Here is a 68,495-nt window from a genome sequence, read left to right on the forward strand (position 1 = left end):
GATTCTTCGCTACCTTTGTTCGTTCATTTATAGCGGACAAGAAAAAAGTGTAGAAAAAAGAAACAATGGTCAGATCTTCATTCAAAAACCTACCAGTGGATGTTGTTTTTGAACATTTATTGGTCATTTTTAAACTTTGAACTAATAACTCATTATTAGCGGCTCCATAGTTTATAGTTTGATGTCCAATTTTTGCACAAGCACTGTGTGAGTTAGTTTTCTCCAAGGAGCGATGAAAATCAAAGCTGAATTTCTGCGTGTTAAGCTTTATTTCAATTTGAGTGTGTAAAATATGAAGTATTTCCCTGTGGAGCTGATTGGGAAAAAGAGCAAAATGGAGCTTAATGTAGAGTGAACTTTTGATTTGTGTCTGCATGAGATGGCCAGAAAGAGCACTTGAGCTGCATGCTAATGTTACTCTGTGGATGCGTTAAAGTGAATAAAAGATGATCATATGTCAAAGTTAATAGCCGTACTTGCAACCCCAAGAAAGTCCAAACTTAATCCCTCACTTAGGAGTGAAAAACAAAAGAAATGCTTTGACACATCATATATGTATGTAGATGACAGCTCAGCAAGTTGGCGGTGGAATTCCAACAACACTTATTGAGAATAGTAGAAAAGTGGAGCGGCCGACTCGGTGTCGTCGCAGAGAAGCCATCTTGTTCCACGGGACAACTCAAGATCATCTTACGTTGATTCAAAAAGACATGTATCATCAGGAAAGATAGTCTTGTACTTTTAATAATGGCATCTGAAACAAACAAAGACTCCTCCCACTGACCCCCCCCTCCTGCAAGCAAGGCTCCTCATCAGCAAGCCAAGTGTCATTGCAGTGAAAATTCACCCCATCTCAGTTCAACTTGATTAGCGGTGAGTGATTTGGAATATGAAACTAGCATGATGCCGTTGGTTGAATTCTGATTATTTTGATCTGCTCCAGCTTTTTGACGTCACAGAGATGTTGTCAGGTGCGCTACTCCTGGCCACGATACTTACAACTTTACCAGGTAGGTGAACATTTCTGCAATCCATCACATTCTAGAACTGATTACTTTTTTTTTTTGCATTATGTCAAGAGAACGTGGTGTGTTTTGATGGACGGATAATAATTCTATATTTATGAATTGGAATGATATCATAAACCAAATTTGAGTGTGTTTTTTTAGTTCATCAGAAATGAAGCAAAAAATGGAAGAGTGACTGACATAGGTCAGGTCCCGCATCCAGGTGCCCTTGCCTTTACGCTCAGGTTCCTATTTATAAGTATTGATTGTCTTTTTGTGCAAGCTTGCAGGCTGCAAGCAGCGCACCAGCAGCAGCAGCAGCAGCAGTACAGAATGGCTTCCATTTGATTTGATGCTGTTTGACACTTTATTCTCCAAGGAGACATATTTTCACTTGTGTGTTTTGGAATGAAGTACGTACTGGATCTGGTCTTGAAGCACACCACGTATTCCAAACCAGAAAACTCCCCATTTCTCATACCAAGGAAAAAATGTGTCCACGGTTATATTGTCATCCATGCATAGACGAGAGCAGGCGAGCTTTATTTAAAGATCTTCTCCTGTCATGGCTGCCATGATACTTTGACAGTTTGTAGTCAAATTTGAAAAAATCCAAATCCGATATGCTTTGATGCAAATGTGATTGACGACCTTCTTTTTTTCCCCGAGTGTAGTTGACAAATGAAATATTCACACAGAGATGACATGGAAATCAAAATGTAATCCATAACTGTGTGAGAAAATAAAAAACAGTCTTTTGAGTAAAGAAGAAAAATCAATCTCATTGTGCCGCAGGGGGCCAAGGCAGGTGGAGCGTGTCCTTTTCCCGAAAAGAGATGTGTGTGTGGGCAGGGACCACTGTTACGCTGCCCTGTCGCTACGATTATCCAGCAGGTAGGTCGCTTTGCACTTGTTGTGTACAATTGTCCTTTTTTCTTCGACATTCCTACGAAGATCACATCAATTCTGGTTGAGAGCGAGGAATAACAAAATGCTCTCTGATGTGTTTGCAATCAAACTTGATTGCATTGTCACTCATGTCATCAGACAGCTCTTGTATTGGCGGCTATCATTATGTCTTTGTCATTTCTCGACCTGGTAATGTGAGCACTTTTACACGTCATTGATTTGATCCTCATAGGTCACACCGTGAAGCAGGTCATGTGGTTTCGTGTTTCGGCAGATGGTCAAAGGGAGTTCAGCCATCACACAGACGGAAACCAAATGGGCTTGTCTTTTCGCGGACGCACGCGGTAAGGCCATTTGGATTTTACAACTGGGCTGTCACTAGCCATTATTTTTGGAATTGATGACATCATTGTTTTAGAATGAATTTTCGATCAATTCATGGAAGAATCACATCAAATTTCATTGATAAATATATATGTATATATTCATATAATAAGTCTTATATAGTCAGTATAATATATATATTTATAAATAATATTTGTATTTCCTTTGCATTGCAGCTACATTGGTGGAAGCTATTCCAGCTGTTCGGTCCAAATTCGGGCTGTCAAGCTGAGTGATGCAGGCCAGTACCACTTCAGGTTTGAGACGGACCAACCACTGGGCAGATGGACCTCTCCAGACACCATCACTCTCCACGTAACAGGTTGTTGTTGTTGTTTGCCAACTAAAAGTGCTGAATCAGCTGTGACGGACGGGGAGACTGCGGATGAAATTCAAGACGTCTGTCCAAGCAGCACGTTGACTTTGCTTTTGTGTGAATGTGTCAGACCTCCAGGTCCAGCTGCATCCAAGCAGGCCATCCAACATGTTTGGCTTTGCGGAGACTGTGTTTGTAGGCTGCCAGGCCACAGGATGCGCTGCTCCAGGAAGAAGCCTCGCATTGTACAGGTGAGGGGCGGGCGGGAGGGCGGGCGGTGAGTGTGCAACTTAGCAAAAACAAATGCTTTGAATACAGGAATGGGCTGAACCTGGGTTCCTATGATAAATGGATGATTATCCAAGGCTTTGACCGAGCGCACGTCGGAGCGTATATCTGTCGACCGATCCCGCCGCAGAATGTGCAGTCCCCGGCCCTCTCTCTGGCTCTTGGCCGTAAGTAATTGCAAACAAAATGTGCGTTGGGAAATAAAACCAAATTAAGAAAAACAATGAAACATTAGGAGCTGCGTGGACAAACACCCGCTATAGTAGGAAATGGATGGACGTGTGATTGCTTTACATTGATTTTTTTTTTTTTTTCTTCCATCAGATGCTCCTCGTTCTACCTCCATCCACATTTCTTCTACGGGAGAGGTATCGGAGGGTGGCTCGGTCACTCTGTCGTGCAGTAGTGAAGCGGCTCCGCCCGTAGAGAGCTTTGCCTGGTTCAAAGGTATTGCGCAATCTCAAAGCGCCTCTCTGAGCGTGTGAATCCTAATTTCAACAGATGTCTTCTTGACGTGTCGTCCACAGACATGGAGATGGACAGCATCCCAGACACTTTTGGGCCTCACCTCCACCTTTCTCACCTCAAATCCACAGACAGAGGAGAGTACTTTTGCGTGGCTCGGAACTCCCTGGGAACCGAACGCTCCAAAGCGCTTCTTCTCAATGTGACATGTACACGCTCACTTTATTCATTGGCAAGAATAAGAGTCGATGTTTAAATACTGTTTGAACAGCTAAAAGATATGAGAACATTAGTATTCATGTTTAGTTGATTAAATGGATCTAGAATGTTTCCACCAATCATAGTTTTTGTTTTTTTAGTTGGTGTTTTGTTCATTCTAAGATGTAAGTCCAAATCTCAAATCCTACAAAATCGATGAGACGCAGCCACAGTTGCAGTCAGAGGTTTTACATCCCCTCATCGTGGGCATGAATACCAAATTCATTTTAGAACTGTAATGATTTATTGGAGCCGTTCTTTGTTCAGTGAGTCGTGATTTCACAACAGCCGTTTTCAATGAGATTGAAAATGACAAACTGGGTCCGAATATTCAACGGTCAACAAACACGCGCGTCCCGTTACCATTTTTCTGAGGTGGAGCCGTCCATGATGGGTCATGACCTGAACTAGAAAAGTATTGAGCAAAGGCTGTGAATAAAAAAAAACCGTCATCTATTTGGCTGCCTATCTATCTATCTATCTATCTATCTATCTATCTATCTATCTATCTATCTATCTATCTATCTATCTATCTATCTATCTATCTATCTATCTATCTATCTATCTATCTATCTATCTATCTATCTATCTATCTACCTATCTACCTATCTACCTATCTACCTACCTACCTACCTATCTACCTACCTACCTACCTACCTACCTACCTACCTACCTACCTACCTGTTTATCTCTGGAAGGTCATGTGAAGTCACAGAGTGTTCTTTGTCCCTTTTCAGTCTCCCCCAAAAATACCCGTGTGCTGATAACACCGCCCGGTGACATTGGAGAAGGCACCTATGTGAACCTCAGCTGTGTCAGCCATGCCCAGCCACCTACCAGCAGGTAGCCAGCCACTTTGCGTTACAGTCATCTGCTCTGTCTTTTATTTTCAATTATTTTCTAATATGATTTTTTTATCTTTAATTAAGATCGAATCATCGGATGAATTTAGAGTCAGTCCTACCAATGACTTGGATTCTTGGCATCTTCCTTTAGGCACGCATGGTATCGCATCATAGGAGAGCAGGTGATAGCAAAAGGAAGCGTCCAGAATTTGACCTTCCCCTCGGTGCGTGCTCACCACGCTGGTCAGTACTACTGCACGGCGTGGAACCCATTAGGACATCAAACCTCTCATACCACCACTCTTAGCGTGCTGTGTAAGTTGTTTTCATGTGTGCTTGTTAAAACGGAGGGAACATCATTCAGGGACAAAGTCATCCTGGAAAAGCCAACAGCTCCGAAAAATTGGATGCCTGTCATTTATCCCAAAGATGTTATTCGATGAGGTTGAGGTCACGGAGACGGACGGGATGGATATCTTTTCCTTCCACTTGGTATCTCTCCAGAATGACTTTTCAAAGAGAGCTGTCACCAGTCTGAATTGTGGTCGTCGTAAGTGATAAAAACACAGACGCGCGCACAATTGGGGTTGGCAGGCAGGCAGGTAGGTAGGTAGGTAGGCGCCCACTTCACAGCAGCCAGCTTTCCACATATTCACATCTTCTTGCACTTTCAATCTTCTGCGCAGACTCCAACCAGTCCCATCTGCTTCTGCGCCTCTTCCGCTCTGAATTGAAAAGGAATGAGGGGAGCCGCTTGGATGGGTTGGCAATTAAGTAGGATGTGTTCACTCCCACAACGGCGCAAAACGCCCATTTCTAAATGTGCCATTCGACGAAAATGCCAAATGAAAGAAAAGGCCACCTTTTGACTTGCAGAGGGCACAAAAACTGCTAAAACCTCAATGTTACAAAGCAGAACCTGAAAGCTGAGACGAGTGCTTTGTCAGAACCTGAAAGTGGCTTGATGTTGTCACGCAGATCCTCCCAAGAACACTTCAGTGCTGGCTCGCCCTTCCAGCGTGGTGGACGCCGGGCGGCCTTTGACTCTGACCTGCAGCAGTCAGGCCAACCCGGCCGTGGACAACTTCACTTGGCATCGTTTAACGCACAACGGAGCGCCAGTGCAATGTTAGTGAGTGGCAAAATGTTTGCTACATGAACACGTCCATTGATGTATTTCCTTCTCTGAGGTAGCGTGGGGCAGCCGGACCGGTCCCGTGTTCACATTCTCAGAGGTCGGGCCGAGAGAAAGTGGCCAGTACTACTGCGAGGCCAGAAACCGCATGGGAGTCCACAGCTCTCCTGTCCTTACGGTGCAAGTCCGAGGTACGGTCGGCGCCCCTTTGGGCCTTGCCAGATGGCTTTCTGTTTCTTTCTCTCAGATATGCATTTCATCTCCGATCCACATTACAATAAGTCTTTATTAGTGGTGAAATGAAAGTTCGACAGCACCAAAGTGCATCATAACAAAGTTAGGTAGGTAGCGCTATGCTAATGCAGCAGACAAAAAACTGTCCACGTGAGTCCCATTCATTTCCAGTCTGGAAGACGTCGTACATTGCGGCGCATTCCGCCGACATTTTCCACTCAAAAGAAAAAGTGATTTTCCCCTATAGGTAGGTTTGGAAGAGAAACTGAAAGCTACGTCATGACAAATTTCATTCCGTTTGCGAGGATGAGCGCAAGGAAAAATTCCAATTTCTCTCTCTGGACTGCGTTGCATCTGTTTCTATGAGTCATTGTGACTCATGTAAAGCTGAGGGAGGAGCGTGAGGAGATGAGGTGTTGTGGAAAATGACTCCAAGAGGCGAGACAGCTGAAGAAGGGGAGCTGCCTTTGGAAATCACAACGGGAAAGACCAGACTCGGTCGGGTCTAGACATTGGCAAACAGCTCTTTTTCCATATCGCTTTCTATTTGGATGTCTGCTGAACTATTTGGATCACACGTATCGTGTACCCATTCTCTTTCTCTCTCCATTTCCGTCACCAGGACGACTAAAGGTTATTGCTTTGGCATCGGCGGTGGGCGTGTCTGCTGGGCTCATCACTCTGACGGTGGCCATTATGATTAGGTGACCTTTTCCTTTTTACCCCCAAAGCCTTCGTTTCGGCCATCATTTCAAAACGTTGAAAAATTGCTCTTTGGAAGTCATTGTCAATCTGTACATTGGTATATGGATATCAATCCTATTTTGTTGATTGTGCACAGTAAGAACATGCACACAGTTGACATGGAATCAGCTGGAGTAGCATCCAAGGTATGATCTTGGACAACTTGTACCATGTGATTCAGGATGGTTCTTATAGAAGACGTTGTTTCTTTTAGCGGCCTTCGCTTGCGGCAGACACCATGTTCTATGAGGCAACCCAACCAGTGGTGCCGCTGAGAGAGACCTTCATGTCTGACATAGCGGTAAGGTAAGCAACATTGCATCACATCCAAATGGCATGACGTCAGCCACTCTCTTGTACAGGAGGAACCTGAAGACTTGAGTGACAGCTCCCATCCTGCAATTGTTCCTCTCAAGGACGCTCCTCCAATCCCAAAAGCTCCAAGCCACAGCCCTGCCTCCAAATCGGTTACCGTCCACGACTCCAGATTGTCAAGGTATTTAGCTTCACTGGCTTTATCTGATGCGCTCCTCCCATCTTCTGCTCTTTCTTACTCGTTCATTTGTCATCTGAAACGCAGCCCAAGTGTTAACACGTTTATATTCCGACGACATCATCTCGTTGTTCTTTGCTTTCTTTATTCTTCTGCGGGCTGTTGAAAGGCAAAAGTGCAGGAAGTGCTAATGATGATGCGAGTCAGATGTGCTCATGAGCTCATATGCTTTTGCTGCTTCAGGGGCGAGCAGGTGCAGGTCCAAAAGCTGCCACTTGGGGGCGACACAAAAGCAAAGGAGTCGACGAAAGTTGTTTCCATTCTGCTGCCGTCGCACCACTTTCACCACTGACCTACATTTGTCACTAAATGTAAGTACAACTCATGAAGTTGACATGTCATTAGCTCACAGATGAGGCTCAAAAAATGATATTTCAAATGCACTCGAGGTCATAATCATTGTAAACTACATCCACAATAAAACCATTATGATCAGCAAGTCTGCCACACAAGCTCAGGCGCTCCTGTCTGCTGCATCTTCTTGCTGTGCTTACGTGGAGTTTGTCCTTCATCCCTCCACTCCAATTGACCATAGTTGTGAATGTTTATTTGTTGTTATGATGATGACTTCTTTATTTGACAGGAACTACGCAGGCTAACAGTTACAAGTCCTTTCAATTAAGGTGGAGTATTTATTTTGATGACATTCAAATCAATACATTTCATAACACAGTGCAGCTACACAGCCGGTAACAATAATCATCTTTTTATGTTGCAAATATTTCTGCAAGGATCTTTTACATTGGGTTTCTTTCTAAAAGGGGGCGGGGGTAGTTGTAACTTTTTTCTTACAGCAACATCACTGGATATTCATAAAAGAATGTGGGGGGGAAATGTGGATAAATGACCTCCAAAATTCTTATCACCTCTAAAATACTTGGGTAGTAATTACAGCACATACTTTGACGAAATATATTTGAGAACATAATTCATGACTCAATGGTCATTTTATTGGTAAAACAATGGCTAAAACATGCTACATAAAACATCAAGCATTATTTACAAACGCACACAATACGGGTTTCAATATGAGCAGTTTAACCTCAATCTTCAGACATAGTTAAGGAAGGAGGTGGTAAGAACATCATTGCCTTTGGAGCAACTTGGTAAAATTACCTTTACTTGCTGCTGCTGCTGTGCTGCAAAAAAAAAAAAAAAAGTCCAATAACACTCTAAAAAATAAAGGTGCTTCTGAGTTTCATATTGCACTCCTGGTTGGATAGAGCACCCCTGGCTCTACATAGCACCATTGCACACCACCATTCTTTTCCTTCTTCTTCAGGGTTTCTCATTACTAGTCCTATATATCATGCATGAATGTACGGACATGGCACCATGGGGTTTTTTAGAAATGCAACCCATTTGGTTCCCATTTGGTGCTATAGGATATAGAACCAGAGAATAGAAGCGCATTTGTAGACGCTTCATTTTTTAGAGTGAACGTGAGCCTGGCTTTGTCTATCACAAAGGGTGCATTTGTCTTTTTTCAGGATTCTTTTATTAAGCTACTGTAGTGTCTGATAAAAGTGCTAATGTGGCAGCAGAGGACACCACTTTGTCAGCCCGCCTTTGACTTTTTGGCTGTTGTACTAAACACATTTAGAACGCAGAAATAAGGAACATAAGGAGCAAAAAAAACAACAACAACAACAGGAACTGAAAAGATGAGAACTTCCAAAACATTCCTATTGACTCTGTAGTGGGAGAAGCAGTAAGCATAAGCGTAGCAACATAGGTGCTAAGTCATGTCCGTGCCATTTTATGAATCCCCGGTGAGTTGTTATAGTTCTGCAAGGCCATACAAAAACAAGAGATGAAGAGCAGGTGCAAAACAGCTCAGCTGGACGTTAACAAAGGTCTTACCCTCATGGCGGTAGATAACCAGGGCAGAAATCGGGACACGGTGGTGTAAACGCCGGGCTTCTTGGCCGTGGCACATCCGATTCCCCAGCTCACCACCCCCAGCAAACGGTAGCGGCTGCTTTTGGACAAGCGGTCCTCGGCCATAAAGGGCCCGCCGCTATCTCCCTGATGGAAAAGCAATAGCGCCAAGCGTATCGGATTGATTGATTGATTGATTGATTGGATGATGACGACGACGCGTTCCAAAGAGCATTTCATATCGAATCATGGACGGATGGTTTGTTCTTTTTGCTCCGCCATACATGTTAGTGTCCACCATACACTGACCTGGCAGGCATCTGCACCTCCCTTCTCAAAGCCAGCGCAGAACATACTGCCTGTGATCTGATTGTAGTAGTAATCAGGCGCATTACACATGGCGTCACTGATGACGGGCACGGTCACCTCGTGCAGAACCTCCGTTTGGTGACCTGGACGTAATCACGGAGTCTTATCCTAGGTGACGTCATGTTAATAATGAGGTGCTTTACTCACCAGAGTCTCCTAAGCTCCCCCAGCCTATGACTGTGCCCATCTGTCCATCTCTCATTCTTTGGCCGTACACCGGCAGGCAAATGGGTTGGATGTATTCTACAAACAGCAGAAAAACACACATCTATAGAAAGAAAAAAAACACATGTGTGGTGTTTGTGTTATCATGCATTACACATCATGTGAATGGCAGACATGTTGGGCCTCACATTGAAATGCAGTTATAAAGTAGAACACTAGAGGGCACACACGACCAAGCTGAAATGCTCTCAAGCAAATGTTTTCGCATGTTTGTCATCCTGTATAGAAAGAAAATGGTTCCTTGTCTATGTCCTACCATTGAAGGTGATGGGCTTAGCGAGGGCAAGCACAGCAATGTCGCTGCTGTAATCGTCAATGTTATTGACCACAAAGGGCAGGTAGTTGCCGTGGTAAACGATGGTTTTCACTTCCGCCACGTTGGCATTGGCTGCTTTGTTGTAGATGGAGCCCATCAATACACGCCAATGACTAATAAAGCCATTGCGCCTAGTGAAGAAGGAGAAAAAAAAAAGAGACATTGGATATTATTATTTGAATTCAACATTTATTTAGAAAACAGCTTTTCCAATAAATAGTGTATTGAGTGTCAAGCATTTAAAACCAAACACTATATTCATTCTCATGTCTGCAGTCTGATCTAATGGCTAATTAACATATATGCTAATAAGAGAAAAGAATGCTTGATTTCAATTCTAATGATGCCAAATCAATCTGGAGTACTTCCAAAAATTCATTTTCTCTTATCCTACCATGAATGACCAAATTGAATCTCAAATAAAATAGTTATCAATTGCTCTCAGTATGTGAGTTCTAAAAGAAGGAAATGATTTAGTGCGAAAATAATTGGTTGTTTTGTTTTTTCATTGTGCAAAGTTATCACAATGATTAGTGGACATGAGATTTTGCAGTTCAGTACATTTTTTTTTTACTTTTAAATAGTAAAGCTGTTGAATTAGGACTTGTACTTGTGATTCTGAAATTCACAATGTGACTCCTTTTGTCAGCAATGGCAATAAGCCATGATGTCAATGTCATGCATGAAATCAAGCTGCGCTGCGCCTCGCCTCGCCTCGCCTCGCCTCGCCTCTTACTTGGGGAAGCAATGAGCTGCAGTGACAATCCAGCGGTCCGAGATGATTGAACCTCCACACTGATGAACTCCATCATACTGCAAGCTGACCTGCCACGGCCACATGCCCTGGCGCGCCTCCACACCGCCGACTATGCGATCTGCTGCAAAACTCCGCCTTCCGCAGTCTGGTGGGGTAAGAAGGAATGGATTTCTGAACAAAACGTGAGCGCAATCGTTTGACATAAAAGGAAAACCAAGGTGGAAAGATCAAGATCGATGTTACGTTGCTTACCTTGGCACAGCAATGTGACAACCTCCTTGCTCTCGCAGTCACTGCAACATACGTAGGTGACACATGTTAAGAGAAGAGCAACCGACATCATCTGAATTTCAAAGTACAGATGGAAAGAAAAAGATCCAATTGAAATGTCAACGTCGTTACCATGGGAACAAAGAGTCTTTAATTTTCTTGCCATAGCGTAGCTCTTCGGGTCGGACACAGAAGAAGCCGCCGTCGCTGCCGTCTTGTACAGACGTAATGGAGTAATTGACCACGCTGAAAGAAAGGCCCGCCGTTAGTTTTGGGTCACACCACAGGCCTTTTCAAATGCTCTCTCTCACCTGACAAAGCCCACTTCGGCACAGCTGACACGAGCCAGAAGCTCATTGGCCGAGGACGAACACACCTGACGCCACCTCTTCTGAGTCGAGTCCAACACTCTCAGATGTTGGTCAGCCGAATTGACTTGGACTGTTTGGGATGAATTGAAAATCTTCATCCTTTTTGCCTTTAATCTCAAGCATTTTTGGATGTTCACTCATCAATCACAACATTTCCACCACTATGACACTCAAGTATTATAGAGGTTAGACTTGGTGAGAGTAGTGTTCATTGAATCATTTGTCCTGGCTGTAGTTTGAAGATTTGGTAGAGCTCTTGTGCTAGATGCCATGCATTGTCAAAGTGGTTCCAAAAAAATTACCATCATAGTATCCTGTGTCTTCCTCCACAGAGCAGTACGTGACTGCAGAGGAGATAAGAAAAGCGTACGTCACGTCAAGTAAGGCAGTGCATCATTTTTTTTTTTCTCTGTAATTTCCACTGTGCATGTTTGTATACATATCTGACCTATGACCCAGATTGCTGATCCCATGGCTCCCAAGGTCATCAGCATCACACACACGCCCATCAGGCGGCAAGGGGTTAACACACAAGTGAGAGAGATCCCCCTGTTCCCTGCATAGAAATGATAGCAATCACAACAATGACTAATAATGGCATACAGCAGTTCCCACGTTTCAGTGTCAATAGCCATCAAAGTTGCTTCTGGCATACAGCCGGGCGAAGAATCCACGGCAGCCACGTGAGGAACAAGAACGAATGATCTTTCTGCTCCCTTGACATTCTTTTCCTCTTTCTCCCCCTCGGGACATCCCTTGAGGCAATTACAGCCGAGGGAGAGAACAACAACTCTTTTGTCTGCTCCACCTCTACCTGAGATGGACGGCGAGCCATGGTGTGGTGGCTCTCCACTTGCCGAGTTAGTTTCTGCTTTATTCAAGCTTATAGATACATTGGTTATTTTTAACCAGAGGTGTGTCTCGTGCCATTTCCACACGTCAAGTCTTTTCAAAAATCCACGGAGGAATTTTCACTTTCGTTCTTGACACTAAAAATGTGCCAGAGAGTTCGTATTGGCTATGCTATTAATGTTTTGGTTCACTTCCATGAGAAATATTCCAGCAGTGAATATCCTTTGTGACCTGTTACTGACATTTGGACTTTGGGAAACAGATTGTAAAACAAACTAGAAATCCGGGAAGATCTTTTTTTTTTTTTTAATTCATCCGTGTTTTTTCAGTTTTGCTTTTTTTTTTTTTTAATGCTTAGCTAAATTCAACATCATTTCTTTCCAATTTAAATAGGAAACGTGCCATTCATGTGTCAGCAGCAAAGACGGCTTGCTTCCTGACAGCAAAGATAACGTTTTTCAAAAAATCAACGGCAAGAGACATCAGTGCCTTATAATACAGCAGCGGCATGAATATTCTTTCCATTTTCATGCACGTCATCATCATCGTCTCACAGGCACACTAGACAAACTTCTCAGCCAGTTAAGGAAGTGTCCAACGCTGCAAGCACAAAGGCTCATTTGATGCCATTCTTTGAGGATAGAGCAAAGCGTTGTAAATAGATCATTTATCTGCTGTGGGATGTTGAATTGACAAACAGAGGTAAAGCAGCAGCAGTTGGCTTGGAACAAATCTGTTAATAGTTAACAATAGTCAAATGGACTGATGTCTGCACACTCTCCAAATGCAGACAACATGCAGCATCTGAATATGAGTGTGTGTGTGTGTGTGTGTGTGTGTGTGTGTGTGTGTGTGTGTGTGTGTGTGTGTGTGTGTGTGTGTGTGTGTGTGTGTGTGTGTGTGTGTGTGTGTGTGTGTGTGGCGTTTACCCATCTTCCCCTCTTTTACAATTTTTTCCGCATACATCTCTGCAGAGTAGGAGAGCGGTGACAACTATAGATGTCCTCTTCCTGGCTTTCCTCTCAACTCCCTTGATTTCCTACGGCATTAAAATCACACATGGATGGATGGATGGATGGATGGATGGATGGATGGATAGATCTGATATGGAAACTGGCTAAGAACCTAAAAGTTTCAAATGTTCCATACGTAGTAAACCAAGTTTTGTAGCAATGTACAAAGTATAGATAGGCAGGCCAGGATAATATTATTGCTGACATTTACATATGCACATTATTTGGAGGGACAAAATGGCTAAGCCTTCAAGAAAGCTTAGCGCTTGGTAACTATTTCTATTTCTAAATGAAAATCCAGCTTTCAAGTAGGCTCACCTTGTCTCCTCTGAAAGCAGGTGTACTGGCAGCTCCCTTCAGAATTAAACTGCAATTTGCCTCAGTCCAGTGGTGTAAAAAAAAATAATAATAAATGACCCAAAAATATTTGAGTCCCAGTATGCAAATCCTTTCCCCCCTTTGGGTTCTTTCACAGGTTACTGACCTGACTTCCAAAGCGCTGAAAAAGACAGAAAAAGTTTTGGACGTCGGCTTTTTCTTCTTCTTCTTTTGTGGCACTTGCGTCAGCTAGCAATAGAAAGTGCCACACCATCAGAAAGAGCAAATTGCACGAAAAATGACTTCGGATGACTTTAGTTAGTCGAAGTTGCGTCGTTCTAAAGTGCTCGTCTTGAGTGAGGGGCAAAAGAGGAGGGGCCTGCCTGCGTGCGTGCGTGCGTGCGCGCGCGCGCGACTGCGTCACTAGGCGCACAAGACAATTTGTATACATTGAGTGCAGAGTAACCTAAACAACTGAGTTTTAAAACGGATTCGTTTTTGGATGAGCTTTTCGTGTGAATAAAACATGGCAAATTGTTTCTTGTAATATTAAGATATTTTTCTTGTTGATCATGTCATTCAAATGAATCCAATTGTTAATTGACCTAATAATAATAACAAATATATTATCATGATTATTTTACTATTATTATGCGGTAATATTATCATTTGAAAGCATACGTTTTGTATGCCACTAAAATGTGTATGTTAATTTGTATGGTGTGCTGTCCACCATGTAGTAGACAAAGTCACATCCACACCTATGGACAATTGACATGGACCAATCAAGCTAGCATACATAAAGCAGAGTATCCATAGGAAAGCCTCACAGTAGCCACTGTGACCTCTGCACTGTGCTAACCAGGAGGCCCAAAAAGTCAATAGTGAAAGCTGTGTGAACTGTGAACGCCCCACCCACCTCTCCTCTGATTCACTAAAAAGTCATGACAATTCAAGCCCAAGCAAGAAACAATCGGAGGCAGCAAATGGCAGGGGTGGTCATTTGCAAACGTTTGCAAAATGTTCACCGACAATTTAAGTGATTTTGCAAAATGTCCTCGCGACAGCAAACGTACATTTACCTCCTGATTGTGGTTCGTATGGTCTCGAAAAAATCACGTTTGCGTTCAAGTGACTGGGCATGCTATTAATAGCAGCTGTATGATGTATTTATCAAAGTTCAGACGTTACGTCCGGAAAGATCCAATTAAACAAGCAGTGAGAGAGCAGGCAGGGTCTTCTTGTTGATGGAAATTCTCAAGTTGCGATAAGACAAACGGTCAACGGATACTACTCAAATCAGGATGGAAACCAGTAGGACAGTGACTCCCAAAAACAGGCACACTTGTTTACAAAATGCTTTTGGACATCAACACTTACTTCATTTTCATCATTCAACATTCCTTTTTTACCTCCTCTATCTTTTGCTTCTTGAGAAGAGAACATTTTTCTGCATTTAAATTGGAATTCATTTCACAAAAGCTTTCGACATTTCAATTTGAATTCAAATTTTCTGATGATCACTTTCTATGACTTGATATGACTTACTGACATGACTTGCCCCGAAATATTCATATTTTTCAATGTTAGGTTAGGGCTAGGTGCGTGGTGGCTGTTCAATCCAAAAACATCTTAACAGGCCAAGTCACAACTTTTTCTTTTTTACTTTTATTATTATATCACCTTTTTGATATCACCTTCACAATTCTTGTATCCATTCAACTTGTGAGTTTCTGCTTGAGTTTCTCTCCTTTTAGCAGCCATAATGGTCACCCATGAAGATCATTCTGCTCCGGAAGCCTTGCTAATAGTAGAAGTATTTTTGTTGGTGTTGCTAATAGTAGAAGTCGTCCAACGGAATGTTTATGCCAATGTGCATGTGTCCACTCACCTCAAGGGGGCAGCATAGCTATTTGTTGCAATGTATGAATTGGAGGTCTTGCAGTGATTCCAGAGCCTGAGCATCTTTCAGCAAAACTAAATGTTTCAATTGAATTGAAATGGTGAGCAAGTTCAAAAAACAGGAAGTCTTCTGAGGAGTGATCATGGCTGTCTAATGAGCCACTTGCATGTTTACACGCTGCCTCTATTTTTCTTGGCCGTGTGTGCAAAAGCAAAAAAATCTCAATCACAGCCAGCTCAACCTGTTTGCTTTCTTTCTCCACCGCACAAATGTTTCATTTGAATCCTAGACTTTGCTCTCACGCTCATCCTCTGCTCTGCACCTTAAAGAAGAAGACGGAAGATGATCAATTTGTTTGATGAGCCCTAATTTATCATTGATCAATTGATCGGGTTTATTTCCAAAGCGGTGTCGGTATCGTCGTTTAAGAGGTGGAAAGATTTTATTCAAGGTCAGTTATGTTTGATTATGATTCCTTCACTTCCTTATATTGAACAGATTTGTATGAAATGAAGTTGGAAAATTGAAAAGCTCCATTTCAAATAATGAACATTTTATTTGTATCCTTGATCCTGAAGACCAGAACAAACTATTTCTGACCCACTCAAACAATGAAAGTTCACAAATCGTTAGTCTTTGTTTGATTCTTTTGAGAATCTTTTCTCAATTGCCTTAACTGAATAAGAACAATTTTAAAATACGCTCGAGAGAACTCCAGCGCCCGCAACCCTCAATAGCAGGATTGAAAATGGAGACAGCAGGCTAAAATAGCATTCTGCTAACACATTTATTTTCCCATTTCTCTGAAACATGGTTGCGTGACAGGACTGAATAATATTGTCACTTGTCAACGTTGTTATGAAGTGAGCATGTCCACATTTGAACAGATTGAGGATGAGGAAGTCCATGAACCTGCTGCTGCTGCTGATCTTGATCCAGGTCCTTCAACCCTCATCAGGTATGTGCTTTCTTTTTTTTGAAACAGCTGATCTTGACTTTCTACAGTGGCGTCTTCTTCTTATTGTTTTGCACGGGATGTCACACCTAAATATTTCTCGTAAAACAAATGGAAATATTCAAAGATAATACAGTGAGCATGTCTGGCTTGGGGGGCGTCAGTGAAAATGAACTCCCAAAATGTGTCAGTTCCTCATTGAACAAGGTGAACAAGTACTTTTTGTCACACAGTAGCTTTGAAGATTATTTTCCGCTTAAAAAAATCAAATCAACATTTAAAAACTGCATTTTATTGAATTTTCTTTTCTTTTCTTTTATTAAGCCTTAACTTTGGTGAGGTACGTGTCTCCCTTGCAGCACAAAATGCGAGCACCGTATCCGCCAACACGACAGCGGGGATTTTGATCCCACCAGTGGATGTCTCGGTGTTTGTGGGGGACCCCGCCGTGTTTACCTGCGCTGTGCCTGAAACATCTCCCGCCGTCACTTTCAATTTATCCGGGGGTCACGGAAATTACAGCCTCACCTGCCCTGGTGGCCGTGTGGAAGATATCCCCCAGGTCAGAAAACAGAAGAAGCATGCACAAATAATCTGTGCCTTCCCGTTGCCTTGCATTTTAAGCAAGAAATTGACTACGATCCAGCAAAAACGTAAGACGTGATTATTAATAATTGCATGCAGGCTTCTCCGTATCTCCATAGGCTCTTTATGGAAGTTGTCTTATAAAAAACGGACAATCGCTGGCTGTGTGGACCTTCAAAGGAACCTCCAATTCAGACAATAACACCAGAGTGGTTTGTCAGCTGCCAAATAATTTGGACCGCTCCACTGCCACTCTACGAATTTATGGTGAGGACCACCACTCCAGCCATCATTTCTTGCCATTCTTATCTTCCATGTCGAATGTGTTTCTTTAGATAATGGCAGTCACTTGGCAATCCTCATTGGCTGCGCTATCGGGGCCTTCTTTGGTATCCTCCTGGTATTTGCTTTGTTGTACGTATTTCTGCAAAGATCCGAGGGCTTCCGCAAATGTTTCCGTAAGTAGAAGAGGCACCGACGTGATGATGTGGCGAGCAATTACTTGAAGTTGTTCAAGTTGCGATGTTTTTTTTACCTGCAGGGCGCAAAGAAGATGAAGATGACGTGCTCTCAATTATAGCCAAAGATGTTGAAAAGAAAAAGGAGAAGGATTGATAACATAACCTTCAAAACGGTAAATCAGGCTACCAAATCAGGCTTGAAACCAATCATCTGCCAATATGAACTGGAAAAAAAGACATCGTAAAATATCCCAAAAATATACATATATTAATAAACAAAACAACAATCAGCCATTTTTTTCCGAGGTTTTATTGACACATTCTTAGAATGATCAGTTGAAATGAATGTTACAGAGATGTTTCGGTGTGGGACAGTCCTTGGAGGTGTTTTGTTTAAAATGAACAAATTATGAACCAAAAAGAAAAAAGACCAATTCCATTTGTGTTGTGACACCTGTTGTGTCAGACATACACACGCACGCACGCACATCAGCCAGCCAGCGGGAGGGAGGGAGAGAGAGAATTCTTGTGTTGCTTCAGCTGCTTCCTTAAAACTTCTTTGTGCGTCTAGTACAAGAATGAGAGTTGAGTGGTTCGTCTTGTTACCTAGGATTTGCAACAGTTGATTGACGGGCGGGCGGGCGGGCTTGTCAGATCAACTCCTCTAAGCACTTCCACGTACTGTTTAGAGACAAACACAGCAAATGCCACCATAACAGCACAACACAACTAACTGTGTGTGTCAGTGACGTTGGAAAAAGTAGCTTTAGGCCTACTGTCCTTGACTTTCTTTTCCAACCAACAAGCAATGTTAAAATACAGTCATGGTGTTCATTCGAAATGTAGTTTATCGTCGAAAGCCACTGTTGGATGATGCATACTTTGAACATTATGAAATAATATTCACATGAAATAAGATTCATTCATGGCTGTCACTATCAAACAGTGTTGTAATCCAATGGACGATTCTGTCCATTATTCCATCAATCAATTGGTCAACGGGACTCAATTTCAGCCTCAAGGTGGATGAAAATAATTTCATGCAGTCAGGAGAGGGCACCCTTCACACCCGAGACATCATTAATGATAATATCACGATACAATATAGCTGTATTGAGAGCCGTTCTGAAAATGCTCATTGAAATGGGGATATGTATTTATTTATTTGTGTATTTATTTATTTGTGTATTCATTTATTTGTATTTTTGTTGAGAATTCAACATCACATGCTTTCAGTAGCAATTTGACAATGTGATGCACTGATGTTTATGGGAAAACATTTCATTGGCCTGCCTCCAAGCTAGGTGCTACCAAGTCACCCCTGCATGTCACACATGCACGCACGCACGCACGCACACACACACACACACACACACACACACACACACACACACACACACTCATACGCGCATGCTTTCACATGCACATACACTATGGTTTATACTCCAAACAAAGAGGAGGAGCAGGTGAAACAAAAACAGGTGGTACTGAAAATAAAGACTTCTGCCGCTGAGCAACATTCGCACACCATTTGCACCATTTGCTCAGGTAAGCATTAAGGGGGGGGTGATCAGCTTTCTTTAAATAGGTTGTTTCGAGTTTTGTTGCAAGTTAATGAATATCAAAATGATATCAAGAAGAACAAATGTTTGAAATGAAGAGTAAGTGTTGGTGTTGTTGCAATCGTTGAGATTTGAAAGTCAAACATCTGCGTGGCCTTCACCAATGTCATGCTAGCTGATAGTCACTGTGACCCAGAGGTCATGATGCAAAATATTCTTTCTACTATATTTTCATTGCTTCCATTTGGGGTGGGCTAACTCCAAGAGATGCACGTTGCAGATCAGAACAGAAAAAAACAAATGCTTTGGCTCATTTTCAAATTGACTTTTGGAAGTTCACCTTGCTTCTGCTTCATTACTTTGCAAGGTCAAAGGTGAGTTTCGGAATAGAACATTTCTGTCACACTACAAAAAGTTTCGAAATGTCTACTCGTTGATAGAAATGGAAAATGACACAACATTAGATGGACTTTTTATTTTCCAAGATTTTGTTTAATAAGGTTTGATTACGTAAGACCTTTGCTTTTGTCTCTGTGTGTATTGAAGAAGGGTTTTATGAAAGTTGATTGGAAACTTTGCTGTTTATTCTCCAAACATGCAAAGTGCATCCCTGCTGACGGGATTGTGCCCTTTCACACCCCAAGGACGTGCCTTCTAAAGAGTGTGTGTGCGTGTGTGCATGTGCGAGTGTTAGTGTTGGTGCATGCGCATGTCCAAAGCAAGGGCAAAGTCATGAGAACCAAATCGCATGTCCTATTCAATTTCACTCTGATGTTTTCTTTGACCTCTCTCCTTTCTGTCCAAACAGAGTTGAAGATGGGACATTTCACACTGCTAGCAGTGATAGCAGGTAGCATGCAAAATAAATCCACAGTATGCTTCAAGTACAGCATTTATTTCTTGTCATGACACATTTTCCTTCCATAGTAATAATTAATAAATAATAATAAATATAATAAGAAATACAATAAATAATCAAGAAAGTAAGAGTGCCCCATTAGCTTCAGGCTAACAAGCAATTCCACAAGTAAGATATTGTCTGTTTTTCTCTTCTTGTAGTACTCTTCAGTCTCTTCGCTGAAACTGAAGCAGGTAAGGTGAAAACTTTGGCCCCCCTCATCTGCCTTGGCTTGTCAACTGGTTGGTGGGTGGGTGGAGAAACGTAACCTTGCTGTTTTCTGTCTCTCCTGTTTGCTGTGTAGGTTCATTTGTTTATAGTAAGTACACGCATCTTCAATTTCATCTATTGAAAGGGCTCATTGTGTATTTCTAAAATGAACAGATTTATTCTGGCCAAAATAAATGTCTGCTCTTATATAACGTGCTTGAATGCAAAATCGATTTCATATTTGATGAAGTTGATAAGATTTATTTTTATAAACTAGATCAACATGGAAGAGAAGGGAATCCCCTAAACATGTCAAATGGGTGTTTTTTTTTTTTTTGACAGACTATGAAAGGCTTCGAATTGCGGGTCTGATCTGTTCAGGCTTTTTATTCTTCGGAGGACTTGCGGTTATACTGTGTAAGTGCCGCACACTCAAACGGAAATTCAAGTTGCATGATTGACATTATTTCACATTGCCTTGGGTCACTCTTTAGGAACGAGTCAATATTCTGTCGTATAATAATTTCTTCTTTTTTTTGTAATGAGTGATGAGCTTTCAGACATAATTGCACTTGCATGAAAGCTTGTCACTCCACAGATGATGATCACACAATAATCTGTGACCTCCTTTAACCAAATGACCTTGGCTTTCTTTCACAGACAACAAGTGCTCCAGAGGCTCCAAGTAAGATTATTTATCTGTTTTTTTAACACCCCCCCCCCCCCCCCCCCCCCCCCCACACACACACACACACTATTGAGTGAATTCGCAAACAGCCTCCCCTAATCCGTTTGTCTGGTTTTTGTTTGTTGTTTTCCACCATGCTAAATAGCTAACTGCTGCCTTCCCTCCCTCCCCTCTGACCTCCCTCCCATTGCAGGAAAGACAAAGATGACAGCAGTGAAATCTGATATGGAACCTGCCAAACTGGTTTTCTTGTGGGACAAGAACCGACAGAAGAGGGATTGGAGGAAACGCGCCACCTCAGGTTGATCCGCAAATTTCAGGGTGGGGGAAAAAAAAAAAAGGTAGACAAGACTTCTCAAGACTTGTTTGTCTCAAGTGCTTTCATAAGATCTGAGTAAGCGCAAATCTATTGCAAATGCAAAATGTTATGTAATAACACTTGCTCAAGCATTATTGCATGAATGACATGTTTTAGGAGCTCGTTCCCTTGGTCAAAGATTTCAATAAGAGAAATGAAATAAAAAGATAGATTATTGTAGACAATACAACATGAAAGCCTTCTAACTAATGTCAATGCGGAAAGGTTGATGGGTGAATCAATGAAGGGAGCGAGCGAACGAACTCGACATGTTCTCTCTCGTTGAGTAAACACTGGAGAGAGCGAGAGAGCGAGCGAGAGAGCGACACTCCCCCTCCCTCCAGATTGCTAGACCTGACCCAGAATCAGCCCGGTTCGTCAGAACATCCCCCCTCAGCTGCTTGTTGCGACATAAGAAACCGATTTGGGATCGGAACACGAGTCCACGCTCTTTTGAACTTCCCATTTGCAAACTCCTGCCAACCTGTGGAGGCGTTTGGGTGGTGACGGACGCTGACCCACAAGAATCCACGGCGCCGATTGTGTCGCGTGATCTTCCATCGTCTTCGTGACACAAACTTTTTGGGGATTCCCGGCTGTCGAGGGTAAGTCAAACGAAGCGTTTAGAAGTCTTTTTTCATCTCCTCCTCCTCCTCCTCCTTCAGGATATGTGCTAATCGAGCTCCATTTTGGGAGCATCTTTAAACTCCTTTCCTCTCGCAAAGCAATACGCAGCAGAACAACACGCTCTGTGTCGTGCTTACTAAAAACCGCTTAAGACTTTTGATATTTTTCAATCACCTCGCACAATACTTACTCAACAACCGTGGAGGGAGGGAGGGACAATAGCTTTCAAAAAGAAATGAGTGACAGTCATTCCATCGAAATGTATGCACATGATTATTTCATTTAACAGGCATTACTGCGCCTTTCTATTCTGTGCGCGTGCGTGCGTGCGTGCGCGCGCGTGTGTGAAAAAGGCCAGCTGATAAACGCACTGCTGATAACTTTGACTTCTGTGGACTTAGACAAATAGATGTAAATAGATGTGCCCTTCAAATGAATGCGCATTCTGGAGAAGTCATATCATAATGGTCATGTCATCAAATATATGAAAGTATCAACTGTTGCTATTTGAATGGAAATTGAGTTTAGTGACGTATAGTTTATAGCGGGTGCTTTACCTCCCAACCCCAAGTCGTGGTTTCAAATGTTCATTTAGTATTGATTCATATTCTCTCCATGATCATTTGGAAATGTAATTTCCTCAAGATCGTGCTAGTGTTTTCATGAATGACTTGACCTACTCGTAATTGAACAGTTCAGATGTTGGAGGATTTTTGTTTTGTTTTATAAACCAATAACGTAAATGAAATGTGTGCTTGCTTCTGGTAACCAGTTCAGGGTGTCCCCCGCCTGCCTACTGCCTGAAGTCAGCTTCACAAAATGGATGGCTGGAAATGTGTGTTGCAAATAAAGCAGAAAAAAACTCATCGTAGATTAGATACATTTGCTCTTTATAAAAGTTCGTTTCAAAAAAGTTGTATGACCAAAGGATGGTGTGAAATGCCGTGCCAGAAACAAAATGCAAAATTTCGATATGAAGGCAATTGCACAATACGATGCTAGCTAGCGAGTGTGAGCATCACAGGCTTGACTTCTGATGAGACGTTTGATTGACCACTTTTTGGAATATCGTTGGTTGAATCTGGTGAGATAGGTTCAATCTAGTATTAAACTTTAGGCAGCGCTAGCGTTGTTTTGCGCTCAATCGCCAGAGAGAGAAATTCCTGGCCATTTTCACCGTGATTCCCGTCGCTTGGCCTAGTTTATTTTAGCGTCCACGTTCCGGCTTCCGTGTCTGGCTTCAGCATGAACCGGCTCCTAATCTTCATTCGGGTTGGTTCAAAGTGACAAACATTTGCCACTAGTTTGAATGTGTTTTCTTGTCACCAGAAAAACTGCCGGCGACAATTACAGCTGTCGACAAAAGGTCTTTGCGACCCTGAACACAAAATCAATATGCACGAGCCTCGCAAACGTCGGCCAGACAGAGACAGCTTGATCTATCTTTCCTTTCCCAGACGAGACGAGACGAGATGAGACAGACTCTCCTTTCTTCTGTCCTTGTATGACTGGAGACAGAAAGAAACAAAGGGACTCGGAAAGAACGGCCAAGAAAGGGCATCTCCATGGGGAGCTGCTCTTGCTCTTAACATCATTTTTGGAAATAATTGCACCTTTTTCCTCCTGATGTTCTTATCCAAAAATGCCTTCTCAATACCTGATACAACCTTTGGAAAATGTTTTCTGGAGGGAAGTCCTTCCTGATGGCCCTCAATGACAAGAGAATGTGACTCACTGCCTCAGTATGTATCACTCCCTTTTCCCCCCTTTCCTTGCCTTTCCTTTCTTGACAGTGTCACTCCTTCCTTTCACAAGCGCTCCCTCTCTTTTCCTCACTCACTAATTCCTTCAGGATGAAACTTTTCACTTTGTCATGAAAGTAGTTCAACTATACTAGCGTCTGTTTCTCAGGCTTGTGTCAAAATTTGGAATCCAGTGCTGCCAATGTAGGAACAAAAAATGCCACACAACAACAGCTGTCTTTGCAGTGTTCTACAGGAACCCACACACACAGGAACAATGACGACGACAATGACCATATATACGTATATATATATATACATTTTTAGCAAAATTCTCGTGCCGAAGCGCTAAGGTTTGACTGTGTACATGAGCTCTGGCTTCCCGCTGTCTCCACCTTGAACTAACATTTCAACTCCACAAGAGGAGCGGCGGCGGTGGCGTCAATTCGTCTCCGCCCACCCTATGCACTTTGTTTGTCCTTGTATCTGGAATCACACACCCAACTTAGCCTTTTAGTTTTCTCACCTTCAGTTTGCCCCCCCCTGGGGCTTCTCTTCTTCTTGCTCTTTGCCCTTCTCTCTCCTCTTTCAGTCTTCTCACCATGATCCTCCCTCCATGTGTGCACTCTGTCTCTCTCTGTCTGTCTGTCTGTCTGTCTCCTGAGGTTAAGCGTCCTCTTGTGGTTGTTGGCTTGTTTCCCATGCGGCACATTCTCACTGCCTCATCCTGGGTTGCTGTGGAGAAGCACCAAGAGTGAAGAAGCACTTTGCCCTGCTCTTCCTCTTTCCTGCCAGCCTACCATCAGCACAGCCTTTTTGTTTTCCAGATCTTAGTTTCCACTCTGCGCTCCGTTTGTTCGTGCACTAACAACGTGATTTGCTCACCAGTAAGCGACACCATCAATGAACTGTTCCCGTAGATCGACAGGCAGCAGCACATTTACAGATGTTATGATAGAAGTGAATGTACGTATGTCATGGGTGCAAGAAAACAGGGCCAGGTGTGTTTGCTCTTGCGCTCTCAGCGGAAAAGTGCACTCGTGGAAAATCACTGCAGTGATGCAGAAGGTGTTTTTCTTACCCTTTGCTGTGTCGTCATCGTTACGTAGACGCCCCGAAATGCTTTGGGATCTAATTATACACCGCTCGTAAAAGAAATTCCATACATACATACATACATAAATACATATTTTATATGAGGACGTTAGAAAATAGGATTAACATTCGGACACGAAGGAGCTTTGAAGGCTTAGTGCACGCTAACAATGTTGTCATGGATTTTTCTGTCAGCCGAGAAAGCCAATTTGTAAAAACAGCATCTCTTAGGGGACATACATGATTCATATTTAATGTCATAAAATTTGAAAACATAGAAGGCTATGAGCGATTCCATTGCACAAAAGTCTTGGCTGAAATCAGCTTTGGCAGTCAAATTGGAAGACATTGTGCTTAGTGGCACCATTGTTACTGGAGCTAATATATTCACAAGTGAGCATTTGGTCATTGGAGTAGCAGGAGTGCAGCACCTCCAAATAATCTTTTCATTGGCAAACAGGTGAAAGGTCATTTCATATTTTCACATGAGAACAAGGGACTAGGCCAAAATGTTGTTGTTGTTGAATTTACTCAATTTCATTTCATCAAGTGGTTGCAAGAAATAAAACCGTCTGACCCCGGATACATTTTGAAGTACTTCATGCTTGTAATAATCACCATTAGTTGTGTTTTGCATCCTTGTTGATCTCCATTTCTATCGTACAGGTGAGCAAGCGAGAAGATGTCAAAGATCTGTGCTTTGGTGTTAATGACAAGTGAGTCAAATTAATTACATTCGATGTCATCCAAGATTATCCACAACAATTAAGTCTGAATAATTAGAACTCTGGAAGTAGTCGAACGAAAGAACATGCAATCCGGGTTGGCAAGTGAAGCACTGCCGCCCCCTGCTGGCCATTTCCTGCATGTGAATGTTAAAGAAAAAAAAAACATGTTGAATTATTTTCAAGCTCCAGCGCACCCGCGACCATTGTGAGGCTAAGCGGTGAAGAAAATGCTTGCACGGATGGACATTATGTTCCATTTTAGGCTCCAATAAAGTAATCATCAAATTCTTGACTAATATAAAAGCACAACCAAATGTTTATTTTGTTCAAAGAAAAGAAAAAACACAATGATCATGACTATCTATACTTTAATGACTCTTGTGTTTTTGCTGCTATTTGAAAAATAATCATTATGTCTCCTCACCCTATGATGTGCTTCTCTCATCTTTTCCAGCCATCTCGCTGGTGATTGCTGAAGAACAGAAACGTAAGAATGCCTGACTGGGTGTATATTTTTGCCCAAAAAAAACCCATCTTGACACTGGCGGTCAATCATTAGTTAGGACCTAAAACTAGGTCATAGTGTCCACTCATTTCACATTGTGTTGACTTTTATGTTCCTGCTGAAAGTTCTAGGACTGTCACAAAATCAATTGTCGCCTCTTCTTGCTCACGGAATGAATCAAAGTTCACAGGATCTCTTTGTAGACGTGCTGGTTGGATCCTCTGGCCTTCAATGAACGGGAACATTTGTTCAAATCTCTTGTCCTAACAGTCCTGGACCTTTTCTGACATGATTTCCTTGACCTGATCCTCAAACCAACTTTGTTTTGTGTCTTACAGCTGACGATGACCCATTTACCTTTGGTAAATACTCTTATTTGACCTGTTTGATGAGATGACCTGCTTTTGTATCATCTTGTGGAAATCCCGCTCTCCACAGACTACTACAGACTGCGTGTTGGGGGTCTGATCCTTGCAGCGGTCCTTTGTCTTATTGGCATTACCATCCTGTTCAGTAAGATGCAAACACACACACAGTTCCTTTTACAGACATGTAGAGATAAGGACCGTCCAAAAATAATCATCTCCCGTATCACATTAAAGCTCCACTTTTCTCTTGGCACAGGTGGCCACTGCAGGTGCAAGTTCAAGCAAGACAAAAGGTGCACTAAAGCATGCTTATAAGATTACAGTTAAAAGTGTGGAAAAAGGGATTGGTCTTGTCTCACTTACGGCGCTCATCTTTCGACAGGAGGAGGACAGGAAGCAACGTTCAGGCAATGCTAAATGACCAAGGTAATGTCAACTGGCCAAGTCACATTCACATAGTGGCTCCAAAAAAAAACATCAACAACTGGAAACAGTGCAATCTTTGCTGTTAAAATATTGACAATTTGATCACCATCCTGCCAAAGTCTAAACTTTTATTGACTCCATTCATTTGTCGACTATGAATGGACTCCAAAAATCAAATTAAACTAGCCCTTAGTTTTACTGTGGTTTTGTGCTGGTACTCTTGGAGTCATCGGGTACCAGCAAGACAAAAACAAAATAGCTGAAATTCAAACAGCCGAAACCGTGATAAGCCGTGCTAGCTGGTAACGGCCTGTTTGGTTTTGCTGCTGCTGTTTTATCTTGCTTTTGAGAGCAGCAGAACAAAGAAATTGCATCTGCAGGAAGGGAAACGTAAATAATCCATAATAACATTCAAATCATTTGTATCGCCCCTTTCATCCCATTTGTCTGCAGGTCATGCTTGTGATTGCTAGAAGTTCACAAGAACACGACTTCCCCGAAAAAAGCAGCAGCAGCAGCAGCAGCAGCAGCAGCCTATTTGAGGCGGGGATTTTCAACGTTAGGGAAACCAACAGGAAGTTGTCTGATGTTGGCTTGTTGTGATAACAGTTGCTCTGTAGCCAGCTCTTCCCGGCACTCACACACACACACACACACACACACACACACACACACACACACACACACACACACGCACACACACACACACACTTGCATTTGAAAACACACACTGTTATTGAATTCCATTTTTTTTTTTTTTTTTACTTTGTCATAATTATTCATCACTTTGGGTTAAAAGCTTGAATTCATTAAAGTTGATGTGACCTGTTACACAAACCAATTACCAAAACGTTTTCTTATATACAGAAGTTGTGTCAATGTATCTCACTACTCTGTATTGCGTGTTCAAGAAAAATTGTAGAGCTAAACATTAGCTATGCTATAAGCAGCCTAACGCGTGTTTCATGTATCCATGCCAAATCCATCAAATGCACCGAGTAATAATTATCCATGAGCTACGTTCCATTTCGAGTGGTATTGCTAATTGCTGATCATCTTTTAACCTTCCAATTTAGCTTCTTTGAGCAATGCAGTTGATGTCACCATCACCATTCAGAAACCGTTTCTGCCATGTCCCAATTAAAGAATTGTTCAAATAAATACGAAAAGCACTTTCATTCGTGTATTTCGAGTGTGCGTGCGTGCGTGACCGACCGAAGCGTTAAAAGTAGGGGGGCATTTTTGTGAACTAAGGATAAATCTAATAAAAATGATTTGCGTTTATAGAGCACATTTTTGAAATGCCAAGAGTTGCTGCGGATATCTGCCACGTCACGCACGTCTGAGCGCGCCGATGAAATGACTGCTTTTATTTTGAAAGTGTTGTGAGGAAGCCGTGGCGTTTTCTCGCTCAACCTGACACCGCTCTGCAAAGACGAGCCCTCCCTCTTCGTTTCTTCAAACATCACTAGGTCAAAGTGAGGTTAACTTGGTAAACGTACCAAAAGTATCCACCCCTATCAAAAGGATACTGACCTTGGATCTTATCGGCGTCCTATTTTCCGTCTCTCCTTTCCAGACTATTATGGACCCCAGCGGACCTCCGAAGGAATGGCCGAATGAGAAGTCGTCCATGGGCCAGGCGCCCCCTCCGCCCTACCAGGACAATCCGTACCCAGGATACAACCAGCCTGGGCCGGGGTACCCCCAGCCTGGAGTCGGCGGTTATCCACAGGCTCCGGTGAGTTTCCCCCCCCCCCCCTTTGTGAAGTTATGTTCATTTATTTAGATCTAATAAAAAGTCTTGTTTTTCTTTCGAAAAACACTCGAACAGTATGTTACTTTATTTAGGTATAATAAAGTCCTGTTTTTCTTTTGAAAAACAATCGAACAGTATATTACTTTATTTGAGTATAATAAAGTCCTGTTTTTCTTTTGGAAAACAATCCAACATTTTGATGAAGCTCTCAAATGGTTCGCCCCACACCATTTCTGACCTTGTAAAAAAACCAAAAATGGGTGATATTCTGCCATATTTCCTTTATTTGATTGACATTTTCGGTTTTTAAGGTCAAGTTTGGACCTCGGCGTCGAGTTGAGAATTGCGGCCTCCAATTCACAACATGTACGAAACGTCGTTTTATGACGGCTGTGATTGTGAAATTCACGACCCGTTCTGTAGTCAGTCAATTCCATTGGAAGTAGAATTGAATCTTGTAATCATGGCTCTTCCAGGAGTCTGGACATCCGCCATATGGCCCTGCGTACGGACAGCAGCCGTACGTGGCGGCTCAAGGGTACCCGCCCCAGCAAGGCATGGTCACCGTTCAGCCCACGGTGTTCGTGACGCGTGGGCCGCTGGAGAACCCTGTCAACGACCACCTGTGCTACTCCATCTTCACGCTCATCTGCTGCTGCCTGCCTCTTGGAATTGCAGCCCTCGTCTACTCCATTAATGTGAGTAATTCAAGTCATTAGCAATTTTTCAGCCGGCCGTCCGTCTGTCCGTCGTCAAAAATGGGCTGGGAAAATCCAGGGCTTGTTTTTTTCCTGAGAATGCTTGGCATTCAAAGAGTTAACGTTAAAGGAAGAAATATCTAGAAATATAATTTGATCAACTTTTTCGTTTGTAACAGAAACAATTTGAAGTGCATCAATTTGCCTGAAATGGAAAAAAGATGAAATCCTTATTTCAACTAGAATCATTTTTGGCATATGAACAATGAAATGAAATAAATATCAGTAAATAACAACAATCATTTCCAATTGATCAGCAACATGAATTCAAGAGCACAATAACATATTAACACTTGAACCTACAAAACAACAATTTGTGCTGTTTTTTTTTTTAATCATCCAAATGAGGAAGCCAGAGCTAATGACTACAATGAGCCCGTTTTGCAGCGCACAGGTTTGAAGCGTGACACTGCCACTCCCAGCTCCTGTTTAATGTTTAGCTAGCACCCACTGGACCTGCTCTTTGTCTAAGTGCAGCCACAGCAGAGATGATATGATGTTGCAAAAGGAATAAGGGTGCCCATAGAATTCCCTCAGCCTCACCACTTTTCTCCCCAGTAAGCGTGCATTTGCACAACAACAAAAATTCACGACAGGAAATGAATCTGGAGTGATTTCATCAAGGGCTCTTGGAAGATGAGATTTACGAGAAACGGGTCCACCCACGCTCGGAGCTGGCTTCCTGTTTCTCAGTGTGTCTACAGCCCAGAAGGCAGAGGCAGGCAGGCAGGAAAGCATTGTCATGTGTATTGTTCCCTGCCTTGGTTAGTCATGTTATCTTGTCAAACTTGGGCTGTATTACCACAAAAATTCATGTTTTAAGAAACGACGGCTGCAGCATATTCAAAGTTTCCCATGTCAAGGAATAGCTTTTCTTTTCACATGAAAATCTCAGCCAGTTCAGTTCCCACTTCTGCTGCAGCAGCTATGGAAAGCAAAAACACACTTGAGTGGGTGTCGATGATGCAGATATATTTCCTCGTTGAGAAATGGACTCAGGCGGCACGAAACGTCGTCTGAAAAACAAAATGCCCCTTCATCACATTGGCAAATGTGAACACTCATTGCAGTCAAAGTCTGCTTTATTGTCAATTTCTTCACATGCCAGGACACACCTTCCATTCTTCTAGCGACAAATGTTGCTATCCCGGGACACAATTTCTTTCTTTCCATGGTCCGTGTTCGAGGTCTCATGCAATGCACCATGCAACAGGGCCATCCTGCTGACTTTGTCTTCTTCCACCTTACTTGGCAGCGGCTGGCCCAGAGCCCCGAGTCAGGAAAGCACCGAAGAAGATAAAGAAGTGCCATCTCATTGGTTATTCAAGCTTTTGTGTCATTGCGACAGCTTCTCCTTCAATTTCCTTCATACAAACAAGCTTTGCCCATGACAAGCTCCAGACTGTAGAAAGCGGGAACATGCCTGTTTTACATCATCTTTCCACTTTGCTTTTCAAAGCCATGCAGCATAATTACCTCCTGAAGTAAGCTTGGATGGGCTCCAGCATTCCACCGACCGACCCTGGCCAGCGAGCCAGCGAGCGAGGGGGGGAGGGAGGACGGATAAGCAGTTCCGAGAATGCGTTTGAATGTTTTGGGAAAACAAGGGAAAGCACATTAGTTTCATTTATGGGATCTTTTCCTTTACATTGAGGGTTTTTTGTTAAGATATTAATTAAAAGAAAAAAGATTGTGCAAAAAAAAAATCTCACACCAGAAAACAAGCCTAAAATTACTATTGAATCTGTTCTGGAGTTTATTTTCCTGAATACGCTATTTTTAATTCCATGTATGGACCATCAGAGAGGTCTTGTGATGAATACTAAACAGCTACTCCCAATATCAGAAAAGGGAAGGGAGGGGGCGGGGCGCGTTGCGCAAGTAATGCACTTACAGGAACACATTAGGGAAATACTGTCAAGTAAATGGACATCATTGCTTTCTACAATACCACGTGACTAATAGAGTGGGGAAAGATAAGACAAATAGAAAGCAGCTCCCTCGCTGAACCGCTCAGAAAAATGAGTCCCATATTTGTGTTTGTGCCATGAGCAGCTTGCTGCACTTTCAGCAGCCGGCCGGCTGGCTGGCTGGCCGGCTGGCCGACTGGCACTTTCAGCAGCTTGTCTTTTCTAAATACGCTTGTCTTGCTTTCGTAACTACTTGTCTTGTCCTATTTTGGGTATCTTAAAGTCCAATTCCCCCCTCGCTCAAGCTCACTGGGCCTGCCACATCTCCACCAATCTTTGGCAGCGCTCGGACTTTTGCTGGCGCCAATTTATGTAAACAGTCTCATTTCTTCATCCACTGCACGGCTCACGTTGAACTCTCTCTCTCTCTCTCTCGCTCGTCCGTCCGTCGATGAACTCCATACAATATTAATCCTGGCTAATGTTTTTGCTAATGTTAGCATATTCCATGCCAAAGTTCTTTTCTTCACATTTTCTATGCTTCAGAATAAGACAAGTTTGCCGAGTAGATATGCATACTTGTGAATACTTGGTTCAACTAATCATTGTACGTATATGAACTTGAGCTAAATGGGACCTTTTTGAATCCAGATCTACACCTGCTAACTAGCTCACAAAACCAGGTCAACAATGACAAGAATGGCCTTACTGTTGTCTTTTTGTACGTGGCAATCGTGATCATATTCATCATTGCGTAATCAAGTGCGTGTATTGTTATCTTCTAATGACAAGGCTCCAAACAGGTCAATCCTAATGATTCGATCGCTCAGTAGGAAGGAAATTTGAAATGCAGTATCCATACAAGAAGGGTCCTGTGACTGTGTCATCAAACACTCCTTTGTTCCCCAAATGGTCAGCCTGCTCTCATAGTTTAGCAAGTAAGGAGCCCAGACAATATCAGCCACTGTTTGTTCTCTCTGGCTGAAAATATGATTCCTATTTCCTGTTGTCATCAAGTGCCCTTGGGCTGCCCACAAGGTACTAGTCCTCACTAAACGGACCATTCAAACTAACACAAAGGTCCATGTGCTTTTAATACAATGTCCATTGACGAGACTAGACTTCAGCAGTTATTGCCTAGGGTGATTTTGTATTTATTTTTTTTTGCTTCTGCAATGTTGACAACTCTGATTTTGATGCAAATGTAGAACAGGATGTGGGATTGGCTGGAAAAAAAGTCTAGTTTCCGTCCCACAATGGCGCACAAAGCGCTAGCTAGACTTGCGCAACCAAAATAGGGAGGGCCCTGACTCTTTTATCACTTTTCAGATTAAAGTTCAACGCGTGGAAAAATCGCTGCACGACAACCTTTTGGACAGTGTTATGTAAATAAAGCAGCGCCATTGTGTTTTGAACAGTGGCGACAAAGTTAGAAAGGCAGCTGCTGGCAATCGTAAGCTTATGCACAGCACCAGCAAACCACACGCACATGTGTTATATATGCTCACATAGCTCTCTCTCAGATTTCCGCAATTGTCATACCCTGCCACTTCCACTTTCCCCTTCTTATGTCCCACAAAGCAAAACCTACACTCTTGTAACAAAGTGTATGATAGGGCTGCTCCATTCATGGAATTTGAACCACCATTTTGGCTTCAGACCATCTCAAAATTCATATCATTGAGGATTATTTGGTATTTCCGTTGCACAAGCAGAAGTGTATTAGTATAAGAAGGAGTGTCCTTCCTAACTTTATTGGGTCAAACACAGTTGGCCGGACTTGTTTTTCTTCACAGTCATAAAGTGTAATGTGATCCCTCTATTCCCTGCTGAGAGGGAATTTCAAGCGTTTAGTCCTCCTCCACCACCACCACCGCAACAAGGGCGGGAGGGAGGGCGGTGGTAGGGCGGGTCCAGTTAAAGAAAGACCCATACTTGAAGTTGTTTGGTGGGGGCAACATTTGATTTCATCTGGCCGTCGGGGTCTTGCTGGTGTTGCACGGTATACCCGTACCAGTACTGTCCCTCCGGCTTGACAGATTTGAATGCAAAAGTCAATCACAAACACCAACCATGACACTGACAGCTGATTTCTTTTCTCATCTTGTTATGGAAGAAGTGGCCCGCTGAAGCCTCCCTTGAAACTCTTTGTGTTGGATAAAGCCTTGTGCTAGAAATATTAAAGAGCCAATAAAAGTGGTTTTGGAATGACGTCAAAGGGAGGTATTTAACGTCAGCAGCCACTCACAAGTGCCGCATACTTGAACATATTGCTTGTTATTTATGTATTACTATCTGTGACTTTTTTTTTTTTTTTACATCAGACCCGAGAAGCAAACCACAGCGGGGATCGGCAAACGGCTGAGCGGTGCAGTCGGACGGCCAGGACCCTGAACCACGTGTCCCTGGGACTCGGCATCGGGGGCTTCATCCTCTTGATTATCTACGCTGTGGTGGTTTTCAGCCTGGTGTAAATGGTAAACGACTCATAATCCGATTCCCCGTTTTCAAATCAATTCAGATAAGACAATTGAAGTCAACAAAGGAAAAATGTGCGAAAAGCGTGTTAGGCCATTTGATATGTTTTGCTTTTTTTGCAACTTGACAAAATTCAAGTTATTGCGACCAATATTTGAGCCAGGTGGATTGTGAAATCTTTACAAGCCAGCTTCATTGGTGTTTAGTACATGCATGATAATTACCTCCACTAAAAATATCTTGTTTTCAGAATTGGAATTTCTCCCTGAGAGATGTTAATCACTTCGATAAATTGGGGATTTAAAAAAAAAAAAAAAAGTCAATGTCTTGCAATGTCTCCCCCACCAAGTTTCATAGAAATCGCTTATGTAGGTCATTTATTTTTGGGTGCAGATAAATGTTGGTGGGGGTTTTGGATTCAAAAGGGATCGCAAGTGGTCTTCCTTCCCCTGTAAAATGAATGTCAAGGATGATTTCCTCGCCCTTTACAAAGATTTATGACCTGTATTATCTCCGGCTTCGTGGTTTGCCTTTGATGCCTTAAAACTTGATTGTTGTTCCACCGCACATGCCATTGTCAAAAAATATACTTTTACATGATTATTACTGTAGCTTTCTTCTACTGTGCTTTTGAATGTTACCTGTGATAACTAACCTTCAGAAATGTATGCTTTTCCGTCACGTCATGAAAACTAACCAAAGAATTTGCTGGAGGAGAGATGTCATCATCTCCTTCTCCAAGAGCTGCCATAATTAAGTGATTTTTTTTTTGGGGGGGGGTGAAGCCAAATAGTACAATGTATCCCTGGTCACAAAACCAGCAGAAGGTTGGCCATAGCCAATCCATAGTGATGGTTATGAGGCGGTTGTTGTTAATTGCAATTTGTCCTTGCAAAGTGTTTATGTTCTTCTCTCATGCAAAGCTGAAAAAACATAGTATGTATACTTTGTAACAAACGTCTTTATAAATAAAGTTCTGAATAATTTGAAACTAAAAATGCACACTTTGCTTTTGACTCATTTTACCACCGGACAGTTTTGATTTGATCTATTATTTTTCAACAAAATACAAAGATTAATGGCAGCATTTATTTGACATTATGACAAAGTGAGTCAATATTTGTCAAGTTAGCGACCGATTTCTCTCATTGGCACGAAACAAGAATAAATGATCCCTGACAGAATACAGTTGAGTAAATATCCTGTTCAACTACAATGTCGTGAATCGAACGATTCGGTGAACGATTCTTTTGAACGAATCTTTTGAGTGAACAGATTCTAAAGATTCAGTTCACGTAAAAGAACTGGAATGCACATCACTACAGCAAACTGGTGTGCCTACGGTAAACGTTGAAAGCTCCATTCAAATAGAACCACGCGCGCACGCGCGTTCTTGCCTTGCAAAGTTCCTTGTTTTGACGCAGTAGATATTGAGTTTCAAACTTGAATGTTTTTCACAATCTTGCCCACATTTACAAATACAATGGCCTGTGATTCGGTGTGGCCAGTTGTGGTCTAGCTAATAAAGTGTCCAGGAATCACGTCACAAACAAAAAAGCCAATCAGGAGGTGGGGGTGTCGCTTTTTCACTTTCAGGTAAGTTTTGACGATGATTTTTCCCTAATGAAGTGTTCTGTAATTAGGTACACTGGAAAATGGCAGCTTTAATGATACACTCTCCTATTTTTAACACTTTATTGAACATCGAATATCACAAACTATGAAAGGACCGAAACAGTCATAGAATGTTCAACTATAGAGCATTGGCGCCCTCTGCGGGAAACATGTTGTACTGCACCCACTCCACTAATCTCTGTCTTTTGACCACGACTTCTGAAACGCATGGCCCATCTGCTGTTACCCACTACCGACTTCTTGGGCAGCTTGACGCACGGAAAGGGCGAGAAGACTTGCGGCTTTGTCACGGACGGCGAGGCCGGGAGGTGCGATTGGGACGGCGTGTCCGGTAAGCTTGTCCTCCGGTACAAGCCCTAAACGGGTGTAGCCGGAAGAACGTCATAGGAGAGCGACGATGACGGCCAATCAGACAGCGTCCAACCCGAGCAAACCTGTCAATAAACGTCAATAATAAATATTTTCATTTGAAATACAAATCATATTTTTTCAGTTCCATAAAACACCGACGGAGTTTTGCTAACTTTTTAATTCATGATTAATAGGAAACAACTTAAAAGAAGAAATACAATAATTTGTTATTATTTGGCTTTTATCACAACGCCGATGAGCTATTGCAAATATATAATCGAAGCGGTAATTATTGTGTAACATAAAAAAGAAACCCATTCATGTTTCTTATACCACAATATCCACAGAAACCGGACAACGGTGCTGTTTGGCGGGCCTCATCTCCGACATACGGCTGACGTTGGGTCTCTATGAACGACACAAGTCCAAAAAGACATTGCAACGACACGTTGGCCATCAGAGAGTCCCCTTCTACCAGGCTTGTTGGAAACACGTCTGTAGCACTACAAAATCAAGCAAACGTATCGAACAGGGCGTACCAAAAGAATAAGTATAAACCAATGGATGAAGAAAAGGACAGAGATGGTGCAGGTAATGGTTTTGTATCTGTCAAGACAAGCAGTGCTGGTAGTATGTCGCAGTCCCACCGAGAATCACAGTTAGCATCACATGACTAGCTTACATTAAACAGCAGAGTCGCTATCAAGATGAGACAAGACAATCCAATATCCTATTTGAATGTTTTACCACGGGGAACAATGTGCCATTGTTGCAGTAAGTTACTTGTGTGCTACCATTGACAATGATCATTTCATCAGAATATTGCATTTGCTGCCAAATGCTAAAATGGATAGGCTAAATGTAACGTAGTCAAACAAAATATGTTAATACTGAAATTATTTGATCTTAGTGTTTTAATTGGCAGATGAGCAAGATGACAAACTATAATGTTCTTTTCTTCTTCAAGGTTCTATAAAGTTTTGTTGTTGTTGAGGAGAACAACAACAACAACAACAACACAAAACCTCTTCAAATCCAAGTAAGTCTTTATTAAGTTTGCTTCTGTTTTAATGTTCTAAAGTCAGCTTTGTTTGCCTGCTGATCTCTTAGTGAGAATGAGTGGTATAGAAAAATGTCTCAGCAGAAACATGTCGCCGCATATGTTCCGCCATATTGCAGATAAGTGCATTCTTGCAAAATTTCATAACAAGTGCACCATTTAGGAAACAGCCACAAATGTACAGCGAGTACACAATCATGAACAACAGCCGTCTGTGCAATGCCTCCTAGTGAGGATTTTTTTTACTGCAGTGGGAATCTGCTTGGAAATCCTTTGACCTTATGACAAACATATGATGATCCAGATGTTCTCCTGTGTGGCAGAGGTGCTCGGAATCTCTACGCAGTTGTGGCTAAGGCTTAAGTTAAACAAGATCAGTGTGACATTGAAATCCACTTCGTTGTGTGCATTTGTGGAGAATATTTCAACGCTTGCAGAGTAAAAAAAAAATTAGAAGAAAAAATGGGAACACCGGCGAGCTCAGACAGATGATGATTGACAGCTGATGAAGACTATTTAGCTCTGGAGGAGTTTTGCATTTTGTCTGAATTTGTTGCATTGAAAGAGTGGCTCAAGATGAACCATAGTAAGTCATGCATGGAGTGGCAAGCTTCGAGTTCCTTGACAGCTTTAGAGATTTTATGGAAAGAGGAGTGTGCCAAAAATCTGGTACAAGAAATCTCTCATTGCGCATGCTAATAAGTCTTCCTCCACCAAGTACAAACACATGTTTTGATTTGGGTTCAAATACTTCTTTAAGTCAGTCAATTGGTCACCATTTTATGACTTGTGCTTTTTTTCCCATGCTTTTTTTCAATTGATGACAAACAACCATGGTTATTTGAGGCTATTCATTTCTTATGGAAGTGAGCAACCTTTCAAATTCCGCATGGGATCAAACAATTATTCCTCCTCCATTCTATGGCTTCCAAACAAATACAAATTCCGCATGGGATCAAACAATTATCCCTCCATTTATATGGCTTCCAAACAAATACAAATGAATACAAATTCCTCGTGGGATCAAACAATAATTCCATGTGTATCTCTTCTTAGAACCGTTTAAAGAACCGATGTGGACCAGAAATCATGACAGTCACCATTGTGTCAAAACTGATTTTGGATAACTACATTTATTTCATCGAAATATTTTGGAAGTTCACAAGAAGAAAAAAAACAAAAAAAACACCATCACAAATCAACTTTCACTATCTTGAAACTTGAAAGCCGCTTTGTAACACCGTCCAAGAGTTGTCATTGGAAAGGCATTTTTGCCTCCATTGGTAAGCACTGGAAAGGGAAGACACAGCCAGGAGCTTCTGTCTTCTTCATTTCTATGCTGAGATACCACGGCCCGTTTTGACAATTGACTGGACCCAGAAGAAAATAAAGATCATGTGAGGACGGATCCCACAATATTGATCCTTTCCAACAGGTGATAAAGTGATTGAAAATGTTTTTTTCCGGCAAATGTGTTGGTAATTTGTAACATGCCTTCAAACGGCCCCAAAAGTGAACAAATCTGGACTTGAAGACGTTTCGAGTAGCCTAAGACTTAGCTAGGAGACCACCAAGACTTTGAAGGGTCAAGATCAATCCAGTCCAGGGCAAGACTAAAACCGTCGAAGGCTGAGACCAAGTTTATGAAGATCCAGACTTTGATCTGAGTCGAGAGTGAGACTAAGAACCAGACCAACGTAGGCTGAGACCAGGTCCTCCCTCAAAACCCAAGATTTTCTGGGGTTGAGATTCAAACTCAACTTAATTTCACATTTACGTATATGACCGTTCCAGATGTTAAAATGTCAATGACTTTATTTTCATAAAGACCCCATGCTGATGACAGCAATAAAAAAATAAATAAAAAAAATACTCTACTTTTTTTTTTTTTTAGGAAATGATGTACATTTTGTACGTCTGTGAAATCACTGAGAATCCTGAGAAAAACAAGCTTGGACTGTTTGAGAATGAATAAAGGCACGCACGTATTTGTGACTAAGTGGAAAATGTGTTGCTAATGACTTACAGAGCACCTCTTGAAGCTCTTTGTCACCATCAGGCTGTGAGCCACAACTGCTGTTCCAAAACCAAAACTTCATTCATTATGGAAAATCCCTCAACAAGTCCTCCAGGTGAACTCAGTCAGTTAAACTCTCTTCTTCTTTTTTTTTTTTAAGCTTTCGCTTGCTCATGGGGAAATTATTAAAGGAGCGTGATAGCACAAACAACCGTCATTTAAAGTGACGTTAATGGAACCATTTTGCAGGCTGCACTACGTCATTTTGTGTACCGTACCACGACAATGAGGGAATCGTGACGATTGTCTCCACGGATGGAAAAAAAGAAAAATCTCCTTAAGTATTTGTACTTGCTTTCTTCCCACCATTTCTAGCCGCTAATATAAACAGCGAGTTGAAGATTGGCTTGGGCGCCAGAGCGCCTCTTGCCAACAATGTTCTCTGGCTGAATGGAACCAGTGTCCACCCTTTCCTCTATCTGGCCGCATCCCATCTTCAGCGTTTATCTGCTGCCCTTTGGATTAGATAGGGATGACAGAGAGGCCTATGGGCCTATGTGCCGGGGAGGTCTGCGTCACGGCGAGGCTGTGAGCTGCCACCGCTGAAGTCATGCCTCGTAAGGGGAAGCCAGGCGCTACCGTTTCCCCCCGAGCGGCCTACAAAACAAACAATTACGCCGGCTGATCTTTCCAAGGGATCCGCACTGGTGAGGATCAAAAGCCAGACCACCTGGAACCTGTCTTGGTCTCCAGACAGTGCTCGCGGAGGGTCGAGGGTCTGTGGGAAAAGCCACTTCTCCATCCTGATCTCACTGAGAAAACACGACGGACGGACGGACGGACGGACGGTCCTTTTCGGATTCGTGTCACGTGCGTGAAAAGAAGAGCTGACTCTTCTCAGGATCTTGACACAGGCAGGCTCTTCCAATTTTACTTCTCATCTGCCAACTTGATTAAGGAACTCCACTCAAGAGCAAAAGAAACTTTCTGGTGCCATTGTAAGTCAAATAAATGGTCGAAGCAGTCAGGAAGAACCCCAACACTTTTACTTCATATCTTTGGTTGATTGGAAAGCGCTTTGGGTCCATTCTGTTGTTTTAAATTAGCAATGTAAATAAAAGGCCATTTGAAATGTATTTCTTTCAGCTCTCCTTGCAACATATCTGTAAACGCACCAATGTTTATGAAAGGAAACAGTCTAAAAATATTCTGCCAAGGGTTGTAACAAGAGCAAGTGAAAGTGTTGGAACATTTAGGGCCAGAATTCCAATCGCTCAGGCCAGTAGTGTATTTTGGCCCGTTTCAGAGTTTTGTGCAAGAGAAGCTTGACCTGGATGGTCAACTTATTTCTTTGGCTATTTCAGAAAACAAAACCAATGAGATCCAAACTCAATCTGTCCTTTGCGGTCAGAAAACATATCCACACTGACATTTGCTGTTTATTTAACACGTTGCATTGTACAAAAAACAGTAGTAGGAGTTCGAATGAAAACAGTGGAAGTGCTCACAGATACGACGTTTTCACAATAGGACAAGTCAAAGATTCACTTCATACTTAATGGACGAGTGGGAGAGTTAGTAAGAACCGGACCAACGTAGGCTGAGACCAGGTCTTCAAGGCCAGGTCTTCAAGGCCAGGTCTTCAAGGCCAGGTCTTCAAGGCCAGGTCTTCAAGACCAGGTCTTCAGGACCAGGTCTTCAAGACCAGAGCAAGCGCTCACTGACTTCAATTCAAATTTGTTGACCCTGGAGAAAGTCAAAGGTTCTCTTGCCTTCCTTGTTTCTAACCCTGAGCACCTAACCAACATTAGCTGAGAGAAGAAATGACCCAGATGGTGGTGTTCATGGTCTCCCAGCTCAGAAATGCCATTTTGGCCCAGTTTGCATATTTGTAAGGAAACTAACCCCAGCGGGCCACTTTTCACGGCCGTTTCATTTTCACGACCTATTCTGAGGTAGGTACTTTTGAGTGGTTGTGAGAAAGCTGCCAGAAGAGGAGGCAAGGCGCTGGAAGGAAGGCCACTATGACCGCTTTACGGAGTGGACCGAAAGTTGGAGCAAGAAGAGGAAATCCTGGCAACAAGTCTTGGTAACTGCCGTGGAAAACTGACTAATCATCGAAATTAGGTCCTGCAAAGACCCGTGCGTGCGGGTCAAAGTCGTTTCGAGTCCTTTCACGGCCACCCTCAAGGTGATGGGGAACGTCATCGATGCGCCTGCAAACAATGACTGACCTTTCCCTCCAGATGTTTGAACGGAACATTTGATTGTCTTGGTCGCGTTCACATTTGAGCTGACCGCACTAGAATTTGATTTGCAAACAGACCACTTGGTCAAGTATGAAGGACTTGGAGTGTCTTGGTCCGACTATATTGGGTGCACGGCAAGGTTCGAAGGGTTCACCGTTGATTGCGGTGACGGGAATCCCACCAGATATTGTTTGCAAACGGACCGAGTCCACCTCTTAGGTCGTCTCGGTCTGTGTGTTTGGTGTACGCGAGGGGAGGGTTCGGTTCGACGGGTTCGCACTTCTCTGGTGAACTCTTGTGATCTGATTTACTGCTGTAAACCTTCCTGGCTATCTGCCCTACTCTAACCGTGGTGACGAGAACGGCCATTTGGCCAACGACAACACTCTCCACGGTGGGAACGAGGACCTGTAAATTAGACTTGCTGCCTTCAAACCAAAGTCACTCCCTGGATGCAACGGAGTTTTTGGCAAACCCCGTGATCGTTTGTCTCTCCGTGGGATCCCATAAATTTCTTGGTGCTGCTGCTTGTCTTACTCCCATGCTGGGGTAATGTTACGTTCAACTTTGCCTAACATCCCTCGCTTGCCTATTTATGGGCTCGCTCATGCCGGAGTCACTCAGAACAGAAGCCTTCCGTTGTTTTATGAAACGGTGACATTTCTTAGCCCACGTTCGGACAAATATCGGCATCAGCCTAAAAAAGAATCCACAATTATCGGGCCCTCATTTAAAAACAACCCATTTGTTCTCAGAAGCGTGCTTTGTGATTCGGTTCTGTCTTTTTATATCCTGTACAGGACTAAATCCGCGTTAGATAGCGTCGGAGGACCACCAAAGGCGAAGCAGCAAAGGCGAAGCAGCAAAGGCGAAGCAGCAAAGGCGGGGCACCGCCGGCCGTGCTCATTGAACTTTGACGAAGCCACACCGTGAAATGTATAACAAGCGTTTTTAACACAGTAGACAAAAAGCTCAAACACATTTTTGGCAGAGCTTGGCTGAATGCAATGGTCCATTTTTCCCCTTTTAAAAGCTAATTAAGCTTAAATAAACAGTGTGCTGGAGGCACCTTTTTGCAAATTAGACGAAATATTCACCGGCACCGTGATGTGCACATAATCATTGGAGTCTTGTGTGTGTTTAGGACTAATCCCTTTCTGGCTGGCCTGTGAGCAATTTGTAGACAGTCAAAGTGACTCATAAGCTCTTTCCGGGAACATTAATCGTGTGAAGATTTTTGCCTTTGTTTTGTTGCACTCTGAACCGCTTTTCAAAAAAAAAGTCTTGAAAATGTGACATCTTGATGTGTAAGGAGCCCCGTTTCGGCGATCGTGTTACAATGGGCTATGTCATTTGGGTCAAACAAAGCGTGTCTTGAATAAAACGTACCCTCGTGCAAGACCGCACAATTGACGTGTCTTTAATACATGAACGCCATCATCATTTTTCAACCACGAGGCTGACAGCTTTAAGACGTCCGACTCACTTAAACTGTCTAGCAGACATGTCTTTGAGAAAATAGGCTTGACCATTTGTTTTGTGAGCACGCACAAGGGAGAAGGTCCCAGATGATTTCTAATCTGTTTCAGAATGACGTAAATCCGCATTTTGTTCAACTGCAAATAGTCTTGATCTCATATTGTCTTCATCCCTTAACACTAAGCGAATCACCATGGACTGTCATAGCTGGCTTTTCTCCCGTCTGGATCAATGTTCCATCCTGACAAAAGTACATTGGACGCTGAGAAAAAACAACACCGGAGGAAAGTATTTTTCTGGCGATAGGGGACGTCTAATTGCTAATCTGAACAGGCCAGCTTCAATCAGCGAGAGAGGATCCAGTTTTGATACAGCCGTCCGTCTATGACGCACTGGGCTGTTTATAGCCGCTTACTTCACATTTGGCAAATGGATGGCTTCCTCTTTCTTCAATTAAAGAGAAATCTCGTGAAAAACAAAACATCTTCAATAAAAATCCTCGCTGGATGCTAGGAAAGGAACAAGTGTAATTGAGTTATGATTGGATTACGCAACCGTTTTGTTTATGTCATTAAAAATGTGCGTGTTTTTTTTTTTTTGCTGTTCTTAAGGGATTTTCTTTTTAAATCAGGGCGGAAATAAGGGTAACAAGAAGTCCTGCAGCAATGCGCTGTCAAGAACTCGGGCACGTTGTAAAAAAAAAAAAATTGTGAAAACGTGGCCATTGTGATCGAGTAGGGTTTTAAAATGTAATCCGTACCAAGGCCACACATCTTTTATGAGGTATTAAATGTGACCTGTTTGTGTCACTAATGCAATCTCTTGTGTATGAACTCCGCAATTACACAAAGTCAAATCGTCCTGACCCAACCTTTCCAGTCTTAACCCCGATTGAAATGCATACCAGTCGATTGCATTTTCACTGGTGGAAGCAGAACTTCATTACCAAGCGGCCAAGTTACACAAATGTCAATTACCGTAATTTTCGGACTATAAGTCGCGGTTTTTTTCATAGTTTGGGTGGGGGGGCGACTTATACTCAGGAGCGATTTATATACATATATATGTTTTTTTTTCACTTTTTTGGGCATTTTATGGCTGGTGCGACTTATACTCCGGTGCGACTTATAGTCCGAAAATTACGGTACTAGTGGAGAGAAAAACATGTCGTCGTACTGTATGTGCAGGAGCAACATTGTTAGCTAGTGCTAATCTGTGCTGAAACTGCAGCTCAGGCTACTTTATAGTTGAGACACGATAATGCGTCTTTCACACTGTTTTTTTTGCCCGGGCAAGCTGTCATGTTATAGGCAAAGAAACTTGGCGCGGGGGAAGTCGGTATTATGCAAATGAGCCGAATCGTGAAACAACAGTCCTGCAAAATAATTGATGTTATGACAGCTAGCAAAGCTTTTGTGTCCACAAAGAGGTCCTTCCACCTGGTATGAAATAAAACTTATGTTCGTTGAAGTTGCAAAGTGCAAATTAGTCATGTCCTTCCCCCCCCCCCCCCAAAAAAAAACCTGCCCCCACATTTTTGGTTTTATTTTTGAGCTTAAGTGATTTTGACACGAGATGTGACTGGATGTATTAAGAGCAAGATTTAAAGAGCCAGCAGCACGTCTTGCAGTAAGGTGATAGCGAGTCCATGAGCCCCAATATGGCAAACACATGTTAGCCGTTTCCCGGGCACGTCGTTTGAAACGTGATAAATCTTGTTTTTGGAACTGCAATGATTACAATGAACAAGGCGGGGGGGGGGGGGGGGATCTTATTTTCACTTGGCATTTTATGATTTTATGAGGTTGAATAATTGCGATAAAATGCTGTACTCCTGATGTTTACGACCGCAAAGCAGCAGGCTGCGAATGTACACAATTATTGATTTACCCTCTTGTTATATTCTGACATTAGTCAAATAAAGCAAAATATTGAATATTTGAGTTGTACGCACATGCTACGATGGAGTTTCCAAAAGTACCAACTGGAGGCTTTCCTGTTGAGTATGTGGGAGAACATAAACGAGCTAACACCTTAGTTTTTTTTTTTACAATACTCTCAATTTCGATTCTGTGACTAAGCAGACGACCAATTTTCAAATTCAGAGGCTGGCACATAATTAATAATGAATCAACTCCATGATGTTGTCTTGACATGGATAGTCCGCTTCTGAAGAATTGGGAAATTTAGAAAAAGCAGGTGAAGGATATCTCTCTGTTCACCTCCATGTATTTCCAGTTGCTTTACGAGTTGAGTGCTGTTAAAAGCAAAGAGATACGAGTATCCCCAACGATCAGGTTTCACCCAATGTTCTTTCTTGGCACATTTGGCTTTTTCTAATCCAAGCACAATTGCAGTCTTATCCCACTCGTAGCAGATGTCTGGCCACCAGATGGAGGCCTTGGCTCTCGCACTGTGTCTACTCCTGGTAGCTGTGGATTTGATTCAGGACATTTGTTCCCAGGGGTGTATGGATGTTTAGGCGTTCAATGTTGGTACAAGCTAGGGTCCCGCTGACTCCGAATGGCTTTTTTTTTTCTCTGCAGGCCAAAATGATGCAAGCGCCTACTTTTGGATGCAGGTGTCTAACTGCATGGTGATAGAACTTCATCATCAGCTTGTTTACTGCCTCAACAACTGCCAGATCCATTGTTTTTTTTGGAATGTGTAGAGCCTTTTAGCGCCATGTGGTCCAGATCAGAAAACGTACGTAGATATTCTCAGTGCTTGACCTCATTGAAGAGGTTGTATCGATCTGCTCTTTCGAAGAATCCTTTCTAGTTCCGAGAGGATTTGCAGACTGTAGATTAAAGTGTCTGGATTTGGCTAGAGTGGACACGGTTCCACTAAGTTTATCTCTGTTAAAAGAAAAAGGTTGGCACAATGATGAAAAGGTGGAAACCTGGGACATACCGTAATTTTCGGACTATAAGTCGCGGTTTTTTTCATAGTTTGGGTGGGGGGGCGACTTATACTCAGGAGCGATTTATATACATATATATGGGTTTTTTTCACTTTTTTGGGCATTTTATGGCTGGTGCGACTTATACTCCGGTGCGACTTATAGTCCGAAAATTACGGTACATACATAGATAGATCTGGATAAGGAAGAGAAGTGCCCCCGAGATAGAGCCCTGGTTCACACCAAGTGCCTGGGATCAGTTTCGGCTGAGACTATCTCCTGATTTGAACAATACTTCCAAGAAAGTGCAAAGTGATTCCAACACCTGTGAGATTCAAGTGAACATTTTGTTATTTGTTTTTGTCGTTTTACAACCATGACGAAGGTTGGACCGTTCCACTCTCCTTATGGCACATTTCGAACAAATCTAACTTCATGTTTCTTTGTCTCTTACCCCCACGTGTCCTCATATTTCCCTTGAAAGCCTTTTTTTACTTTATTTGATCAAGTAACACCTTTATTTCAGCGAAGGGGCTCAGATTTGAACACCTGAAAGTGCTTTGCTTTGAACCGCTCAAAACTAGAATTCCAAAGCACAGGTTGTTCTGTGTCCTAATAGATTCAATTGTGAAGGAAATGATAAAGATCAAGGAAAGCATAACGTGTACTTCACAGTTCATTATCAAAGACTTTGTCAAGCATCCTGATGAAACACAAGTCACGGTTTTATCTCGATGCCTCGTCTGAGTTGGCTCATTCCTCTTCACAGTTCAACAGTTGGACCGTCGGTCTCATTAGTAAAGGTCTTTCTTCAAGCTCCATTTAGCTCCTTGCCTATTATTGTACTCGGCTTTGAGGCCAAAGCAGGAATGATGACCACTTGTTGCATTGTTTGCATGCATAAGCGCTCTCGGAACTGACACGGAAAGAAGCCTTTCGCTTCGGCTTCAGGGCTCCTCCGGGACGCCTTCTTGGCCGACGGCGGACCTTCTCCGTGCAGGTTGTTATCGAGATAATAAAGGGGCTGGCAAATTCAGAGGAACTGTTTTCTTTCTGTTAGCGCTTATTAGCGCTTAGCTGATTTTGGGATTGGAGTTCATTTTAAGGTCTTCTTGGGGTTGAGTTTGACATTAGGCATTAGGTCTTTAATGAACCCAACAGAGTCGAACCCAGACCCTCAACGCAACTGCCAACCGCTAGTGTGCTCCATGCTCGAATATCGACCAATCGAACACACACAGCGGGATGACAAAATGATCGACATGAAACATTGTCATATTTCACTCCGGCGCTTGGCCGCATTCACATGTGCTGTGTCTGTTTTTCTGTCAGCGCACGCATCAAAATGCTTGACTGGCAGCCACAGAGATCAAGTGATGATGATGTGCAGCCGTGCTTTAAAATGCACTTTTTCTTTTCCCCTCGCTTGGCCACGGGATGAAGAAAAACAAATGGACTGTGGCGTAACTTAATTCTCAAGATAAATCTATCAGCGGGAGCGGTAGTCGTTTCACGCGGCGCACGGATAGATGTCACATTCTGGATTGACTTTGGACAAATCTTCTCAATAGTGCTGTGAATAAGCCTTTAGTCCTTTCACATTTACCAAGCCATATTTTTGCGGTAGCTCGACATGCACCAAAGATGAGTGTCGTTTTTTTAATTGTAGAAATACTTTTGGGAAATGTCGATTTTTGCCCATTGGTTATTATTACGGTTGTGAAATATGGCTTAAGCAGAAAAATCCACCCTTTATTATTATTTTGTTTGAATCCATCTCGGTCGGGGTGCTGCCATTTTGCCTCGTACTTGCCACTTGCCGTCGACTGAAAACGCTTAGCTTATTTTTCCACTTGCACTGCAGGTACAAATGCCATCTTGCAACTTTCCTTAATTCAATCATGGGTTTTAAAACAAATACAAAACATTCTGGCACCATACAAAAGAATGGACGAGTAGTTGAATTACAGTGCAGGGCAAGGCAAGGCAGGGCAGCAGCGTTTCTTGTGAGTGCAGAGTTTGTAGGCGGGCCTAGAGCAGGTCCTGGCAGCTGGGAGTATTGGATGCAAATATCACCTCTATCTCACGCTCTCTCTCTCACACACACTCACTCACTCACTCACTCAGTCCACCGAGTCGCAGCGATGGGAGGCATCTGATGGCTCCGACGACTTTGAATAGAAAAGCCACAGCCGAATGACATTGAAATAGAAACACATTGAACTGAAGACAAAAGGAGAAACATCAAGCAGGCTTATTCCAATGGGAATATTTTTTTCTTCTTCTTAATTTGACCCTTTTTTCTGACATTACATTTTTATTTTTATTTTTTTATTTTTTTTTAGGAAAGTAAAGTGTACCGAGTGAACCCTGGCACAGGTGGGTTGCTCCTTTCCATTTATTCATGACTTCTTTCCACTTGAGCTTGTGTAATGACACGATTCGATCTGATTTTGCAAGCTGCTTTGATGTTGCATATTAGCACTGTCAGACTTTAACAACTATGTTTCTTAATTGTGGTTAAACACGAAATCATACTGAAAGTTGTTTTTTTAGTCCTTGGAAATGTGTCTAATTCAATCAGGCAACCTTACAGCACCTCTCTGTTTACACTGTTCTACAATGCTTTAGCTAATGTTTTTTGATTATTATTATATTAGCATGTGAAAAATGATTCTTTCATAAAAGTTACAAATTGTGTGCTTTGAGTATTTTACAAATGAAAACAGAGATGAAAGCAGGACGAAGGCGGCTTGAAGCTGATAGCGGTGAGCCAGCGAACCAACCATGTGTGATCAGTTGACTTGAGTTATTTACAATGGAGTGATGCGACAATTAAGATTTGAGCAGCGATAAAAGCAGGAGGGGAGCGGACAGAAGAATTGCTAGTTAAACTACCAGGCTAAGTGAGTGATGACTATATTTTTGTCGTTCTCAGCTGAAGATTAGAAAAGTTCAACTGGAGATAAAAGTAAGAGGAAAGCATGAAAACAGTGAGGTAGAAAAAGGCTAATTTTGTGCTAAGCTAACATGCTAAGTTAGTGTTCATGATGAGTGTTCTTGTGGTTGGGGAAATAGAGGCAATAATAAGGCCATGGTAAAGGGTTCACCAAAACCCTTGTGTTTATTCTGGGTGTACAGATGCCATTGACTAGCATTAGCGTTAGGATTCAGAGCTAACGGCTAGGAAAAGTACTGGGCCACCATAAGGTGTCAATCCATGTCACAACAGCTTTGGTTTTGTTTGTGGTTATCCATGAGCAACTCTTTGGCTTGCTGAAAGTAGTATGAGACAGACTGCTGATTATTCATTTTTTTGTTCTTTGTGATGTCAGGGTCTCCCATATTTGAAAAAAATCAGTATCACTCTGCTTGAAAGGCTGGTCATGTTCTTGTCATTTCTGCCACATCAGAGACTTTCATTTTGAATCTTCAGTAAAACCACTGAGGTTGCACGCTTTGATTTGATTTTAAGAACATTCGAAAATGTTTCCCCGTACAGACAACACATGTTTTTCCATAAGTTTGATTCCTTGTGGTCCAGGTTGGCTTTCATTTCACAGATACCCCATTTGATTTGGGATGTTGGATTCTCATCCTTTCATTGATTGGCTTGCCTAAAAACTCCTATCTTCACTTCTGCTGTCCACATGATAAAATTCCATGTCACAACAATTTCAGATCGAAGAGGAGAAGATATTGTAAGACTGTGTTTTGGTTACTCCAGTATTATTGTCAAGAGAAATGATCAAAACAGGATTGGGAACGCGCGTCATTCGTTTTAGTATTGAGTACGATGCTAATATAATTGGAAACCAGCCACTAATGTGAAACATAGCACGCACAGATAAGGTCACAAACAGATGACTCACTAGTGTAGTATGCCGCAGTCTTCGTCTTCAATGCTTCCGCTCCTCGTTAAAAGGCGAGATTTTAAACACAAAAGACAATCTAGGGAAATTTCCATCTTGAATTTACCCGACACTCTGCACGGGATTTGAATCCATAACTTTTGGACTGTGAGGCAGACATAGTTACCACTGAGTTCTCGTGTCGAGTGGGTTAGGGCTATAGCCACTGGGCCGGCCACACATGAACAAAAATATGTTTGTGTTCTGTGAATTGGCTTTAAAGTTTTTTTTCAAAATGAGGCGCATCCACCTGTGCCTTTCCAGAAAGAACAACCTTCCAAAAAAACAACAAAAGAATATTGGCAGTGTTTCTCACAGATGATCTAGCTCTATTGCTAATTGATTCGCACGAACCAATCCTGCTCAGCGTCAAATTTTGCAACAGGCAATGAAGACATCAAAACTGCTTCGGCACATGGCGCACCAAGAACAGCGAGTACATGGCGCACCGAGCATCCCGCCGGCAATAAAATGAAAGCCTTTGGAGTTTTTGGATGGAAAGGAAAGATCCGTCCGTCACTTGAATGAGAAACAAGCACAGGGCTAATTGCAACAACTAAGTTCAGCGGTAATGTTGTAAATCCTAAATCTCTTGGGATGCCCAAACCAAGAAAGCAATATTTCCGACAATTCATCGTAGTTTTAGGTGTGGATGAACTCCAGTGTGTTTTTACGGGAAACTGGTCCTTGGTTGGCACAAAGAGGTTGGGGGTGGCTGGATTAAACATCACCCACAAGGGTTCATCCACAGGTAGACGGATAGATTGAATAATTCATGCATCCCTGTTTGGGTTTTTACAAAGGAGGCAGGCAATTTCATCTGCTGACTTTTGAATGACCGAGCCCTCGAGGTGGTGGTGGTGGTGGTGGTCTTTAAACACGAGTTTTTTTTGAATTACGCTCACATAAACGTACAAACACCCGAAGGAATTGATAGCCGGAGGAGCCCCTTTGGTCGTAGTGGCCGTCCGTCCTTTTGTGGGGTTATAAAAGAGGTTCTGACGCAAGTGAGGAGTTACTCAAGCGTTCTTCTCCAGCCGTGTGCTGGTGGCCAGCTCCTTTCGAGTAACAAACAGGCGCTGCATCATTTTTTCTGGCTCCGTCTTATAAATATAACGCGGAGCTGCAGGGTGTCACTGATGTGTTTTTATTATGATGACTAAGCACCGTTTAGCAACGACTAAGTATCCCTGAGCGCTTATCTAAGCACTGAGACAATAATGCATCCTGATTTGCGTGTGTCATCCTGGCTAACTGGCATGTCACCGTTAGCATTGATTTATCACTGGTAATGGCCGCCTCACACATCATTGTGACTTGTTTGCCTTCCTTTAAATCCGCTTAGGTACGTACAGGCAATGGCTGACCTTGATTTATAAGGCTCTTCTTGGCTCACTTCTTATTTAATGACTTTTCTTCAGAGAACTAAAAGCTGCTTGGCCTCGTGGTCCTGGGAGCGTTCACTTTTATTACACTCTGCAACGCTTTTAAAGACCGAGCTGAAAATCTCCGGCCTTAATGGACTCCGAGTCTTTGGACCCACGCTAATTGATAAACGGCGCGAGACGACCGAGCGCTCGGTGCCTGTGTTTGTTTAGGGCACCGAGCACAACAGCCTAATATGGTCTTCCTTTTCTTTGGTTATCATAAGTAAAGACCACCCATTGTCGGTCGGGGTCCTCGTGTCTTCTCGGTGTCGTCGTCGCAACCGAGCTATAAATACACCTCGACCTTTCCACTAAAGCTGTCCCGAATGTGTTTTGATTACAATTAATATTGTGAGCATAAACACACTCCAGTCATCATCCAAGTCCAAATATAGTTTTGCAAATTGTCTGCTCGCTCTTTTGGTATTTGACCAATGTTGCTACTCGCTAAGCATCTGCTCGCTCACTGATAAGAGATGACAATCTTACAACCTCCCACCAAAGAAAACCACAAATTCCTGATTGATTACAAAACTTTATGGCGGAAGACTTTGAAAAGGGGAAACGCCATTCACTTCACGGTCGTTGCGGGAACCAATCAGACTCGTCGGAAATCAGGACACGAAGGATGGTTGGGGACTGGAGTTTGTCAAATATTGGCCTCCTTTCAAAGATGTCATACCTCACAACCGACCTGTTCTCGGTCGTCTGCTGTGTCTTCCGCAAGCCTTCTCACCAACAATTCTGCCTTTGCATCTTGTCACTAGGAGCACGCCTCCGTCCTTTTATCGATCTTTGGACCTGTGACCACCGACGAGGAAGAGAAACCCTAACCCTTCAGCTTCATGGGTTGACAGCCTCCGGCTCCGTTTGACTTTGACGATGAGTCATCCTCTTCATTGAATTAGAGAGTGGCAGCGTGGCAGATCATCGATCAAGAGACGGCGGATTGGCCTAACTCGCAGAGGAAGGGACTCATTCCTCTGCCCCACGTCGTCCACCGAGCGACCTTGCCTTTCCGGAACAACCAACAGAGACTATGCAGCTGGGACTGCTGGCGCTGACGATGGTCTTCCTCAGTTCCATGGGTGACAGTGATGTCACCAAACCTTTCAAGGCCAGAAGGCAGAGACGGGGTGAGTGACCACCCTGATGACAGAACACGGCTAAAAACACAAGCAAGAAAAAAATGTCCCAACATCGTGAATAAATAACAAAGCAAAATTAGCTAACGACAAGTGAATGAAAAATCCCACCTTTCCCCATTGAAAGACATTTGAAATGCCAGATGCTGGTGCTTTTTGGGCTGGCTGGTACAAGACACAGTACATTCACCATAAAGCATTCTTCAAGCAAACAACATCAAACAATTCTCTTAAATAAGACCATATGCGGATGGGGAATATCTCTTGGTTGAATCTGCCGCCTTTGTCGGTAATACTCCCCCCCCCCCCCCGTTCGTCGCTGCCGTGACTAAGCTCTCGACCAATAAGCCGATGGATGATAGGTTTAGGCTTTGAAATGAGGCTTTTAAGTCAGAGTTTAAACTTGGGGTTAGGATTTCCAACTGCGATTTACAACCCCATGCCGCAATGTTGTACTTTGTCTCGTCGTTTGGGGGGGGGGGACCAATGTATGAAGTTCTATACAAAGCAGATTTCTTAGTAACATGACATGGCGACAACTCAATTTGAATGCGTCGTCACAAGCAGTAGCAACATTGGCGCCTTTCTCATGAGTTCTCCCTCAACCATTTAGTTTTCAATTTATTTGGAGCTACACTATTACTGCGGGCTAATGTCGAGCAAAAAGATCCGTGCAGTGTGTGACACACACAGCCAATGATGCTGAAAGAAAAATGTTACTCGGACGTCCAAGCCTAGACTTTATTCGTGATCCAAAAATAGCACGCTGTGAACCGAGACGATAAATTGTTCGCCACGACAGCTTAATTGCACAAGTAATGTTTGAATGTTTTCAGAAAACATGCATAAAATACAATACGATAGAAGGATTCCAACCATTCAGTGGGATCTCCACATATTTAAGAATGCATCTTTGAAATCCAAAGCGCGGCTAGCAATTATGCTATTAGGCCAAGAATTTGGTTTGTGAAGCGGGGTGTTTTGTTTGTTTGTAAACTGAGGCGCCATGGTTGTTTTTATTTCACGCCGTTCACATCTGACTTTGCTTTGATGCTCGTTGTCGCCTGTCTGCTGCTGCTGCTGCTGCTGCCGCTGCTGCTGCTGCCGCTGCTGACTTTCCAACATTCAAGAGAAAATATGCCAGCCGAGACAAAACATTTTGTACCGCAAGCATTTAAGGGGAAACCTTAACGACATGGGGATGCTTGTTTTTTTCGGAGGAGTTGGCAAAGCTCTCTTCTTGATGTGCGCGTGCGTCTCTGCGGCCGATAAGGCCGACATTCATTCATATATGAGAGTTGAAAGGCCAAACTTTGTTGAAAGGACGCCTGGCAGGCACGGCAAGGCGAGCAGCCGACGAGCGCTCGCCGCATCTCATTCCGAACAGCACTGCGTGTTCTGAGAAAGCCGTAAAAGTTCATCGCCGTTGTCTCCTGTGGATAAATGAGCTGTTGACGATCAAGTCCTTGTGGTAAGGACAGCAGATTGGCTTTTCTTTGTTTATGAGAAACGGACGGACGGACGGACGGACAGATGTGGGCTGCGATTGATTCCGTTTGCTCCGCATCGGCGTGATAGCGTCTGTGGCCGTTGCCAAGTGAGACTTGTGTTTGCCATATTTGCGTGTGGGAATGAATGAATGGACGTGCGAGACGCGACAAAGTTGAGCGGCGGTTCCGAATGACGCTTGCGTGTATCGATGTGACAACCACCAAGGCAAAACTACTGTGAGATCACTCTGACGGCCACATTTTTTCCCCTCAATAATATTAGAATATGCCATACAGTTTTTTAAAGAAAATATTCCATCTTCATAATATCATCATACTATATATCTGAAAAAATATATATATATATTTTCATGATTTTATAAAATAACGTGACTATTATTTAGTGGGGTATTTTTTTTTTTTTTGCATGTAATGTTTTAGCTTGAAAAAATTAAGTCTCTTCCAATTGGAATATTTTTTCTCCCCAATTTTTTTTTCTTAAATAATATGCCATATTATTTTTTCTTCTAAAACCATTATCGAAAGAAATATTTGATTTTCATAAGAATAAAAATATGTGACTTTTTTCAAGGGTGAGAAATTATTTTTCTAAATATATATGTAGATAGAGCTAAAAATATGTAGGTAGAACCTCTTTCTACACAAATCTATCTTTTTTGTTTTATGGAAAAAATTAAAGAACATTTTTTTTTATTTTGAGCATTTTTAGTTTTCTGTAAAAATGACCGATTTGGGAGTTATGTCGATATTTGAAAGAATCAAACAAATGTTCATTTTCCTCCATTATATAACAAGCAAAATCTGGAAAAAATGACAATTGTGTGGCTCTCTCATAATTTACTCCAGATCTGTATGGCACGTTTTTTTTTTTTTTTTTTTTTTTATTCCTTATGTTTCTTATTGCTATACGCATTGTCATGCCGGTAAATTCCGAAAACATCATCATGTTATTTTAACAGGTCGACCGTGAACAAATGTCCTTCATTGTAGCGCTTCATATGTTACTGGAAACAATGACATGTTTTCCTTTCTTTCTTTCTTTCTTTCTTTCTTTCTTTCTTTCTTTCTTTCTTTCTTTCTTTCTTTCTTTCTTTCTTTCTTTCTTTCTTTCTTTCTTTCAATGTAATATGATTGGACTGCGCATTATTCTTCATTAATTTTTTTAACCATTTTTTCTTGCCAGTGAGCGGCGAGGTTCTGCCATCCTGCCCGAAAGGCTGCGAGCGCTGCTCCGAATACAACGGCTGCCTGAAATGCAAAGCCAAGCTCTTCATCTACTTTGTGCGCAGCAACATCAGCCAAGTGGGCGTGTGCCTGGCCTCCTGCCCCACCGGATACTTTGGCATGAGGATCCAGGGAGGCAACAACAGATGTTCCCGTGAGTCCCGCTCGCTCGTTTCATATGTTTAGTTCTTGCAAATGTCAATTTGTTATTGCACACACGCAAAAAAAAAAGGTATTTATCTACCCAAAAAAATAAAAAGGTCAGTTTCCGAGGGCCCCATTCCCGTATTTTGTAGCCGAGGTGAGCCAGCAAGTGGGCGTGCAAGTTAGTCTGCTTCTGCTTACCTTCTGGAACACAATTCTCAAGCAAATGTTTACACATGTATTATTGACTGCTGTTTTTCTTTTTTCTTTTTTATAGGAGGGAACATCTGTGTTTTCCATTTGGCCCTCAATTGAAGAGCAAATGCCAAAGAAAGCCACAATCTATGTTTGCTATGTGATCACTTTCACACAAATTGTATTTTCATGTTGTTTTGTAGTGTTATTATTATTGCCGTTCACGATTGTCCTGATCTACCTTTTTCACTATTCTCGGTAGCGAGGGTCCGAGCTGACCGCCAATGATTGAAAAGCAACGTCTATTGATGCATTGGTGGGAAAAAAAATACAAATTTCGCACCACTGAAAACCCAGCTTCATTTTTCTTTTCACGTCAAATGTCACATCTGACACCGAATGAGCGGCGACGTACGACTTAATCATTCATTTCAACCTAAGTTGCTCTTTTAAACACTGCGCAGTGTTTGGATCCGGTGTCATTGTGGCGGCGAGCCACACGCAGCCGAGTCAGCGCTCTGCTCTTTAAGCTCATCTCAGAAACACAAACAAAGCCTCCAAAATTGGCATCACAAGATTCCCAACTTTTGATCTGCCCTCTTCCCGGAAGGCGGCGGCGGTGGCGGCGGCCGGCGTTGTGACGCCAACGCATGCTTCGTGAGGAAGAAGCGTTGTCGTCGGCGTTGTCCCATGTTTTGAATCACGCCCGTTTTGGCGCGTTGTTTGGTGGCCAAACAAAGCGAGAGCAGCTTCTTCTCATTCCCACGCTCACCTGTGTGTGTGTGTGTGGTGGCAAGTCACTGAAACATTCCATCTGTGTCTTGCAGAATGCGAACCCGACTGCGACATGTGTTTCGAACGCAAGTTTTGCATTAAATGCAAGGAGGGTTTGTATGTGAACAGCGGCAAATGTTCCGTCAGCTGCCCTTCAGGCCTGCACCCGGCCAACGACACCATGGAGTGTGTGGGTGAGTCACTGCCCTTTATTTATTTATTTGTTTGTTTGTTTGTTTGTTTGTTTGTTTTTATGTATTTTTGTATTTTTTGTTATTTTCACGTTTTTATTTTTTGATTGATTTGTTTTATTCTATTTATTTTTTCAATATTTTTGTTTGTTTGTCTGTCTGTCCACCCCAACTTGGTCACTGTTATACATTCCAAACAAATGTCTGTCTCTCACTGGTGGTCAGGTCACCTGTGTGTTGTTTTCTTTGCCATACTTCCACTTCAAAATGTGTTGCACTAAAATGAATGTTGAATTTAAAGTTAATGCAACTGAACTGTCTTTACTTTTATATATGTAATACATAATGTCATCTGTTATTGCGTGAATGCAAAATGCCTGCACTCGAGCTCACAGATCTTCTTCATATTGAGGCTCCCTCTAGTGGCAACAACGTTAAAGAAAGAAAGAACCCAAAAAAAGGGAACTTTTGTTAGTGTTCATGAAACGTCCTGTATATCCAAAAATAGAACTATGTACACTAAAGACATTCTGGAATTGAAAGTGTGAGAAATGTTACTTTAAATTGTTTTTTTCTTATAATTTGAGTAACACAAACGGCCAATAAGAAGTACTCATATCCGTAAAATTCATTTGTTTTCAAAAAGAAATGTAGTCATTACCCCGCCTCTTCTTTTCCAGAGTGCGAGCTGTCTGAGTGGAGCCAATGGGGTTCGTGCGTCAAGAGAAACAAAACGTGCGGATTCCGAAAAGGGACTCAGTCCCGGGTCCGACTCCCGCTGCGGCCCCCCCGCACGCGAGGCACCCCCTCGGCCGCCGGGCCCTCCCAGACGTGCCCTCCGCAGACCGACAGGAGGAAATGCGTCGTGCCCAAGACACCTTGCCCGAGAGGTGAATTGCATCAATAGGTCAATATTGCGTCTGCAAAGTGCACACGGTGAATTTCGTCCTTGTCGAGGAAAGTCGGCTGTTGGGCGTTGACAAATGAGTCGCGTGTGAATTCGCCCTGGAAAGAATTTCATTACGGCGCTCGGGAAAGCAACTAGCGGTGAAATATTATAAACCCTCTGGTAAAAACGTTCAAGGTGTTGATGCTGAGCGAAGCTCGGAATGAGGCTTTTGAATTTTATTCAATAAATACAAAGCAAAGCCTTTGTTGTCATTTTTTGTTTAGACTTGTACTATTCCAATCTTAGGAACTACTTGTATGACGGCCTTTGCTTTGTCAATGGCGCACTAAACACTGTCCAGTGTTTTGGCACGTGTGCGGTTTTTTTTCTCTTTTCTCCTCTCAGGAGGTGCGCGGAGCCATAAGCACTTCATAACAGACATCCGTCAGTGTTGCGAGCGAGCCCGCCTCGGATAAACAAAACGAGTGCAGTCTGAATAATAGCAGCACATTGTGTTCATCATCGTGGCAACCAAATCATCTTCCACCGTTTGCTAAAAACAAAACAAAGTACTGATGTTACACTGCCACATTTTTTAGGTAGCGAGGTCGCTAGGTAGGTAGGAAATGTAAACATAAGAAAAGTAGTCGAAAGAATTTTTGGTGTAGCAATCCATCCGGGACTAATATTTCTTTTTGTCTCCCCAGAGAACAGGACCAAGGGGGGCCGGCCGGTGAACGGACCCGGTGGAGGCGGCGGCGGCGGCGGGAGGAGGCGGAAAGGCCAAAGCAGGACCACCGTCGTTCCCAGCGAGGCGACCAGCTCCGTAACTTAAAGCGGGAAGGATTCCTGCAAGAAAAGCCTCCCGAGATGACGCTGCAGCTGAGCCGACATCTTGATGAGAAAACATTGCGTAGGGCCGCTTCGACATGCTGACTCTGCAGCTTTTCCCAGTCATGCAAGGAGTCCGATGATGGGAAATCTGCTCCCGGTTTGCATCGTCGGAGGTGATGGACGGACGGACGGACGGATTGATGCCCTGGAGTGCGTGCGTGCGTTTTTTTTGCGACTGGAGCAAAAAGGCAGCACAAGTCGCTGCTAATCAATACTGCTTTGTTTGCAACAGGGTTCTGATGTTTTTGCACAGTCGTGACTTTTTGACGTAAGCATTACTATGTGACCACGTCCTCATGCTTCTACTTTACGGGAACACACATAAAGGTTTTTGTTTGGAGGCTCTTGTTTTGTTCACATTCAAAGTCCAAATAAAAGAAGGAAGCTCGTTTCACTTGTCTCATATCATTTACATTCAGTGTGTGCGCAGAATTACAGTTAAGGCTTGAAATGAGGCTTTCAAATGACTGCTAAGGTTTCAAATGAAACTTATATGTTATGACACAAATGACATGGTGTCTGTATAGCAATTGCATTTATTGGCCTGAATTTAAACACAAAACAACATATATACAGTGACAAAAACATATTCACACCAACAAAAACATATTTTTACACTGACATTTCTTAGTTTTAAAGCGGTACACTAAGTAAAAAAAGACCAAAGAAATACGGCCATCGATGCAGCATTTGAACAAAAGATTCGTTCAAACAGATCGACCCTCCCCACATTTTTTAAAAATCAAACAATCAGAAATCATGGTCAAAGGTTCACGGAAAGTGAAAAGTGCCACACCTGCCCTCACCCCCACTTTATGATTGGCTGTTTGATCTGTGATGTCACACGGACACTCCATTAGGTACACCGCCATTTTCAAGTGTACCTCATAACAGGCCACTTTATTAGGGAAATATCATGGTCAAAGGTCACAGGTGTCAAGCTCTAGTCCTCGGGCCGCGTTCCAACATGTTTTCCAAGTGACCCTCGTTAAGCGCACCTGCGTGAAAAGTTTTAGCTCCTTTCACGTTCAGCAAGAGCTAAAACTTTTCACGCAGGTGCACTTAACGAGGGAATCACACGGACACTCCATTAGGTACACCGCCATTTACAGGTGTACCTACGTCACTTGGACACTAGATGGTGCCACCCCCACTTTATGATTGGCTGTTGGATCTGTGACCTTCACTTGGACACTCCATTAGGTACACCGCCATTTTCAAGTGTACCTCATAACAGGCCACTTTATTAGGGAAATATCATGGTCAAAGGTCACAGGTGTCAAGCTCTAGTCCTCGGGCCGCGTTCCAACATGTTTTCCAAGTGACCCTCGTTAAGCGCACCTGCGTGAAAAGTTTTAGCTACTTTCACGTTCAGCAAGAGCTAAAACTTTTCACGCAGGTGCACTTAACGAGGGAATCACACGGACACTCCATTAGGTACACCGCCATTTACAGGTGTACCTACGTCACTTGGACACTAGATGGTGCCACCCCCCCCCTCACCCCCACTTTATGATTGGCTGTTGGATCTGTGACCTTCACTTGGACACTCCATTAGGTACACCGCCATTTTCAAGTGTACCTCATAACAGGCCACTTTATTAGGGAAATATCATGGTCAAAGGTCACAGGTGTCAAGCTCTAGTCCTCGGGCCGCGTTCCAACATGTTTTCCAAGTTACCCTCGTTAAGCGCACCTGCGTGAAAAGTTTTAGCTACTTTCACGTTCAGCAAGAGCTAAAACTTTTCACGCAGGTGCACTTAACGAGGGAATCACACGGACACTCCATTAGGTACACCACCATTTACAGGTGTACCTACGTCACTTGGACACTAGATGGTGCCACCCCCCCTCACCCCCACTTTATGATTGGCTGTTGGATCTGTGACCTTCACTTGGACACTCCATTAGGTACACCGCCATTTTCAAGTGTACCTCATAACAGGCCACTTTATTAGGGAAATATCATGGTCAAAGGTCACAGGTGTCAAGCTCTAGTCCTCTGGGCCGCGTTCCAACATGTTTTCCAAGTGACCCTCGTTAAGCGCACCTGCGTGAAAAGTTTTAGCTACTTTCACGTTCAGCAAGAGCTAAAACTTTTCACGCAGGTGCACTTAACGAGGGAATCACACGGACACTCCATTAGGTACACCACCATTTACAGGTGTGCCTACGTCACTTGGACACTAGATGGTGCCACCCCCACCTTATGATTGGCCGTTGGATCTGTGACCTTCACTTGGACACTCCATTAGGTACACCGCCATTTTCAAGTGTACCTCATAACAGGCCACTTTATTAGGGAAATATCATGGTCAAAGGTCACAGGTGTCAAGCTCTAGTCCTCGGGCCGCGTTCCAACATGTTTTCCAAGTGACCCTCGTTAAGCGCACCTGCGTGAAAAGTTTTAGCTACTTTCACGTTCAGCAAGAGCTAAAACTTTTCACGCAGGTGCACTTAACGAGGGAATCACACGGACACTCCATTAGGTACACCGCCATTTACAGGTGTACCTACGTCACTTGGACACTAGATGGTGCCACCCCCCCTCACCCCCACTTTATGATTGGCTGTTGGATCTGTGACCTTCACTTGGACACTCCATTAGGTACACCGCCATTTTCAAGTGTACCTAATAACAGGCCACTTTATTAGGGAAATATCATGGTCAAAGGTCACAGGTGTCAAGCTCTAGTCCTCGGGCCGCGTTCCAACATGTTTTCCAAGTGACCCTCGTTAAGCGCACCTGCGTGAAAAGTTTTAGCTACTTTCACGTTCAGCAAGAGCTAAAACTTTTCACGCAGGTGCACTTAACGAGGGAATCACACGGACACTCCATTAGGTACACCGCCATTTACAGGTGTACCTACGTCACTTGGGCACTAGATGGTGCCACCCCCCCTCACCCCCACTTTATGATTGGCTGTTGGATCTGTGACCTTCACTTGGACACTCCATTAGGTACACCGCCATTTTCAAGTGTACCTCATAACAGGCCACTTTATTAGGGAAATATCATGGTCAAAGGTCACAGGTGTCAAGCTCTAGTCCTCTGGGCCGCGTTCCAACATGTTTTCCAAGTGACCCTCGTTAAGCGCACCTGCGTGAAAAGTTTTAGCTACTTTCACGTTCAGCAAGAGCTAAAACTTTTCACGCAGGTGCACTTAACGAGGGAATCACACGGACACTCCATTAGGTACACCACCATTTACAGGTGTACCTACGTCACTTGGACACTAGATGGTGCCACCCCCCCTCACCCCCACTTTATGATTGGCTGTTGGATCTGTGACCTTCACTTGGACACTCCATTAGGTACACCGCCATTTTCAAGTGTACCTCATAACAGGCCACTTTATTAGGGAAATATCATGGTCAAAGGTCACAGGTGTCAAGCTCTAGTCCTCTGGGCCGCGTTCCAACATGTTTTCCAAGTGACCCTCGTTAAGCGCACCTGCGTGAAAAGTTTTAGCTACTTTCACGTTCAGCAAGAGCTAAAACTTTTCACGCAGGTGCACTTAACGAGGGAATCACACGGACACTCCATTAGGTACACCACCATTTACAGGTGTGCCTACGTCACTTGGACACTAGATGGTGCCACCCCCCACCTTATGATTGGCCGTTGGATCTGTGACCTTCACTTGGACACTCCATTAGGTACACCGCCATTTTCAAGTGTACCTCATAACAGGCCACTTTATTAGGGAAATATCATGGTCAAAGGTCACAGGTGTCAAGCTCTAGTCCTCGGGCCGCGTTCCAACATGTTTTCCAAGTGACCCTCGTTAAGCGCACCTGCGTGAAAAGTTTTAGCTACTTTCACGTTCAGCAAGAGCTAAAACTTTTCACGCAGGTGCACTTAACGAGGGAATCACACGGACACTCCATTAGGTACACCGCCATTTACAGGTGTACCTACGTCACTTGGACACTAGATGGTGCCACCCCCCCTCACCCCCACTTTATGATTGGCTGTTGGATCTGTGACCTTCACTTGGACACTCCATTAGGTACACCGCCATTTTCAAGTGTACCTAATAACAGGCCACTTTATTAGGGAAATATCATGGTCAAAGGTCACAGGTGTCAAGCTCTAGTCCTCGGGCCGCGTTCCAACATGTTTTCCAAGTGACCCTCGTTAAGCGCACCTGCGTGAAAAGTTTTAGCTACTTTCACGTTCAGCAAGAGCTAAAACTTTTCACGCAGGTGCACTTAACGAGGGAATCACACGGACACTCCATTAGGTACACCGCCATTTACAGGTGTACCTACGTCACTTGGGCACTAGATGGTGCCACCCCCCCTCACCCCCACTTTATGATTGGCTGTTGGATCTGTGACCTTCACTTGGACACTCCATTAGGTACACCGCCATTTTCAAGTGTACCTCATAACAGGCCACTTTATTAGGGAAATATCATGGTCAAAGGTCACAGGTATCAAGCTCTAGTCCTCAGGGCCACGTTCCAACATGTTTTCCAAGTGACCCTCGTTAAGCGCACCTGCGTGAAAAGTTTTAGCTACTTTCACGTTCAGCAAGAGCTAAAACTTTTCACGCAGGTGCACTTAACGAGGGAATCACACGGACACTCCATTAGGTACACCGCCATTTACAGGTGTACCTTCGTCACTTGGACACTAGATGGTGCCACCCCCACTTTATGATTGGCTGTTGGATCTGTGACCTTCACTTGGACACTCCATTAGGTACACCGCCATTTTCAAGTGTACCTCATAACAGGCCACTTTATTAGGGAAATATCATGGTCAAAGGTCACAGGTGTCAAGCTCTAGTCCTCGGGCCGCGTTCCAACATGTTTTCCAAGTGACCCTCGTTAAGCGCACCTGCGTGAAAAGTTTTAGCTACTTTCACGTTCAGCAAGAGCTAAAACTTTTCACGCAGGTGCACTTAACGAGGGAATCACACGGACACTCCATTAGGTACACCGCCATTTACAGGTGTACCTACGTCACTTGGACACTAGATGGTGCCACCCCCCCTCACCCCCACTTTATGATTGGCTGTTGGATCTGTGACCTTCACTTGGACACTCCATTAGGTACACCGCCATTTTCAAGTGTACCTCATAACAGGCCACTTTATTAGGGAAATATCATGGTCAAAGGTCACAGGTGTCAAGCTCTAGTCCTCGGGCCGCGTTCCAACATGTTTTCCAAGTTACCCTCGTTAAGCGCACCTGCGTGAAAAGTTTTAGCTACTTTCACGTTCAGCAAGAGCTAAAACTTTTCACGCAGGTGCACTTAACGAGGGAATCACACGGACACTCCATTAGGTACACCACCATTTACAGGTGTACCTACGTCACTTGGACACTAGATGGTGCCACCCCCCCTCACCCCCACTTTATGATTGGCTGTTGGATCTGTGACCTTCACTTGGACACTCCATTAGGTACACCGCCATTTTCAAGTGTACCTCATAACAGGCCACTTTATTAGGGAAATATCATGGTCAAAGGTCACAGGTGTCAAGCTCTAGTCCTCGGGCCGCGTTCCAACATGTTTTCCAAGTTACCCTCGTTAAGCGCACCTGCGTGAAAAGTTTTAGCTACTTTCACGTTCAGCAAGAGCTAAAACTTTTCACGCAGGTGCACTTAACGAGGGAATCACACGGACACTCCATTAGGTACACCACCATTTACAGGTGTACCTACGTCACTTGGACACTAGATGGTGCCACCCCCCCTCACCCCCACTTTATGATTGGCTGTTGGATCTGTGACCTTCACTTGGACACTCCATTAGGTACACCGCCATTTTCAAGTGTACCTCATAACAGGCCACTTTATTAGGGAAATATCATGGTCAAAGGTCACAGGTGTCAAGCTCTAGTCCTCTGGGCCGCGTTCCAACATGTTTTCCAAGTGACCCTCGTTAAGCGCACCTGCGTGAAAAGTTTTAGCTACTTTCACGTTCAGCAAGAGCTAAAACTTTTCACGCAGGTGCACTTAACGAGGGAATCACACGGACACTCCATTAGGTACACCACCATTTACAGGTGTGCCTACGTCACTTGGACACTAGATGGTGCCACCCCCACCTTATGATTGGCCGTTGGATCTGTGACCTTCACTTGGACACTCCATTAGGTACACCGCCATTTTCAAGTGTACCTCATAACAGGCCACTTTATTAGGGAAATATCATGGTCAAAGGTCACAGGTGTCAAGCTCTAGTCCTCGGGCCGCGTTCCAACATGTTTTCCAAGTGACCCTCGTTAAGCGCACCTGCGTGAAAAGTTTTAGCTACTTTCACGTTCAGCAAGAGCTAAAACTTTTCACGCAGGTGCACTTAACGAGGGAATCACACGGACACTCCATTAGGTACACCGCCATTTACAGGTGTACCTACGTCACTTGGACACTAGATGGTGCCACCCCCCCTCACCCCCACTTTATGATTGGCTGTTGGATCTGTGACCTTCACTTGGACACTCCATTAGGTACACCGCCATTTTCAAGTGTACCTAATAACAGGCCACTTTATTAGGGAAATATCATGGTCAAAGGTCACAGGTGTCAAGCTCTAGTCCTCGGGCCGCGTTCCAACATGTTTTCCAAGTGACCCTCGTTAAGCGCACCTGCGTGAAAAGTTTTAGCTACTTTCACGTTCAGCAAGAGCTAAAACTTTTCACGCAGGTGCACTTAACGAGGGAATCACACGGACACTCCATTAGGTACACCGCCATTTACAGGTGTACCTACGTCACTTGGGCACTAGATGGTGCCACCCCCCCTCACCCCCACTTTATGATTGGCTGTTGGATCTGTGACCTTCACTTGGACACTCCATTAGGTACACCGCCATTTTCAAGTGTACCTCATAACAGGCCACTTTATTAGGGAAATATCATGGTCAAAGGTCACAGGTATCAAGCTCTAGTCCTCAGGGCCACGTTCCAACATGTTTTCCAAGTGACCCTCGTTAAGCGCACCTGCGTGAAAAGTTTTAGCTACTTTCACGTTCAGCAAGAGCTAAAACTTTTCACGCAGGTGCACTTAACGAGGGAATCACACGGACACTCCATTAGGTACACCGCCATTTACAGGTGTACCTTCGTCACTTGGACACTAGATGGTGCCACCCCCACCTTATGATTGGCCGTTGGATCTGTGACCTTCACTTGGACACTCCATTAGGTACACCGCCATTTTCAAGTGTACCTAATAACAGGCCACTTTATTAGGGAAATATCATGGTTAAAGGTCACAGGTGTCAAGCTCTAGTCCTCGGGGCCGCGTTCCAACATGTTTTCCAAGTTACCCTCGTTAAGCGCACCTGCGTGAAAAGTTTTAGCTACTTTCACGTTCAGCAAGAGCTAAAACTTTTCACGCAGGTGCACTTAACGAGGGAATCACACGGACACTCCATTAGGTACACCGCCATTTACAGGTGTACCTTCGTCACTTGGACACTAGATGGTGCCACCCCCACCTTATGATTGGCCGTTGGATCTGTGACCTTCACTTGGACACTCCATTAGGTACACCGCCATTTTCAAGTGTACCTAATAACAGGCCACTTTATTAGGGAAATATCATGGTCAAAGGTCACAGGTGTCAAGCTCTAGTCCTCGGGGCCGCGTTCCAACATGTTTTCCAAGTGACCCTCGTTAAGCGCACCTGCGTGAAAAGTTTTAGCTCCTTTCACGTTCAGCAAGAGCTAAAACTTTTCACGCAGGTGCACTTAACGAGGGAATCACACGGACACTCCATTAGGTACACCACCATTTACAGGTGTACCTACGTCACTTGGACACTAGATGGTGCCACCCCCCCTCACCCCCACTTTATGATTGGCTGTTGGATCTGTGACCTTCACTTGGACACTCCATTAGGTACACCGCCATTTTCAAGTGTACCTCATAACAGGCCACTTTATTAGGGAAATATCATGGTCAAAGGTCACAGGTGTCAAGCTCTAGTCCTCGGGCCGCGTTCCAACATGTTTTCCAAGTTACCCTCGTTAAGCGCACCTGCGTGAAAAGTTTTAGCTACTTTCACGTTCAGCAAGAGCTAAAACTTTTCACGCAGGTGCACTTAACGAGGGAATCACACGGACACTCCATTAGGTACACCACCATTTACAGGTGTACCTACGTCACTTGGACACTAGATGGCGCCACCCCCCCTCACCCCCACTTTATGATTGGCTGTTGGATCTGTGACCTTCACTTGGACACTCCATTAGGTACACCGCCATTTTCAAGTGTACCTCATAACAGGCCACTTTATTAGGGAAATATCATGGTCAAAGGTCACAGGTGTCAAGCTCTAGTCCTCTGGGCCGCGTTCCAACATGTTTTCCAAGTGACCCTCGTTAAGCGCACCTGCGTGAAAAGTTTTAGCTACTTTCACGTTCAGCAAGAGCTAAAACTTTTCACGCAGGTGCACTTAACGAGGGAATCACACGGACACTCCATTAGGTACACCACCATTTACAGGTGTGCCTACGTCACTTGGACACTAGATGGTGCCACCCCCACCTTATGATTGGCCGTTGGATCTGTGACCTTCACTTGGACACTCCATTAGGTACACCGCCATTTTCAAGTGTACCTCATAACAGGCCACTTTATTAGGGAAATATCATGGTCAAAGGTCACAGGTGTCAAGCTCTAGTCCTCGGGCCGCGTTCCAACATGTTTTCCAAGTGACCCTCGTTAAGCGCACCTGCGTGAAAAGTTTTAGCTACTTTCACGTTCAGCAAGAGCTAAAACTTTTCACGCAGGTGCACTTAACGAGGGAATCACACGGACACTCCATTAGGTACACCGCCATTTACAGGTGTACCTACGTCACTTGGACACTAGATGGTGCCACCCCCACCTTATGATTGGCCGTTGGATCTGTGACCTTCACTTGGACACTCCATTAGGTACACCGCCATTTACAGGTGTACCTACGTCACTTGGACACTAGATGGTGCCACCCCCACCTTATGATTGGCCGTTGGATCTGTGACCTTCACTTGGACACTCCATTAGGTACACCGCCATTTACAGGTGTACCTAACTTGGAAAACATGTTGGAATGCGGCCCCGAGGACTAGAGCTCGACACCTGTGACTTTTGACCATGATATTGCCCTAATAAAGTGGCCTGTTATTAGGTACACTTGAAAATGGCGGTGTACCTAATGGAGTGTCCAAGTGAAGGTCACAGATCCAACAGCCAATCATAAAGTGGGGGTGAGGGGGGGTGGCACCATCTAGTGTCCAAGTGACGTAGGTACACCTGTAAATGGTGGTGTACCTAATGGAGTGTCCGTGTGATTCCCTCGTTAAGTGCACCTGCGTGAAAAGTTTTAGCTCTTGCTGAACGTGAAAGTAGCTAAAACTTTTCACGCAGGTGCGCTTAACGAGGGTCACTTGGAAAACATGTTGGAACGCGGCCCCGAGGACTAGAGCTTGACACCTGTGACCTTTGACCATGATATTTCCCTAATAAAGTGGCCTGTTATTAGGTACACTTGAAAATGGCGGTGTACCTAATGGAGTGTCCAAGTGAAGGTCACAGATCCAACAGCCAATCATAAAGTGGGGGTGAGGGCGGGTGTGGCACCATCTAGTGTCCACGTGACGTAGGTACACCTGTAAATGGCGGTGTACCTAATGGAGTGTCCGTGTGATTCCCTCGTTAAGTGCACCTGCGTGAAAAGTTTTAGCTCTTGCTGAACGTGAAAGTAGCTAAAACTTTTCACGCAGGTGCGCCTAACGAGGGTAACTTGGAAAACATGTTGGAACGCGGCCCCGAGGACTAGAGCTTGACACCTGTGACCTTTGACCATGATATTTCCCTAATAAAGTGGCCTGTTATGAGGTACACTTGAAAATGGCGGTGTACCTAATGGAGTGTCCAAGTGAAGGTCACAGATCCAACAGCCAATCATAAAGTGGGGGTGAGGGCGGGTGTGGCACCATCTAGTGTCCACGTGACGTAGGTACACCTGTAAATGGCGGTGTACCTAATGGAGTGTCCGTGTGATTCCCTCGTTAAGTGCACCTGCGTGAAAAGTTTTAGCTCTTGCTGAACGTGAAAGTAGCTAAAACTTTTCACGCAGGTGCGCCTAACGAGGGTAACTTGGAAAACATGTTGGAACGCGGCCCCGAGGACTAGAGCTTGACACCTGTGACCTTTGACCATGATATTTCCCTAATAAAGTGGCCTGTTATTAGGTACACTTGAAAATGGCGGTGTACCTAATGGAGTGTCCAAGTGAAGGTCACAGATCCAACAGCCAATCATAAAGTGGGGGTGAGGGCGGGTGTGGCACCATCTAGTGTCCACGTGACGTAGGTACACCTGTAAATGGCGGTGTACCTAATGGAGTGTCCGTGTGATTCCCTCGTTAAGTGCACCTGCGTGAAAAGTTTTAGCTCTTGCTGAACGTGAAAGTAGCTAAAACTTTTCACGCAGGTGCGCTTAACGAGGGTAACTTGGAAAACATGTTGGAACGCGGCCCCGAGGACTAGAGCTTGACACCTGTGACCTTTGACCATGATATTTCCCTAATAAAGTGGCCTGTTATTAGGTACACTTGAAAATGCCAGTGTACCTAATGGAGTGTCCAAGTGACGTCACAAATCCAACAGCCAATCAGGAGGTGGGGGTGAGGGCAGTTGTGGCACTTTTCACTTTCACTTCAGCTTTTTCTTTATTGAAGTGGCCTGTGATTAGGTACACCTCATGGACACTACAATAGGTACACTACTCGAGGTAAAAAAAAAAAAAAAAAAAAGAATAAATAAATAAGACAGTATAGCAAACGATTCGGTGAACGATTCTTTTGAACAAATATTTTGAGTGAACCGATTCTAAAGATTCAGTTCACCCAAAACTGGAATGCACATCACTAGTACATAACAGTGCAGACGAGGGCGGATTGACATGTCGAAATAGCCGACTGGTTAGTGACAGGGCCTTTTACTCGGTAAGAATTTGGTTCG

General features: G+C 43.5%; 7 protein-coding genes across 12 annotated transcripts; 6 read left to right on the plus strand and 1 right to left on the minus strand.

Moving 5' to 3' along the window:
- Window positions 1–865: 865 nt before the first annotated feature.
- si:dkey-33i11.1 (sialoadhesin) lies at window positions 866–7,950 on the plus strand. 2 transcript variants are annotated; one of them, XM_037274798.1, is made up of 18 exons: window positions 875–1,010; window positions 1,803–1,901; window positions 2,149–2,260; window positions 2,477–2,622; window positions 2,747–2,867; window positions 2,935–3,071; window positions 3,229–3,351; window positions 3,432–3,578; window positions 4,365–4,470; window positions 4,624–4,787; window positions 5,451–5,600; window positions 5,667–5,798; window positions 6,464–6,545; window positions 6,683–6,731; window positions 6,800–6,886; window positions 6,948–7,081; window positions 7,322–7,449; window positions 7,722–7,950. In XM_037274798.1, the coding sequence occupies exons 1-17, from the start codon at window positions 962–964 to the stop codon at window positions 7,428–7,430; spliced, it is 1,947 nt and encodes a 648-aa protein (XP_037130693.1). In that variant the 5' UTR covers window positions 875–961; the 3' UTR covers window positions 7,431–7,449; window positions 7,722–7,950. The 2 variants fall into 2 exon arrangements, 1 of the variants encoding a protein (XP_037130693.1); XR_005100732.1 differs by lacking the exon at window positions 7,722–7,950 and having other exon boundaries at window positions 866–1,010; window positions 6,800–6,891; window positions 7,322–7,447.
- On the minus strand, window positions 7,927–13,861 carry hpn (hepsin). The gene is made up of 13 exons (XM_037274799.1): window positions 13,511–13,861; window positions 13,109–13,218; window positions 11,776–11,883; window positions 11,630–11,671; window positions 11,268–11,397; window positions 11,089–11,202; window positions 10,939–10,979; window positions 10,666–10,831; window positions 9,870–10,060; window positions 9,536–9,631; window positions 9,329–9,471; window positions 9,002–9,166; window positions 7,927–8,926 (listed from the first exon to the last, which is right to left on the minus strand). The coding sequence occupies exons 2-13, from the start codon at window positions 13,143–13,145 to the stop codon at window positions 8,882–8,884; spliced, it is 1,278 nt and encodes a 425-aa protein (XP_037130694.1). The 5' UTR covers window positions 13,146–13,218; window positions 13,511–13,861; the 3' UTR covers window positions 7,927–8,881.
- On the plus strand, window positions 13,525–34,318 carry LOC119136397 (cysteine-rich and transmembrane domain-containing protein 1-like). The gene is made up of 4 exons (XM_037274805.1): window positions 13,525–13,530; window positions 28,201–28,362; window positions 28,857–29,078; window positions 33,373–34,318. Exons 2-4 carry the CDS (start codon window positions 28,207–28,209, stop codon window positions 33,520–33,522), a joined length of 528 nt encoding a protein of 175 aa, XP_037130700.1. The 5' UTR covers window positions 13,525–13,530; window positions 28,201–28,206; the 3' UTR covers window positions 33,523–34,318.
- On the plus strand, window positions 15,628–17,830 carry LOC119136396. The gene is made up of 6 exons (XM_037274804.1): window positions 15,628–15,864; window positions 16,301–16,371; window positions 16,728–16,930; window positions 17,073–17,220; window positions 17,289–17,411; window positions 17,495–17,830. Exons 2-6 carry the CDS (start codon window positions 16,308–16,310, stop codon window positions 17,566–17,568), a joined length of 612 nt encoding a protein of 203 aa, XP_037130699.1. The 5' UTR covers window positions 15,628–15,864; window positions 16,301–16,307; the 3' UTR covers window positions 17,569–17,830.
- On the plus strand, window positions 18,638–21,104 carry fxyd11 (FXYD domain containing ion transport regulator 11). 2 transcript variants are annotated; one of them, XM_037274807.1, is made up of 7 exons: window positions 18,638–18,748; window positions 18,813–18,962; window positions 19,785–19,826; window positions 20,036–20,068; window positions 20,179–20,193; window positions 20,427–20,501; window positions 20,745–20,775. In XM_037274807.1, the coding sequence occupies exons 2-7, from the start codon at window positions 18,848–18,850 to the stop codon at window positions 20,771–20,773; spliced, it is 309 nt and encodes a 102-aa protein (XP_037130702.1). In that variant the 5' UTR covers window positions 18,638–18,748; window positions 18,813–18,847; the 3' UTR covers window positions 20,774–20,775. The 2 variants fall into 2 exon arrangements, with proteins under 2 accessions (XP_037130702.1, XP_037130701.1); XM_037274806.1 differs by lacking the exon at window positions 18,638–18,748 and adding an exon at window positions 20,966–21,104 and having other exon boundaries at window positions 18,822–18,962; window positions 20,745–20,769.
- Window positions 21,492–27,799, plus strand: LOC119136399 (FXYD domain-containing ion transport regulator 3-like). 2 transcript variants are annotated; one of them, XM_037274809.1, is made up of 9 exons: window positions 21,492–21,735; window positions 25,261–25,310; window positions 25,777–25,809; window positions 26,166–26,189; window positions 26,266–26,340; window positions 26,452–26,488; window positions 26,578–26,621; window positions 27,075–27,261; window positions 27,316–27,799. In XM_037274809.1, exons 2-8 carry the CDS (start codon window positions 25,277–25,279, stop codon window positions 27,092–27,094), a joined length of 267 nt encoding a protein of 88 aa, XP_037130704.1. In that variant the 5' UTR covers window positions 21,492–21,735; window positions 25,261–25,276; the 3' UTR covers window positions 27,095–27,261; window positions 27,316–27,799. The 2 variants fall into 2 exon arrangements, with proteins under 2 accessions (XP_037130704.1, XP_037130703.1); XM_037274808.1 differs by having other exon boundaries at window positions 27,075–27,257; window positions 27,316–27,794.
- Window positions 34,319–38,614: 4,296 nt separating the features above from the next.
- On the plus strand, window positions 38,615–57,921 carry rspo1 (R-spondin 1). Of its 3 annotated transcripts, none has more exons than XM_037274803.1 (6): window positions 38,615–38,713; window positions 51,325–51,693; window positions 54,397–54,591; window positions 55,604–55,744; window positions 56,422–56,631; window positions 57,338–57,921. In XM_037274803.1, exons 2-6 carry the CDS (start codon window positions 51,597–51,599, stop codon window positions 57,463–57,465), a joined length of 771 nt encoding a protein of 256 aa, XP_037130698.1. In that variant the 5' UTR covers window positions 38,615–38,713; window positions 51,325–51,596; the 3' UTR covers window positions 57,466–57,921. The 3 variants fall into 3 exon arrangements, with proteins under 3 accessions (XP_037130698.1, XP_037130696.1, XP_037130695.1); XM_037274801.1 differs by lacking the exon at window positions 38,615–38,713 and adding an exon at window positions 47,311–47,598; XM_037274800.1 differs by lacking the exon at window positions 38,615–38,713 and having other exon boundaries at window positions 51,295–51,693.
- The last annotated feature ends 10,574 nt before the right edge of the window (window positions 57,922–68,495 follow it).

Source organism: Syngnathus acus, chromosome 16 (genome assembly GCF_901709675.1).
Source record: "Syngnathus acus chromosome 16, fSynAcu1.2, whole genome shotgun sequence".
Classification (NCBI taxonomy): domain Eukaryota; kingdom Metazoa; phylum Chordata; class Actinopteri; order Syngnathiformes; family Syngnathidae; genus Syngnathus; species Syngnathus acus.

What these genes read in the sequence shown, in the direction of transcription:
- si:dkey-33i11.1 (XM_037274798.1), top strand. Translation starts at nt 962, where the DNA reads ATGTTGTCAGGTGCGCTACTCCTGGCCACGATACTTACAACTTTACCA. An exon ending in ACGGTGGCCATTATGATTAG is followed by an intron (nt 6,546 to 6,682) that starts GTGACCTTTTCC and finishes GATTGTGCACAG; the next exon opens with TAAGAACATGCACACAGTTG. An exon ending in CAGCTGGAGTAGCATCCAAG is followed by an intron (nt 6,732 to 6,799) that starts GTATGATCTTGG and finishes TGTTTCTTTTAG; the next exon opens with CGGCCTTCGCTTGCGGCAGA.
- hpn (XM_037274799.1), bottom strand. Translation starts at nt 13,145, where the DNA reads ATGTATGCGGAAAAAATTGTAAAAGAGGGGAAGATGG. An exon ending in GCCGAAGTGGGCTTTGTCAG is followed by an intron (nt 11,203 to 11,267) that starts GTGAGAGAGAGC and finishes CCTTTCTTTCAG; the next exon opens with CGTGGTCAATTACTCCATTA. An exon ending in GCAGCTCATTGCTTCCCCAA is followed by an intron (nt 10,061 to 10,665) that starts GTAAGAGGCGAG and finishes CTTCTTCACTAG; the next exon opens with GCGCAATGGCTTTATTAGTC.
- LOC119136396 (XM_037274804.1), top strand. Translation starts at nt 16,308, where the DNA reads ATGAGGAAGTCCATGAACCTGCTGCTGCTGCTGATCTTGATCCAGGTC. An exon ending in GTGTGGAAGATATCCCCCAG is followed by an intron (nt 16,931 to 17,072) that starts GTCAGAAAACAG and finishes GTATCTCCATAG; the next exon opens with GCTCTTTATGGAAGTTGTCT. An exon ending in GGGCTTCCGCAAATGTTTCC is followed by an intron (nt 17,412 to 17,494) that starts GTAAGTAGAAGA and finishes TTTTACCTGCAG; the next exon opens with GGCGCAAAGAAGATGAAGAT.
- fxyd11 (XM_037274806.1), top strand. Translation starts at nt 18,848, where the DNA reads ATGGTTTATACTCCAAACAAAGAGGAGGAGCAGGTGAAACAAAAACAG. An exon ending in CATTTGCACCATTTGCTCAG is followed by an intron (nt 18,963 to 19,784) that starts GTAAGCATTAAG and finishes CTGTCCAAACAG; the next exon opens with AGTTGAAGATGGGACATTTC. An exon ending in AAGTGCTCCAGAGGCTCCAA is followed by an intron (nt 20,770 to 20,965) that starts GTAAGATTATTT and finishes CTCCCATTGCAG; the next exon opens with GAAAGACAAAGATGACAGCA.
- LOC119136399 (XM_037274809.1), top strand. Translation starts at nt 25,277, where the DNA reads ATGTCAAAGATCTGTGCTTTGGTGTTAATGACAA. An exon ending in TGCTTTGGTGTTAATGACAA is followed by an intron (nt 25,311 to 25,776) that starts GTGAGTCAAATT and finishes CATCTTTTCCAG; the next exon opens with CCATCTCGCTGGTGATTGCT. An exon ending in TGGCATTACCATCCTGTTCA is followed by an intron (nt 26,341 to 26,451) that starts GTAAGATGCAAA and finishes CTCTTGGCACAG; the next exon opens with GTGGCCACTGCAGGTGCAAG.
- LOC119136397 (XM_037274805.1), top strand. Translation starts at nt 28,207, where the DNA reads ATGGACCCCAGCGGACCTCCGAAGGAATGGCCGAATGAGAAGTCGTCC. An exon ending in GCGGTTATCCACAGGCTCCG is followed by an intron (nt 28,363 to 28,856) that starts GTGAGTTTCCCC and finishes TGGCTCTTCCAG; the next exon opens with GAGTCTGGACATCCGCCATA. An exon ending in CCCTCGTCTACTCCATTAAT is followed by an intron (nt 29,079 to 33,372) that starts GTGAGTAATTCA and finishes TTTTTACATCAG; the next exon opens with ACCCGAGAAGCAAACCACAG.
- rspo1 (XM_037274803.1), top strand. Translation starts at nt 51,597, where the DNA reads ATGCAGCTGGGACTGCTGGCGCTGACGATGGTCTTCCTCAGTTCCATG. An exon ending in CGACACCATGGAGTGTGTGG is followed by an intron (nt 55,745 to 56,421) that starts GTGAGTCACTGC and finishes CTTCTTTTCCAG; the next exon opens with AGTGCGAGCTGTCTGAGTGG. An exon ending in CAAGACACCTTGCCCGAGAG is followed by an intron (nt 56,632 to 57,337) that starts GTGAATTGCATC and finishes TTGTCTCCCCAG; the next exon opens with AGAACAGGACCAAGGGGGGC.